Below are 52,681 nucleotides of genomic sequence, written 5' to 3'. Positions count from 1 at the left end.
AGAAACGCATGAATGAAAAGGCAACGAAATTTTATTTCCCTAAACTCCTTCAAATTTGCCTACAAATATGATTGAGTAAGAACACATCCGCCAAACTAAAAAAAAGTGCTGTCAATCACAATAAAAAGCATATAATATCAAGATTGGGCATTATTTGGACACAAGAGATTTTTAATGTCGAAGTGTTCTAGGGAGGATACCTGGTGTGTTGTATTTTAAAAATCAATCATCGGCTATCTTTCCTAGAATAATATGACATAGACACACGTAATAATAAAGTATTACATTTTAGTCCACACAATATATAAACAAGTAATTTTTTAGGAACGAAATAAACCAATATATCAAGTTAAAAAATATAAAAGCAGTCCAGATCATGGAAAAATATCAAATAGATTGTTTTATTTCAGTCCAAACAATACATAATCACGCGAGTCATAGTATCGAAATTTAGCAATTTATGAAGTTAAAAAAATATAAAGCCATGCTAGTGCAACAAAAAGAGTTTATGAATATCAAAATGACCTAGTGTATTGATTTTAAATAAATCAATCATTTTCTTGAACAAAATAATATTAGTGCCTGCACGTAATAATAAAATATGATATTTTAGTCCACACAATATATAGACAAGTAATTTTGTAGGAACGAAATAAAACGATCGAACGAAATAAAAATATCAAGTTAAAAATATATAAAATCATTCTAAATCATGGAAAAATATCAATTAAATTGTTTTATTCATCAATTCATTGCTATTTTTCGTGAATGAAATGGTTTTAGTGCTGCAACAGTGTGTTAAAATAAATGAAAACTTTTTTGTTTGATTTTCATAACACAGTATGGTTAGTGATTTTCCAACTTCAAAAGACAAAGATAGGCATATTTCATTTAAAGATTTATTTCCAATAACCACCAAAACACCCAGTAACTTCTTAGTTGTTAAATCTTTTGTTTTTACAATCTTTGACGCAACCCAAAAAATTTCATATTGAGTTTTATTTAATGTCCATTAACTAGTATGCTTTAGGTTCTCTGCTTGTTCAGTAAAATTAACAAACACACTCGGACTAGAATCATAGCAATAGAGAATCCGTTTCTGTCTCTGTATATATTGGATTGGATATATGATGCATAGTGTGTGAGGCTGTTCTAACATTTAGGTTCATTTGGTTTCTTGCGAAAGTTCGCAATATCTTAAAACTTGGTAGGATCCTAAGTTAAACTATTTTTTACATGGGCCGAATTGTCGGGTTCAAACATATAGCACATCTCTCAGGAACGCGGTGATATCAGGCTAAAACTAAAATATAAAGGAAGCTTAATGCTGGCCACAAATAATGGCTTACTTTTAAAATAATAGTTATTGTTTTGGAAATCAAACTTAAGAGAAAATCGATGGAAAATCTCTAGAATCGCTTTGGAATAGAATTTATTGCAATTAAAGTTATTCGATATCGGAGCAATCGTAATAATAATCATAATAAAGATAATAATGGTAATCATAATAGTTTAATATATAGTTCATAGTATATAATCATAAGTTCATACGCAGCATTTTTAATATAAGTTAATTTCATCGACCTTTTTGTCTCGCGACCTCTTTTAAACTATTCATATAACATTTTATTTTCGTAATCATACTTATACAGAAGTCGCATTTGTTCTGTTTGTTCGCAAAATCAATAAATACGTAGATAGTAGATACATTCGCGGGTTATGTTTCTCGCTCGCTATCGCTATTCATAATCATATTCGGGGGTTTTGCTCTCACAGACGTACAAACTACAACAATGTGGCCCAAAGTACACGGGTTACACCACCGTGCATATCCTGTAACATTTTTGCTCTATCGCTTCATTAAAGACTACAACTTATTAAGATTACAAAAAAAAAAATTAAATAATAAAAAAAAAACTTACAAAATTGACACATTTTACTTAGTGTAGAGAATCCATGCAATTGGCGGGGTAAAGTTTTCTAAATTGACCTTCAATGATCCAGTTTGGTTTTATATGGCAAAAATGTTTGTTTTCGTTATACGCTTTCTTTGGTTTTGGGGAAAATAGTGCTTTTGAGAAGCCAATGTATGAATAATGGTATTAAAATTGGTAACTTCAAACATCGTTGAGCAACGTCATCAAAACAATTTCGAAAAAAAAGGAGCAAGTCCTTGAAGGAATTACCGCGAAAGTTTTTACCCGCGCCACTATATTTTCAGAACTTTGATGTAATATTTTGTTTTTGCATTGTGGGTTACAGGTGTGCCAAATTGAGGGCTTTTCGACTAAGAGGCTAGGCCTCTATCTAATGTATACATTATACGAGCGAATAAATAAATTAGTTGCGATCTCAGATAGACAATGTTCATTTCACTTTCTCGTTTTTGGTTAACATTGGGATTGGCACATTATATTACATATCATACAAAGCTTTGCATTCGTTTTCCTCCATCCAACCTTCAACTCGTGCCCTTGGGGAAAAATGATAATAAGACAGTGTTGGCAAAGGCGAAAGTATTGGAGATAAAAGTAGTTGGGATTCGCTTTTTTTCGCGTTCGTGTAATAAAATGTAACCGCTTATCACATTCATAAAACTTGATCAATTCTCTAAATACATAGTCATAGGCGTAGGTTAAATATTGTACATTATTTAGTAGTTACCTTGTATGAGTTAACTAAATGTTTTCGATTCGTTAATAGCACAGTGTAAACGCTTCTCCGTCTTCGATCTTTAGGGCACATATTCATGTTTAAAATCAATTCAAAATTTATGGGAAATTACATTTTTTCTTTGCATCCTTGCCTTAGTTTCATTCATTTAATTTTCTACATTTTCGGTTTCTCATTTTGTTAATTTTTTCGTTTGGTTTTGCAACAACTACAATACATGCAAACAGCAAATTTTGAGCGCAACGTAAACGCTTTTGACAATTCAAACAGAATCTATCTTAAGTGTTATTTTTGTCTCTTACTTTGGTATAATATTCACTAGATCTACATATGTATGCTTTCGTGTTTTTGTTCTGTGTGTATATAATGTATATATTTTTGGCTACTTTTTTTGGTAGTACAAATCGCAATATCTTCATCTCGTTCTGGTTTCAAATTGGAAATAAGATCGGAACTAATACAGAGCGGATAAAAATGTACATTTTATGTAAACCATTTCGTTTTTGGTATGTTCAGCTCAGAAATTATTATATTTTTTTTGTGTTGGGTGTGTGAGCGTGTTGGATATTTAACTGCCGGTAGGGGTGTTTCTTTGTTTGAATTACACATTTAATACTTTGGTTTTATAACATATACTATATAAACAAGTTGCGTCGATTTTCGTTTATGACTTATGAAAGGGCTTTTCGCGTTTTCCTTCGAAGGTTCTGCAAAATAAATGCTCTTCGAAAAAAAACCTCCAGCTCTTACTATAGTTTTCCCGAATTACACATACATTTCTGTCTGGTTGTTTGGGTGTCCGGTTATTTGTGGGCGTCTTGGATTGCTTAACTGGTTAATTGATGGATTCGGCTTACTGGTTAGTTAATTGGCTAAGCTATTAGGTGGAGAATCGGAAACTCATGTAAGTTCTTCACTTGAAACGTACGATTATATGGGGCAGGGTGTTAGGTTGGTGTTATGTATACATATATGATTGTGTACAGTGCGTTCACTGCTCAAAGAACGAAAAGATAGTTATTTTAGTAGCGAAACGCACTGTGTGTGGTCTAATTTTATCGGTGTACCGTTTTTATTGTGTTGTTAGCACAAATACCTTACAAGATTTTTGGTATTCTTTAGTTTTCATGTTGTTTTTTTTCTTCTTGTTTTTCAAAATAAATTACAATAGATTCGAGAGGATTAAGTCCCCATAAATTGCACACATTACTGTGTGGCCTTCTCATCGACTCTTTTTTCCTTATCCTCTTATCTTCATCAGAATCTTAAATAAATATAAAGCACAAAGTGTTGACTTTCCAGTTTTTGAATTCTAGGTATTAAGAATATAAGCTTATGCTTCCGGCATAAAACATACATAAATAGTTTTAAGTAAAGTTAATTCTTTAAAATGTGGGCGAGTGTGTGTTTTCGAGTGATGAGTGTGTAAATCTAGTATATAAAGAAAAGTTTATATGTTAGCATCTTCAGCTAAATCAGTATCCTTTTTTTGTTTTTTTTTTTTTCTAATTTCTTAGTGTTGTTTCATTCTTTTTGGTATCGCGGTGCTCTTTCCCCATTTGACCATTGACGACCTGGGAATCTTAGGCATAAAATTCCGTTTTTCCTTGCGTCTTATAGGCCTCCTCCTCGATTTTGTACATGTCCATAAGCTTGTTTTTGAAGCGGCAGTTGGATTTTGGTTGACAGACGGCAGCGTGTGAGACAGCAAATACAAAATATATCGCAAAAGTAAACAAATTGTGTGATTTTTGGTGGTTTAAATCGAAAGAGATACAATGGGCATGTGTACGTGTGTTGGAAAGAGACAGATAGAGAGAGAGAGAGAGAGAGAGAGAGATAGGGAGAAAGATAGAGCAAGAGAACATATAAACATCCTTTTAGTTTTTCTCAATTACTTGGGCATTTGCGATTTGGGTGACATAGCAAACGATAAATGACTAGGCGTTAAAGGGGCGTGACAAGTTGGGCTTTCAGACAGAGACAGATTAAGAGAGTGAAAGTGACAGAGAGAGAGAGAGAGAGAGAGAGGGACAGAGAGAGATCCATAAGGTAGTTCGATGGTGGAGCCGAAGGCTTGGTATACGGATTAATAGGATTCAAGCCAAGAATAATATAACACTTACAATTATTGGTGGGAAAAAGGACAGTCTGAAGACAGAAGATTTAGGGATACAGTGAATACAAGCACACAAAAATGATGAAAAAGCACAGAAAAGCAAAAATAAATAAAGTGTTAAGCCAACTCAGTATTAAAATGGAAATCTTTTTAGGTCAAAAATATTTGGACGTCAAATAAATAAAAATATAAAAATAAATTTTCAAAGCATGAAAAAGTTAGGAACCACATCAAATAAAAATGCTCTCCTCTATAGGATCGCGAAATCATTGGGACAAGTCGAAAACAAGGGAAAAGTAGAACATACGATGAATCAACAAAATTAACATGTACCAATAAATATATAATACATATATAGGAAACAGTAGATAATTACATCTTAGTATTTAGTGTGAAAGATTAGCAGCTACTGACTGATCGATTACTTTTCAGGTTAGTACGGATGGGTTCGGTTAGATTGGGTTTTCGTTCGTGATCGGTTATTGTTTATCGCTTATCGGAAGATGCATCCCCAGTCGATAATCTCTCTCTCACACTCTCTCGATCGAAAATTAAGGGGCTACAGCAACTACAATCGTGTCTGGGATGCATATCTTCATTTTGGTTTCAGTTTCGAGTTTTCTGTATCGTTTTTGATTCATATTTTGTTGTTAGGTTATAGATTATATCGTTTATCGTTTACGGTTTATCGCTTTCTAGCTGTACAGGTGTGGTTGTCTAAAGTACAGTCTCAATACTGGTTATAGTGTCGGTCTGCGGCCGAGTTTCGTTCAGTACCTTTTGCACGTCGGTACTGAATTCCTCGACCTGCTTCGAATGCGCCAACTTTAGTTTCTCCATCGCACGGCCCTGCTTAACGCCGATTTGCTGCAAGCGAAGGAATATATGAGTTAAAATCAGTTAAGGTATTATGGAGCGAACATAACTCACCTTCTTCTCCTCCATGAAGCGCTTCACATTGTTCTGACGCTTCTCGCGCAGCCGACGATCCTTCTCGTTCTTGGTCTTCAAGGTCTTGTCGTTCTGGACCTCCTTGGCGGTATCCGCCGACATTTTCGCTTGTTTGGCATTCAGATCCTTGATGTCCCTGCAAACAAAGTGAAATGGGTTGTTGTTTAGAATGTGTAGTAGTAATGTGGTAGTAATCTCACCTGGCATGACGATCCTCTAGCTGTTTGATCTGCGCTGCCTGAACGGTGAGCATCAGCGCCTTCATGGCATCCTGCGAATCCTGGACATGCTGGCGCAGCATGTCCCATTCCTCCTTGCGGTGCCTGGCGATCATATCGGTCCATTGTTTCGTCTGGTCATTGATAGAGTTCTTGATGTTGGCATCGTTGCGTATGTCGTCTTTGCTCTTGCCCTTGATCAACTTGTCGATGGCCGCATTCTGGGTCTTTTGCACCGAGGTGCGCTCTTTGGCGTGCTTTTTGCGCAGGGTATCGAGCTCCTTGATCTGCTTTTTGCCCACCTTTTGGAAGCCCTTCTCCTGGCGCAGAGATTCCAACGTGACGGGCTCAAAGACTAATGGTGGCTCCTTCTTCTCTTCTTCTTTGGCCTTGCCAGCATCTCGGGCGGCACCGCCGCTCTGCTCTTCGATACCGAGGGCCTTCATCTGTTCATTTTGCTGCTTAGCGGCACCGGCGAATCCTCGCGGATCCGACAACATGGCCATGAAGTCCTCAAAGCCGTCAGGTACGTAGATCTTTAGCTCGATATTCACGAACAACATGGGCAACGACATGGGGAAATTAGCCTCCGTGCGCAGAGAAACATGACGATAGCCAGCCTGTAGACCGTCCAGCGGCAGGATACGTTGACCCAGGATCTTTCCGCTTTCTTCATAAACGCCAAACCTTAGCACAGCCAAGTCCGGAAGTACCACTTTGCGGAACACAAACGGATCCTCATTGTAAACTGGATTCAGGCCATTATTGGCCACCAAACGCGTACGAAACTCCTTCTTCACCGTGTCCGAGGGCAATCCAAACATGTCCACCTCCACATAGGTGCCCACTTTCTTGTCGGACAAGAACTGGCCGGCTATCACCTTCACAGAGCACTGGGCTGCAATCACGCCGTCCACAGGCGCATCGGCAAATGGATCGAAATCCTTGTCGGCTCGACGCATGAAATCCGGTTTCAGTAGATAGCCACAGCCGCCGTTATACTCGAACTTGCCCTGGTTAAGTTGCATGGGTAGATCGGAGCTCTGAAAGTTGAGTGAGACCATCTGGCAGCCGGCGTTCCAAAACACCTGCGGCATATAGTTTGAGGAGTCCGCTCGTGTGCCCTTCGGATAAATTCGCGACATCTGACGCTTGTTGTAATTGACAAAGTCGATGGAGCTCTGCTTCAAGTAGTTCATGCCCGCCGATTCCGCAAACGAGGACATGTTGTGGGCAATGTTCTTTTCTGTGGGTATGACAAAATTATTATGCATTAATAATGGAATGTATGAAAAACACATATATACATTGACACAATGGTCCCTCCCTTACCGATTGCCTTGTCGAAGCCCTGGAACTTGATGGGCTGCGCGTAATTGACCATGGAGGAGAGCCACGGATGCACATTGGTGGTGGAGCCACTGTAGTTGGCAGCGGCGGCTTCGGCCTCCGCACCACCGCCACCCTCGGCGGCTCCTTCAGCGGCGGCGGCTGCTTCTGGGGCCGGAGCGGGAGCGGCGGCTGCCTCCGGCGGCTTGCCCGCACTGGCGTCCTCCTCCGGATCGTCATCCGTCTTGAGTTCGCCCTTCAGCCAGAGCTCCAGCTCGACCTTTTCCACTTCCGGCTTCATTCGCTTGTTCTTGATGAGGATCTTTTTCTTCAGTTTGCAGGGCGGCGGTAGCGGAAGACCCGGTTCCAGCTAAATGGATATGCGAATGGATTAGCAATGTGATACCAATCGGTTGGGACTATCCCCACTTACCGGGTGATCTGGTAGCGGCTCCTTCAGCAGCAGATCGCCAAAGAAGTCATCACAGTATTTGGCCAACTTGTATTGCTGGGCGCGGTTGCAGTGGTTTTCGAAGGACAGGATTACCGGATACTCGGAAGACACGAAAGCGCAATCCGCAATCGCCTGGATGCAGTCCTGCAAGGGATATTGAAAGACCATATTTAATATTTTTTAATCCGTTTAGTGCCCCTTTACCCAACGATTGTGTGGAGTAACAAAAATAGGACAAGCCAAACTTTTTACAAATGCAAATATACAAGTTTAATACAATTTACAACCTATGTATATTAGAGTTGTCGAAAGCTTTTCCTTCCTGTACTCAACGTTCAATCCCTAAAATGGTTTTCAAACTATTCAGTCAACTGAAACAAAATTATTCTCGCAGCTATAATTAGTACAAATTTGTGTGTAATTTGTTTACCACTGCAAAGTTTCTAAACAATGCAGTCATATTCCCAAACGGACTGTGCACATAAGATGCACGAAGCCGATTTACTTGGACCATTGAGAATACTGACATTACATGTGAAATGTTTAATGTTTCAATTAAAAACAAATTTTACCAAGTGAAAACAGGCTCATGTAAAATGTGCTGGCAATTTGCAGCTATTGAAGAACTGTAGGGCTTACATCCTGCCGTTAAGGTCTTACCTTAAAGAGGATTTCGGTGCAGTAGGCGTGACCGTGAGTGACGATTGGCTCCTCGTCTTCACCCTTTCCATTCCAGCAGTCCAACTCCACACACCGACAGCCTGCCAGAAGTGTCTGGCGGTACATTTCCACGGAACTTTTGCCGCCGATCTGGCGACCGGATAGATAGGTATTATGCGAGCTGTTGATGTAGTAATGGGCCAGTGGCTGATCCATTTCCATGTAGAAGTCCAGGCGGTCCAGGAATACGGGTGCGTTTTCGTCGGACATTAAATAGCGCTTAAATCCGTCCAGCGACATTTGAACTAAATTTGTGTTGAAATTTAATTGAATTTTAATTCACACAAGTATTGAACTGTGAACTGTGAACTGTTACCGTTCTTCTTTTTCTCCTCATCTAGCTCGTAATCGTTGATAATCTCCGTGCAGCGTTTCTCCTCGTAGAGAGGGAACAGGATCTCGTTCATTCGCGGATCCCGCTGTTTGTCGTTCATGAACTGGATAAATTGCTCCAAGCTGATAAAGTCCTGCTTGCCCTTGGTGCTGAGAAGTAAATAAGGCCAAGTGATTACGATTATTCTTCAGGTCGGGGGTTTCTACTTACATGGAGGTGAAGAGCTCCTCAATGTCGTTTCGGGGACACACCTTGTGGTACAATGCGTAGAACTTGTCGAAGGTGAACTGCTCCTTGGTCATCGTTGCGTTTTTGTCATCGGGCAGACCGGCATCCTTTATGCACGTGTACACCAATTTCTCCGTTTTGCCGGATGCGAAGGTTTTGGCCAGCGTTTTAACCGGAATTTTGCCGCTCTTCTCTACACAGTAGCTCAATCGCATCCAACTATAGTTTGGTTTAGGAATTAAAAAAGGTCAGTTTTAATTGCACTTTTTACTCGGAAAGAAACTGAAATTTTGGGGTGTTTGGATGATGCAATTAAAACGACAACAGCGATAACAACATTCAAAATATATACATACCTTGGCTAACATAGCTGGAGAAATTTAAACTTAATTAAACTACACTTTTTGTTAGTTACTTTATGTTAGTCAGGCTAATATAACGAATGATTGTTTAAATAGTATACAAGGTATTGCAAAAAGAGAAGTGGTAAAAGTGGCAAAGGTGTTACAAAACAGGAAAGTAAAATATCAATATCTGTATATGCAAACATATTTTATGAGATTGTAATGCATTTATTATCGCATTAAAAGTCCCCTTAAAACCGTAAGCAAATAATAATTAAGAGTTTTCCATAGGCAAAAGGAAATTGCCATCAAATTGGCTTGAAAATACGCCAAAAGTCCTTGCCATTCCGAGTCCTATTTCACTTTCATTTAACGACTGTTTAGTGAACTAAGCTGACCGGTAATCGAATCAAATATTGATTAGCAATCAATTCCAGGCGATCCATTACGCAGATGATTAACGACCGTTCCGAAAACAGAACTCATAACTAATTGAATCGAGGGCCGCTCGCACTTGTGTCCAATTTGCATGGATCCAACCGTGGAGTGTGGCCCATCCTTCGGTTTTGGGTCAAGTAATTGCAAAACCGTATGCGCCGAATGACGCATAAATAATGCAATCAGAAACAAATTGCAAACTAGGACAACTAATTTACAATACAAACGTGCAACTGCTACCGTGCCACGCCCACTCACGTCACTGCCACCTCTGCCGCCTCCCATTTGGCCAAGGTGTTGGCTACGTCGGTGGTTAACACGATTGTTCGTTGAGTGCACTTTGCAACTTTTTACCATTCCGCCCGAAAGACCACAGAAACATTTGCACACTGCGGGAAAGTATTGGTAAGTTAAAAAAGTAAAATAAATACTGTGGTCTGTAGGTATTACTTCGACTCTATATCAACTTTTGAATTTACTTGAATTTATTATTATATATATTTAGATATTTTTTATAAACCCCTAATCTGAATCTATATTTCTCACTGCTCGCTGGCAGGTGTGTGATCCCGGATGCAGCACAACACACCCACTGCCCGTAAACACACCCCTTTGACACCCCAAAAACACAGTCGACTGGGCAGAGAGTTCACCGCAAGGCAACGCATATCCAATGAACCGCATTTTAGCTGCCACCTTTCATCCTTGTACCCCTTGGACCCCTTGAACCCCTTGGACCGACCACCATCCATCGACCAGCGAACATTGGCCATTGAGTGCATTCGCTGCACTTGTCTTTCGGCAGAGAGTCGAGCAAACTTTGGGCAGTTTAACCCAATTTCGGTTGACGAGGTTGCAGTTTTCACTGCAGCGCCCATTTGATTAAAACTCACTTTAGAAACGCTCACTTTAGTAGCTGCAACTAAAACCATTTCTGCTTGCTAAAAGCACACAGAGCAAAAAGTCTCTGGGCCTTCAATTACAAAAGTCTTTTATTTATATGAAGATGTAAAAAAAAGTTTAGCTAATGACACATTTTCCTTTATTTTTGTTAAAAAAAGGAAAACCGTTTTAAACTGTACTATCAGCAACGCAAATGCGCTGCTGCGTTTGCTTGACATCGCATCCTGAATTTCTTTATTTTCGCTGTTTATGCTGACACCCATAATACCCTTTATTTTCAAAATGTGCTACGCATAAGGTATGAAGCCTTTTGACCAAACAAGCAGTACACACACACTGCACCGCAGCTCCAACCCACACCACCTGGAATTATTCATGATGGCTTCGGTGGAAAAAAGACCAACTTCATCTCCCCCGACCTTCTTCACTTTGCCCGCTTTGTGTGGCACAGGAAATGCAAATAAAATGAATTTATTTTGTGCTAGACGTGAAACGCACCCGTGGAATAGGATAATCAACTAGGATATTGGGAGTAATAGAAAGTCGAGTTCCTGGGCCGTGGATTGAATTGGAACACTCGGCATTACGAAATCAGCAATTGGGAAATTAATAACGACAGAAAAGTCACACACTCGCTAAAATCAAAATGAAGCGCATGAAATGCCAGGTTTAGGGTAAAGCAAAGGTACTTATCGCATATTCAGCAGTTAAAACTATCCGTTTTACAACACTAGATCATTAGCTACTTACCGAATGTGAGTATTTTTCCCTCTGTACTGCCCTTACTCAAGCCCTTCTACTTATGACTATATGACACCAGACGGCCAAGCGATCGAAAATACGGTCTCATTTCAATTTTCTCAGGGCAGTTTAATAGAAAACAAATGCATAGTGCCATAGAGTCATATTCACTTAAACTTGTGTTTCTATTTTAGTGCGACCATACTTACTGCTTCATCAAATTGACGCGCGGGCACACATTCGTGGCGCGATTATTATGCGTTATGAGACGCAAGTTCTTTTGCCAGCTCTGCTCGAGACAGTTGTATATAGATATATATGTGATTATATGTGTGTGGAGAGAGAGAGAGTAGACAATCGTAAAGGAGAACGACATAAGCAGCAACAACAATAACGAGATAAAGAAGAAGAAACAGAACAGCATGCAGAACAGAGAGAACGGAACAATCGATGCAATTATGTACACAGTGTAATCGAGTGAGGTGCAGCAAGTGGAAGTAATGTGGCAAGGCGAAAGGACATGGGCCATAGGATGCAGGATGCAGGACGAAGGGAAGAACCGAGGCCGTTGCAATAATGTGAACAATGACAGACAGCAAGTGCTAAGGGAAGGGATAAAGGTGGTGGTGGTGGTGGTGGTGGTAAGGGAAGGTTAGGGGTAGTGATGGGGTAAGTGGTTAGGTAAGTAGTGAACACGCCCACTTACTGTTTCCGCAGACACATCATGGGGCAGATATTGTTCGCTTTGACATTATGGGTTATTTTTCGTATGCCATCTAGCCAGATCTAAAAGAAGAGTCGATAGAAGGGTTGTGTGGTTTCAATGAGGGATATCAGTTTCTTTGCATATCTGCATTCGCGTTGCTTTCTACGAGCATTCAATGTTTGTTTTATGTTGCATCGCTCTTTGGAGCATTGTAAACGTTCCGCAGAAGATTTGCAGCACCCAGATTTGAAGCAGCAAACACTGCGTACGGCTAATTAATTGTATTTTTGTGTTTTCTATATTATTGTATACTTTCAAACGCACTTCAAACACATGGAAGGCAGGACTGAGTCGCGATAGGGAAATGTAAATGACGGATATGGGTAGAAGATCCTGACCCTGATTACCCCTGTCATTTCCGCTTCCGGCCTATTAGGATGTGACTTACCTTGGCTGTTGCCGCATCTGGACAAATAACATGGTGATATGTTATATTGATATAGTCCGTGTTCGAACATATCGTCAGGGATCGCTTATCCAGTTCCGGTATATTGGTGCCGTTCTTCTTCGTCACCTTATCAAGTATCTTCGGATCCTGTCGGAGTAGAATAAATACAAATAGTAATTATCAGCTCAGCTATTTCTTCTGCACATTGCGCATACGCCCCGTGGCCGCCCATTTGACTGCAATTTGGCGCATCTCGACTGAATGCTGTGTATCGGAATCGCCATCGCAGAACATTAATCTCCAGTCGCATCATTAATCAAGGCTTGCACAGAACATTTATCAACATTTGTGCAGCATTCGCGGAGCCAAACAAATACATTTTCATTCTATTTTCCCTTCGGCCGTCAGCAACAATTAAATGCTTTGTACTTTCTCTCTCTCTCGACATTCCCCTCCTGCCAGCTTCAATTGGCTTCAATTTTGGCCAGCATTTCAATTTAATGGTTGCGCAGTCCAATAAAGTGCAGGTACGTACATTTCAGAGCCCGAAAAAGTATGCTACATTTGTTATCTTGCTCCAAATTGTATACCAATTGTGGACATATTAAATCGTAAGGCAAAATATCCTTAATGGCGACCTCAAACAGTTGATTTTCCTAACCCATAGTCATTAAATAAGTGCAATTGTATGAGAGAAACCTGTTGTTTACCACCTTAAATGCTGTTTCAAAGTCCTCCACTTAAATGGTGAATTTCTTAAAGGAAGTTGAATTATGCAAAGACCCCATTGAGAAATTTTCCCCACCCCTAAGGCGCGCACATACACACACACCCACACACCCACACACACACAGGCACAATAGCTCAATCAGTTCAAGTGCAATTTGTGAGGAAAGTCTGGGCAAGAAAGCAGCAGACTTTCGAGTGCTAAATAAGTCAGACTTCCACGATTTTATCCCCTGTCGCTCCTTTGAACCAAATAAAGTGAAAGCAAATGTTATAAAAGTTTTGTTCCCTTATTCCTTCCTTCACCTTATATATATACATATATATATATTTTCTTCGTTATTTTATTTATTTTTTTGTGCCACTCGCTTTGTTACGTTTGCAGAGCATCGTGCATTATTGAAAAGCGCCAGCAAACTAAAAGCCAGGAAAAGTCGGGGGCAATAACGAAAAACTGCAACCACGCTCAAATTTTTCGTTTTCAATATTTTTTTTCGGTTCTGTTACCCTCCTTTTCCCACTCTTTTCCAGACTTTTTTATGCGGTTTTCCTCTGCCAAACGAAGCAAGTTTTAATGGTTCATTGTGCAAGGCTTTTCAGGAAGCACTCTGTCTCTCTTTGACTGAATGACGCCGTCTCTTTCTCGCCCTAAAGTCGCACACTTTGCGCTCTTTCTCTTTCTGTCCCTAATGCCCCCTCTCTTTCATTTATTTGCCTGTGTGTGTCGCTCACTGATTTAATATTGATGACCAAACATTTCAAGTGATGGCAGAGCACTAAACGCACACTTACACACTCACACACAGACACGGAGAAAAAAAAGGTGTCAGAAGGGAACCACTTGACACAGCAACCAGAAATGCCCGCAAGGCGTTTTTGTCAGTGTATGATATACTAAAACCCCATCCATGTTTTCTTTGGGCTGAAAACTTTTTGCATTTTGTGTCTGTTGCTTTCACTCAGTTGGCATTTTCTTTTTGGGCATCTTATTTGTGGTCAACAGTTTTGGCACAAACACGCACTCAGCTGTGATCATCATACGAGTTTCTTGAAACTTCTGCTCCTTGGTGTTTATTTTGTATTTTAATTGAATTTTTCCGAGGACTGTTGCAGAGCAAAATCAATGGAACACAAAGAGGTTGGCGGTTTGAAGTAGAAGAAGGGTTAAAATGCTGTCCAGAAAATGAATACAAATAATTTGAAGTTTTGTAATAAAATCAAGATACTTTTTTCGTTTTACGCCTGCAATTAAAATCTCTACTAACGATATTTCTATACTTTCCATAAAATACATAGTTTTTATACTGTCTATTTCCACTTTGGGTACATTGAAGCTTCAACTTGTTTAGATATTTTTCAACTGCATTCCTTTTGCATTCCAACCTGTTCACGATTGAACTACCGCACTACAGGCGACCGCAGCTGGAAGCCACTTAGTAGTCCCTTTCGCCGTGCCCATTCTCCATTTCCCACAATTCAGTTTGATTTTCCCCAGATGCACCTGTAACCCACATGCAGCATAGTCAAAGGGTTTGCCCCAGGCTTAAAGGCAAATTGAAGAGAACGTACTTAGAGGATGGGGGCGGAAAATTTGCAAAGGGGCTTTAAGACGAGCTCAGAAAGTAGCTAGAGCTTATTGAATGCAAGCTATAATATCATTTCCAATAGTAAAAGTCGGTAAAAATAAGTCCCGAAATTCAATACACTTCCAAGTTTAGAAATTTCGATTTAATCGAAAAGAGGAATTCATAAAGGAGGATCCTACTGCGCCAAAACCCAAATGTGCAGCACTGGGTGTGTCCTCTGGCTGTGCTGAATGTGATGGCATGGGAGTGAATATGGGCGTACCTATTGGTTGCCAGTTGGATGCACTCAACCGAGCCATCGTTTCAGTTTCACTTTCAGTCTCTCCCTTCGGAAAAGTGTGTCAAAAAAGGACAGGGGCACCAGAGGGGTAAACTGGACAGCAAGTCTTCATTAGTTTGAGTCTCGGGGCAGCACCTGCATCGGCCATAAATATATATGGAAGACTCTTTCTCTCTCTCCCTCTATATACATATGTATGTGTGGGGTACTCCGACGACGTATAGATGGTTTGGCCCAAATGGAGGTTCATTTCGGGCTGTTGCTGTTCGGTCATAAATTTCATTTAGGAGACGGCGACAGACAAACAAACAAATACGTCACTCTATCAGTCCGCCTCCCACCTTATATACTCCCTGGTAAATGGCATATATACGTGCCATATGTCGGGTTAAAGGGAATATATAGAAGGGGGCGTGGCCGGTCGGTGACAATAAATCTAGCGCATGGAACAAATGCGTTTCGAGTCGAAGACGGCGACTTTGATCCACAAATGGCGCTGGCTGAAAACAATTGAGAGCAAAAGTGACATATTGACACATTAACCGACGCATACACACACACACTCAGGCGACAGTTTTATGGCTTTGTGATAGTTCATCCTGCCAGCAAAATAGGAAAAAATAAAGGAAACACCAACTGCACTTAGTCAAAACTTGGCGGAGAAAATACGCGCAAAAGGCGAAATTGGGAAAAGTAGTCAGTGAAAAGAAGAAAGCACAAAAAATTAAACAGAAGCCAATTGCTCAACAATAAACACTGATTGAGTAAAATGTAAAATTTAATAAATAAATGTATTTTTAACTAATCGGATATGGGATCAAATTCGCTACTGCAACAAAATTCTGAAAAAATACATATTTAATTGTTACAAAAAGTTTACAATTTCCTCCGCCGTTAATTGTGTTTCATTATTGACAGTAAATCGACTAATTAAACAGCGGCAAAAAATGATTTAAATTTTCATTCTAAGCCCACTAATTCAGCGAAACATGCCGCAATATAAATCAGTGAAAAACATAATTTATTTCCAGGAAATTATTTTTTTTGTGAGGCGTCTCTTTTTTAATCCCTCATAGCCTTTAAATATATTTTATTGTTTTATTGTAAAGAATAAATTGACCATTTTATGGTTGTAAAACCACAAATTCGCGGAAAACTTGATTTATTGGAATTGCGATTTGAAATACTGTTGCCAATTGGATTTGGATTAATTGGTAATCAAATATAACCGCACGGAATAAATATGATTTATCCACTCACCTTTGGTGTTCCACCCGCACGAATGTCGCTCACTTGGCAGAGCTCTATGACATCGCCATCCTGCAAAGAAAATATATTCTTAGCCACCGCATTCTGTAATACTTTAAATAAGTGTTGTAGCTTACACGGCCCTCGCTTTTCCAGTACAGGAAAAATCCATATTCGTCGACCTTGAAGAGGGCATCGCGCTCAAAGTCATTCTCCTTCGTCTCCTTCTCGTTTTCGAACCAGCGATCGAAAACACAGCCCGTGGTCAATTCCGGCGGAACCGGAATGATCCAATCGAACTCGTACTTCTTGGTCATTATTGCAGACTGTGTGACGTTAGCTTAGCCACTTCCGTTTCCGTTTCCACTTCCGTTGCTGTTTCCGTTGCCGTTGCCGCTGACGCTTCCGTTGCCGTGCACATGCGATATTTATCTAAGCCAGATCAAGATCTGTCCCCCTGACTGGCTCACTCTCTCTCACTCTCTCACTCTCTCTCTCTATCTCTCCTTGCTGTCGGCTTAGTTTCCGGACATAGTATATACTGGCTCTATCTATCGATGCTTCCAACGGATGTGTGCACTTATAGAAGATCACATGGTCCGCTTCCGGATAATCGAACTTGGTCCGACAGCACTTGCTGCACTTCTGCCTCGACTTAAGAGCGGCAGGTTCCCTTTTATTCAAAATCCTCGACGCAGCTGCAAATGTAAAACGAGTTTCGACCATTAGACATGACAGGCACAACGGGTTTTGGGGTTGTGCGTTTGGGCACTCCTGCAATAATAATTGTGCGGCTGGCCACAAACCAAATGAAGACATGGGCATCCTGCGGTTGCGGAAAAAAACCCAATTTAAATCAGGGTTAAAACATTTAAAAAAATGCATATTCGATATAATTCAGATAGAGCCTTTTAAAATCGACGAGACTTCTTAATCAAACTGTTACTTTTTCATAGTTTCCAAACTAAGTACTTCTATTATCGCAGTGTATGAAACGAAAATCAGGAGTGCGCCTTGACTGCTCATGTTACAATAGGTAATTCAATAAAATGCTTTTAAGTTGTCTCCGATGACCATCAGTAGTCAGCTTGTAGTGTCCAAGTGCATTATATAATTCTCAATTTCGATTTGTGGTAAAATATCTACAAGAGGGAGTATCGTCTTCCATTAATTATGCAAGGTATGCCACTTTTAGCATCAGAAACTTGGGGCGATAACAAGACTGCCCTTGGATATTAAATGACTACAACGTTTAGTAAATTGAATTTCGATCTGCCTTTAAATAGAAAATGAGGTGAGTCAATTTAAAATTGCCTAACTGATTAAATAAAGAAAGGTTGAAAGGTCTGTTTCAAGACAGTGAATAATTTAATTAAATCGTGGAATATTTTGAAATTGCATTCTGAATGAGCATAAGCTACAGGAATGCGAATCGCCTGCCAATTTGCGAATAATTTTGGCATAAAGTTTAATGAGTTTTGTTGTTGGGAGAGGGGAAAAACTTTCAAATTAAATTAGCATTCGAATTGAACTTATTTCGCACGCACAAATCCGCCTGCCAATTTGCAATCTACACACACTTGTTCGACACATTAAAAAAAATAAATACAAAAAAGATGAAAACAAAAATTCACTTTAAAGTTGTCTCATTGACATGGCACAACTTTACCCCAAACGGAGGTGCAGGCAAATTATTAAACAAGGACTCGCAGGAGCAGTTTTTTAAGCACACTGGATTTTACGCAAAAGTAGACGTTACGGATCCGGTTGTTAGCTGATAGACAACTGAACTAACATCGAATCGGTGCAGCCGGAAGCCAAGAAACATCTAAAACTAAGACTAATGGAATTAGCGAGTGACGACATTGCCAGGGCCATGGCCGCAGGTTCTTTTTCGCTACGATTCGATTTTGACGCACTTTGGGGACTTCCCGCCACCCGCCAACGGCCACCCACTACTGGCGCCCACTGAAAACCGCTCCACCACCCAGTGAAAACCATGGCCATGGCCTCGTGCACCTGACTTTGATTCCAATTCGGGGACAAAACTCAAGTGGCTGCCGTTTTTGCAGCTTGTTGCTGTACTTTACATTGTTGGCTTTTCAATTTAGCTACACGGAAACATCACGTTCCACTTTCGATGGCCTAAAATAACTACAAACAGCCATTAAGTAGGTTTTTACATTTTTTCGAGATCACGTTCTAGTGCTTATCCCACAATGTCACTGTGTAGCTACATTGAGAATTAAAGCCCATTTACTGATAGACAGAGTAAAGCAATATTTCATATTTTCATAGCTAAACATTTTTCTGTGTGTACATATTAGATCGCCGCCTTGGCGGCGTTGTATTTACTTTACTTTTTATTTATGCGGAGTCTGGGACAGACGCTCTTCACGGGTGTCGGAGTCCTTTGTGTGACATTTATGTGACCGCCCGCCCCTCCCTCCAGCTTTATCATATATACGAAATGCACATGTATATCCAGTATAAATTTATATATATATATATATATATATATATATATGTATAGCTGACTGATTACTGGCAGCCCCGTGATTTCTTCCGCTTTCTTTTCGACGCCGCTGTCGTGTTACACATGACTTCAAATTCAATGAGCTGCGAAATTTCGCTCATTGTTAAACTTGGAGAGCTTGTTAGCCAGACACACAAACACAAACAAGCGCACAGCCAGGAGTCTAAAACGACGAAAAAAAAACGCACAAAAAATACTTTCACGCCCGCTCCACGAATGTTTAATGAATTTACGCTCTTTGCGCTTTTGAACTTTCAACTGGCGAATTGGGAGAAGGGAAGCTCCAAGGACGACGGATCAAATGGAGGAAGGTGCTCGAGGTGAAAGGATACGGCCATCAATGGACTCTAGTTAAAATGCAGGCAGGAAACGTACTACAACTGCATAAATACTCAAAAATATATATATAAATATATTATTGGGAAATGACTAGTTTTAAGCTTTGATGCCTTTATTCCATTTTCAATGGAGTGGCTGCCATAAAATGCGAATTTATGGCACGACCCATTAAAGTGCCGAGTACCAGGTTATAAGACCGCCCTGAAAAGCGACCTCTTCACTGGCTCAAAGCCCTCGAACACAACACTTTTCGCGAAATCGAAGCACTTGAATTCATCTTTTACCGGCGACCATTAAATGCAGATACCAAAGAAAAAAAAAAAAGGAACTTGAGCACGAAAAGGAGCAGAAGGGCGGGAAACGCTGGCGGTAAGGAACAACACGAAACGAAATCAAATCGTCCTTCTATATTGGTGCAGAGCACCCTCTCCTCCACTTGTGCCTCCCAGGAGTTTTTGTGCCAAGAAGTGTATGACAACAGTCCTTTTGCTGGGGGTTTTCCTTTCTTATTTTTTGTTCGCTTATATTTTTTGCTTTCCGTTCGGCGAGTGCCACGCCTCAGCACCTGCACCTGCGTCCTCCGGAATCGAGCGGAAATTCGGCTAGCAGCTCGAAGGTTCCTGGGCGTAGGGTGAAGTGAGGCTGCCGACTTTCCGGGTTACAGAGTAAAAATAACTTGCATAAACTTTCCCTCAAAGGACGCACACACACGCACACGCACACGTATGCCGAGAAGTGTGCTACAAATATGCTCATTACGTGCGCGCCAAGTGGCAGCCTCAGCCCCAGAGGACACGCCACCCCGCCCACCTGCCGACCACCCAGCACCGACCCCGCCACCCCCCCTTCCTTTTCCAGCGACAATTGCTCAATTTATTATTGCATACTTTGCGGCCATAAAACTTGGCAGGCATCCTTTCGCGGCTTCTGTTGCATGTACTTACTATTATCTATGGGGAATACACGCACACACACAGAAACACATAGATATAGCATTTATATAGCTTAAGCCCACACATACGTGCAGTGCACGGTTACAGGTGTACGGATGTGGGTGCCACAACTATCTTCAGTTTGGGGGCATTTCGGCTTTTGATGGCTGTTGGACAAAGGAGAAATTTAGGAACCGCGTTCAAGAAGTTACGAAATGCATGTCGCAGAAGTATTTTAAAGTCTCAGTGGCCTGGTGAACATGAACCTTAGATGTTTTTTCTGGTGAGGGTATGCAGTTGCACTACGCATGATAAAATAAAAGATAATTTATTGCGTTGTAAATAATATCACGCATTTATACAGATTAACCTGTTAAGCAACATGAGTAATATGGTAGTCATAGCTATGCGATTTTATACGCTTTTTGTTGATGCTAGAAATGAAAACAATACAATAGTATGTTATTTTCATTGTTTACAAAGTTGTTTTTTTTTATCTGAATGTCATATCTGGCAATACTTTAAATAGTTCAACTGCTAAGAGTTTTTGTTCGCACAAGCTTTTGTTTTTATGATTATGATGCGCTTCTTAATGCCCTATAAAGTTTTAGACATTTTCAAATGTTTGTTTTTATACCTGTTACTCGAAGAGTAAAAGTGTTTACTAGACTCGTTGAAAAGTATGAAACAGGCAGAAGGAAGCGTTTACGACCATATAAAAATATATATATTCTTGATCAGGATCAATAGCCGAGTCGATCTGGCCATGTCCGTCTGTCCGTTTGAACGCCTCGATCTTAGGAACTACTAAATCTAGAATTTTGAGATTAAGCCAGCATTTCTGGCGCAATTCTCTAAAAATCTGCATTCAAATTTAGAATTTTAATTTTTTTAATATTTTTGTAATTTTTTCTGATGTTATGATTTGCAAGAATTCGAAAAAATGAAAATATGGCCCAGGGCTGAAGCTTTAAAGTCCATAACTCAATTTATCGTAATCGGATTTTGAAGTGGCATACCTCTAAATGTTTCTGGAGCAATTCTCTAAAAATCAGCATTCAAATTTAGAACATTTTATTAATTTAATTATTTTGCAAATATACCCGTCCAAAACTGTCACGCCCACACTTTGGAAAAATGTGGTATTTTTTCACTTTTGTATATATCTTGTAAATTTCTATAGATTTACAAAAATCTTTTCGCCACGCCCACATTCCAGAAAATGTTGAAATTTCTCGTTTGCACTTCCACTAGCTGAGTGACGGGTATCTGATGGGGAACTGGACTATAGCATTCTATTTTGTTTTTCTTCTTGAATTGAAGTTTACTAGCCATTGTCATTGCTTTTTGTTGCTCTCATGGTTATGGTTGTAACAATTGTTGATACAGCTTTTATAGCCGAGTGGCATCTACATTTATTTTTGCATTTTCATTGCAATATCTGGGTATCTGTAAACATTGTTGAAATTGCAGTTAATAAAATTGCTTTGGTAACGGCAAGGTTGCTGCAATATTCACTCAGCTTTTTATTCTATCGAAAATCTTTTGATGTTGCTGTTGCAGTTTTGATTTCACTAGTAAATAGTTTACATACTTTTGTTTGGTCGTAAGTATCTCGGTACATTTACATTGTATTTTCAATTTACTTTTGTGTTATTTAAATCCAGCTTTTTTCCACTGAGTCAATAAGTTACCGCTACAGTTTTTTTTTTTGTTTTTTTTTTTTTTTTTTGCCATTGTTGCTGCCATTACACTTAGGAAATTGAATTTGCCGGCCATAGAATATTTGTGAAATTGGCATTTAAATATTTGATGAGACAAGCAAAGGGAATCGCAGGTAGTAAAATATTTGAGTGCCCGCTTTTTTGGTGCTAGCCAAAAGGGAGAAACAAGGCAACCGATTCGAACAGTGAACTGTGGACACTGATTGAACGAATGAAATGGGTTGAGTGGAGTGGAGCGGGGTGGGGTGGCGTATGGGGTCAGGGGTCACACAGCTTGACCTTGCCGATGGCTCCGGGCATCCATCAAAATTGATGGCACTGCACACTCGCCTCATGCAGTCAGTTCGTCAATCAATCAGGCGCCCCGCTCAATTACATCAATCAAGCGGCAAAGGTAATCCAAAACCGAAAACCAAATGGGTTTTTCTCTCTTGACTTTGGAGGACCAAAAGTAATTACGTCTGATAAACAAGTCCTCTATTATTCTGTGCACAAATTGAAATGGAGAAAGAGATGGCCGGACTGCTGGAGACAGAGATGGCTAGTGTGTCTGAAAGTTGAGAGGAAAGGATTTGACTGAAAATGCATTTCGCATTTGAAAACGACAGGAAATATGGCAAATAACTTAACAAATTGCCAGATGCTAGCTTCGTGTGTTTGCAAACATGAGTTATTTCCATCGCCATTCCGCTTTGTGGAAATTGCAAACTTTTGCATGTTTCCATGGTGCCAAATGAGCTTTTTTTTCCATTTAATTGAAGCAAGAAAAACCATCACGTTTCTATTTATTTGAGTTGTACTTCACATATTCTGCGTCATTGCATCTGGACTCAGTTGGCTTTCCGACTAATTTCCCATTGATATGCTTGCTTTTCAGGACAGTATCTTAGATTAAGTTGCACTAAGAGAATTAAGCAGCCCTATTAATTCAGCAAGGAAATGCTTTTTTTTTTTTTTTTTTTGAAATAGTTAATAATTTAATTGGTTGTAAGCAAATAAAAGTCACCATTGACACTAAGCCACTTGTCTGCCTGGCATATCATTAACCACCAACGCCCTACGCACACACACACACACGCACACAGTGCCGAATACATACACATGCGTACACACCCAGGTGACCCTGGCGTATACGTGATGTGTGGGAATATGCAAAGTCCTGGGACAAGAAACTCGCTTAGGCACGCACCATCCGTCAAGAAAAGAAGACGACCCGAGAAATCCAAAGGCTGCAGGCGTTGAGGAAGGCGTGGCAGGGGCGAGTGGGGCATCAAAGGGCAAGGGGCGTGGCAGAGGCAAATCAAAACCGAATGATGGGCGGAGCAGCAGCACGGGCATCCTTCAAACAAACTGTCAGCAACTGTCAGAAGAAGTTAAACGAAACCGAAATAAAACAAAGGAAAGTGGATGGTGTGGAGTGGCTCGCCAGGAAAAAAAAAAAAAAAAACAAAAAAAGCGTAGCAAAACAACATTGACAGCAGATCGGCCCGAAAACCTTATCAAATTCAACAACAAAAAACGAAGAAAAAAAAACGAAAAAAAAGTGTACGGGAAAAGCAGGCTTTGTCATATGGCTTACAGCTGTTGGCGGACTTTTGGGGCACGTAGCTTCTCTCTTTTCTGGCGGTGGTTTTATTTTTAGCCCCACAGGCCGTGAAACACTTCGAATTCCCCGAATCAAAACAATACATTATCATGGGGCGTACGCAACTCGAGATACCGAATGCCCTTTCCTTTTGGTCCTTTGGTGAAATTGTGCATATAAAATCTGTGACAGAGCGGGAACAAAAACAGTAGCGGGGGGGAAAAAAAAATGAAAAAGAAAAATGGAAATTCAATGTTCTCCCTTGCGCCCAAATTAAGGACACCAGAAATGCTCTGTAAAATTAATTTAGCTTTAATACAATCTTTTATCGGTCTGCTTATTAAAGATCCTCTAAGTTTGCAGTTAATAACTGTGCTGAAAAAAGTCGCCCACATGTAATGGCAAAAAGAAATAGCCTTAAGTCGCCCATGATGATACTGATAATTGAATTAGTACATCCACTTTTCAGTGGTTTTCACGCTCCGTGAGGGTATGAAAATATGCAAAGGGGAAAACACAATTTGCGTGTTGTGATTCGACAAAGGTTTGCGAGAACCTTTGGCCTCGTGGTGGTTTCTCGGCATGGAAAAGCGGCCCAAAAATGCAAAACTGGCGGCCCAAAGACCCAAAACCCAAAAACCCAGGCCGAGATTCTCGCGGGCATGTGCAGGATTCTTCCCTGACTGCGATGGACGTATAGGTTCATGGGGCGGCAATGGAACATGGGGCATTTATACTAATTTGTCGATAATTTCGCTGAGCTCGTAAAATGGCCGCTTATGTTTACGGGACACAAAGTGGTCAGAAGGAACGGCAATGCCAATTGGACGTGGGAATTGAGCTGCCTGCGACTAAGTGAGCAGGTCTAATAGACATTTTATCGATTGCCGTGCACAATTATATTTGATGAGCTTTTAATTGAATTGATTTACTTTCACTTTGCCGTATAAATAGCAGGCGGCAAGGTCGACGGAACCGCAGGACATGCGATGTGCCCTAGATAACCGGATAGATAAGCCCCCCGACAACGGGAGTCGGTTAATTCGTGGGACAGGAATAATGGAGCCAAGTCAGCAAAATGATTCGTAGCACAAAAAAAAAAAAATAAATAAATAAAGAAGGTCATTACTTTCCCAGTTAATCATGAACAAAATGATTGCAGTGAAGGGGCAAAGATCTACATTTTCTAATTCGAGTTAAATAAAAGGATGTACGTCTTGTCGGTAAAACAAAAGAAGTAAATACAGTTGAAATACTAGTACCAGGATGGAACAAAAGTGCGATCAAGTTACAAATTGGAGCGCCAAAATGGCAGGGCAATTGTCAGCGACAGAGTCCAAAAGTTTGGCGCTGGTTTATTATTTAGTCGCACTGTCTCGTGTATCTCTGTTTTGAGCAGGACGAGTTCATCTGATTTCGGGCTCCTGGATGAATTTTCCTGACTGAATATCCTGACTTCCATCCACCGAAAAAACTCACGGCTGATGGAAATGCCAACAGCAGTCGAGAAGTTTTCCATCATAAAAGTTTCCATCCCATCGCAAAGTTGTAATTCTGTGCACGCCGCCTTTGGTTTTTCCAAAAACTTTTCTCTAGCTGCCTGTGATGACTGCATTGGAAAAACAAGTTTGTTTTCATTTTCCCGTTTCGCATTTTTCCACTTTGTTTTCGTTACAGTTTGTTCTTTATGTTTGCTGGCCTTTGTGCTTTGCTGTCTCATTTCGCTGCCATCTATCTGTCCCTTTTGCCAGCGCCCTTTTGTCCCTTTCCTGCCGTACATATATAAATATTGTTTTCGTATTTTTTCTCCACGTTTTTCACCCTTTTCTCCTGACTGCAAGCTTTAGTTGTAAGCTGCGAGCATAATGTCATTTTAATACTTTTTAAGCGCATTAATTACACATACACATAAAAAAATAAAGGGCGAAAGAGAAGGGAAGAGGCAATTGCATTGACATTGCCCAGCCCTCTTAACCCTTGCCATCCCTGTCTCTCACTTTAAGTGGATAATATGCGAGGTACTATCGTCAAATGAATTGTGAGAACGCTCTCGGGAATTTCCCCATTTTCAACCATTTTTTCATCTTTTTTTTTTCCATTTGCCAGAATGCATATATATTTTTCTGTTTATTCAATTTGTAAGTTTTATTGTCAACGTCGTTAGTTCTCGTTGCTTATTCATTTTCCGATCCCCATTCAAAAGGGACTTTATTTAATACCTTTGCAGTACATTACGTATACGAACGTCGCATATAAACTGCCCATTGAGGTAGTGAGAGGGTTACCAATTAGCTTTTAAAACAAATTTCTTTGTGCTGTGTGCAAAATATGTAATTAACTGCTACACGAGTCGGTTTCTATTAGGGTCACAGTCATAGGTGCACTGCTAAGTAACTTCTTTTGCAAGCGAGAGTGGGGAAAAGAAAAACTATTGCCCTTAATCCAAGTAACTAATTCGCTGTTAGCTCTACCCTTATCTAAATGCTTTCAAAAGCCATGGAAAAAACGCAGCTGCTGTGGGCGAAATTGAAACGTGTCAATGCCATAAATTTGGGCCAATCCATGAAGTGCAGCGTATTTACGACCAGCTACTCCAATTGCACTAATTAACTGAGTGGAAATGGTGGAAGGGATGGGTGATGGTGATGGTGATGGGTGCTGGCAGGTGGCAGGTGGCGGGTGGCGGGTGCAGGGACTAGTGTACAGCCCTTGCAATCGGCAGACAGGCAACCTTCACCTGAATGGACAACAGTGACGCCATTGCGACATCCGACACCAGAACCACTTTGCAATCGAGAGTCTGTCCGCAGAGCTACACTGAGAACTTGCACGCTATCTTACAGTATTCAATCCTAAAGGACAATCATACATGTGCATGTATGGCCACTTTATGACCCTTTTATTGCTATTTTTCTCACAGTGCATCGGCCATGCCGCCCCCATCGTGCACACCCACTTTGATTAGCCGTATGTTGTTGAGTGCATCCCAGTTGCGTTCAGGTGTTCGCGGTGCATTACGTATACGTAATCAGCTTAGCCGCTGTCGCCTAATCAAATAATCATTGCCTGCTCCTGGCTCGCCAGCTCGAGCATCGACCAGGGAAAACCAAATCGAAGCGATGCGGCATGCAACTCCTAGTCCTGCTAATTACAAATAGTCCAGGCATCGGTCAGTCTGTGACAATTGAGCGATTTGTGGCACAATGTGCTTGTAAAACTGCGAAATGAGAGCTCATTATACAGGTGCTAATCGGATACATAGGGTTATCTTATGTATATGGTTACGTTTCGCTATTTCGTGATGATGATATCATCAAGGCTCTAAGGTAACTTGATTGTTTCCACCCAACTGGCACTGATATTTCGAAACTTGAAAGAAAGCATGCGGCGCCATTTTAGAGCATTATCAACATACGACTTCCAGTCAGTACTCGACCAGGCTTCAGACAATTTTGATCAAAATTCCAAATTTTGTTTTCGAGAATATATATATAAATTTTTTTTTTTTAAGAAAATGGAAGCTGTTGACCGTACCGCGAGCGAAGAGCATTTCGACCTCGTGCTTTCAACTCGACAGTTGCTATTGATGTGGAATGCAGAACTAAAAGCACGGGGAATGGCACCCAAAGAGGGCAAACAGGAGCAGGAAGTTGGCCAGGTGGGCTCGAGAGTCCTTAAATGCGTGCTCAAAATGGTTCAAAATCGACTGCTGGAGGATACACATAAATATGTCGAATTGCAAGAACAGGCCCTAGACACCAGTACTCGGATTCGAGAGCACGAAAAATGCATCGCGAGGATTAAGGAGAAGTTGAGGCTTATTTGCTCCATGTCCGAGGAGGCCAACGGCTGGATGGACGAAGTGGAGAGCGAAGAAAGCAGTCCTTCCCCATCCAATCACGATGTGCTTTGATTGACATAATATAGCGAGTTAGTCCAGGCTGTCAGGGAATTGGCATAAAAAAATTGGAATTATTTCATTAGCAATTTGTATGTATTCAGCTGGCAGTTTTCTAGGCAGTTTTCAAGGAATAACACACGCCTTAAATTATGCATCTCTGACATTTTGCTGGCCATTTCGCCATATGACCGTGGGGTCCTTCCGCCCAGCTATTCCGCAGAGCTTTTGTTGGTTTATTTTCCCAGAAATTCGTTCCCGTTTGTCGGTCGCATTGTTCTGGGAATTCGATTGCAGTCACTTTGGCCAACTTGTTTGTTTGAATGCCTATTTATAGTCTGTCATTTGAATGGCATTCCTGGCGGGCGGTTGCCTACGCATCATTTAAACGATATGGGGGTCTATTGGGGATGGGGTACCATATATATGTATATATGGTATATATAGTAGTATGTATCGTAAACACATTTCCCGTTACACGTGCGGACATTTTGTTTAGTTAGTGGATATCTAGCTGCGTGTACATATGTGCGCATCGTAATTACATAATAATTTATTTTCGCATACAATTCGCTTGATTTTGTTTTTTCCTGAATGCTCGACTATAAACGCACATGTGGCTGTGTATTTTGATTTATTTACATTGATTGCGAGGCCATCATCCAGCATTATCCATTGCACAAGTGAAAAACAAGAGCATCTCCAAAACGATCTCTGATTAAACGAACAGAAAAAAAAGAGGAAAAAAATGCTAAGGCATCCGCATTGTGCGAATCGCATCTGGAAATTGGCTTTCTCTTTAATTTGGAGAGGCAGTTGAGTAATTTTACACTTTAGTGGAATCGGCATTAATTTGATTTATTTATTAGCTGTCTGTTATTTGTTTATAAACAATAAAAGCCGAAAGAATGCGCATTTGAGGTTCATGAACATTTTCGCAGAACCCAAAGCGAAGCGAAAGCCTACACCGCCAACAATTATTTTTATGGCAAATATTTATCTAACAGCATTTTGGTGCGATGGGTGGTTTTTGGTTTTTGGTTCTTGTTTTTTCGGTGTTGTGTTGTGTTGGGTTGGGGCTGTCAAAGGCAAACAAAGGCATCGAAGGTTGTTAATGCTGAAATATTAATGTGCGTTAATTACCCGCAGACGGCAAAAAAGTGGGTGGCAATGGGTGCAAAAGTTCTTTTCGGGGGGTCAGGGGCTGAGAGGTCAGAGGGCATCTGCATTTGCTCTTCAGATTTCAGCCACTCCCTAATCGTTGATTTTGTGTGCTTTTCATATTAGCACTATTATCTAAGGCGGCACTAATCTCTTTAACATATATTTATCGAATTGGTATTGAAATTTCAATTATTCAAGGATAAGGTATTGTTCATTATCCAATTACTGGAACTGCAAACCATGCGTAGGAAGTTCAAGGTTGCAGACTCAATTATTATTGTGCCACTGAAATGTACTATTTGCAGCCCGTTTATTCAAGGATTTAGTTCCTCGTATTTCATGTTAACGCTCATTGTTCCTTTGCTTATCAAATCTGTGGCTCTAATACGGCTTTCAGGGAAAAACATAATTGGCATGCGAACTTTATTATTCCTAGAATCCAATTATCTCTGATTCCACAAGTTCAAGGCTATCATATTCAAATCACACCTGCGTACAGCACTCTAAGATTCCCAAAACACATTTTACAGATTGAGATTTTTGAATTTCTTTAAACTGAAGTAAGTTGCCTGATATGAAAAATATAATTGATTTGCAGTGCAAACCCATTTTAGTATAATATTGAATTTAAAAGTTTTGGAAATAGAAGGAGCTTAGGTTTGACAATAAATCGCAACCGGAAAAATCCCATAATGTAATCAAAATTCCAAAGTCAAATGCTGAAACCGACAGCTACTGAGCTAATAGAAATTGAAATGTAATTTTTCAGTTTATATACAATGTAGTGTATAGAAAACGAGAGAGATATAGATGTTTTTGGTGCCATAGCACACACAAATCTCGCTTCAGTTCATTTGCAACGCATTTTGTTTATTATTTTGATAAAGTGATGTTCGTGCTAATGCTTCTTAGCTTGCCATTGTTATGGTTAATTTATTTTTACCTTTTCGCAGGCTTTTACGATTTCCAAGGCGACCATCAAAAGGTTAAGCTCATCGAATTACACGCGCAGCGTTGAAGTTATAAAGGATTACATTCAGTGAACTTAATTGCGAATCACGAAGCATGCTAAGAACTAAAGCAAAATTTAATATTTATATATACATCAAGTCGAGTCAAAAGATTAAAGACCCATAATTTGTATACATTCGTAAACTATGCAGCGATTTCTGTTAACCGTGTCTGTAGGTTGGATAGCAAACCCCAGTTGGAGTGGACACATTCGTTTATTTATTTTCTTTTTCACAAGTTTTTCCTGCTGGCAAAAGCGGGCGAAGGAAAGACCAAAGAGAGAGACGTGAAGTAAATATAATCAAATTTGGAGTTAATGAGCGACCCGGAAATCATTTTCAGCACCATCAACAGGGAAAAACCAAAACAGAACCATAACTGTAGCATAAATTCAGGGCAGAGCTCGAGAGGAATTCCAGGCGATTTTTTCCGTCATCTGTTTTTTCGCTTCCAGCAGGACAACGAACTTTCCGTGGAACAAGTCGGGAAACCCGGGGAAATTGGTGAACATGAAGCGGAGCGAGTGGAAAGAGGGGCCAATGGCAAACAAAAAAAAAAAAATAACAGAAAAAAACATCCAAATATTTTGTCTCGGTCAATATTGAGTTGAAAATGAATACCAAGCCTCTCAGCCTCCCCGTAATAGCCAGCACAATGGTGTTAGCTTCGTTGATTGCCAAAAAAAAGTGTGTATATACATGTATAAAGAAAAAACGCAGAAACTGAGAGGAGCGAAAAAGTTCCCACAAAACAATCATCAATTTGAAATGCTCAAAGGACGTAGAACTTACTGCAGACTTCAAAAATACATGCGAATAAACAATATCGGTTCAACGAACCTTTTCTCGATTCTTTGCAGGAAATAATTGAGCTGCAACTCACTAGAACTAAAGTATGCCGTCTTTTAAAATACACCCATTGGACTTTAATAATCAAATAAACGAAATATACAACTTCGATTGCAATCCCACTCTACAGCGCAGGCCGTTACCATAATTTGCCTTTCAAAACGCCATTCAATGGTAACATGTAAAGGGAAAACGGAAGAGGGAAAGGGAACATGAAAAGAACTGTGGGGAAACCGATGACAAATAATTAATTGCGCACACTTTGACGGGGCGGGAGGTCCTCTAAAAGGCCCACTGTCTATCGTTTCACTCGTCTGCCTGTCAGTCACTTCCCGTCCTGCGTGGAATCCTGTATCCATTTATAAACAGCAGACAAATATGTCTGATGTGCGAGAGGCTTAGTGGAGAGGAAGATGGGCATGGAGCCCCACTTCGGCATCGCCACCAATTAACTTGGGCGAATTGTGTAAATAATGCGTTAGACATGGTTACACATTCATGTGCCGGCCATGGACACGTCGTTGGCGTTGGCATCGTCATCGCCATCGTCATCTCCGGATCCCGATGACCCTCGATCCCCAGTACGCCCCAGGACCTTCCAGAAACAACTGGAGCCAACAGAAGCCCCCAAAAAGCCCTGGCTGCCATACGATTCTGATTGCACTTGGCGCTCTAATTGAATGCCGAGACAGAAGTGAATATGTCCCACCTCCAAAATGGGGCTGTTGACATTGATCCATTCCGATTAGAAGTTGAATTCGGATGCCGTCGATGCTTGTTGGTAATTGCCATCAAATCGAGGGATAAAAAGCCGAACAAAAAAGAAAGAAACGAAAAAGGCTACAATGTGTCACACACTGCGACGAACAGTATATAACATATTGCAAGAAAATATAGGAATGAATGAATACAATATAATAAATCATTTGGCAATTTAATCATGTTTGTCCATGGCAACACGTTTGAATCAGTCGGGAATCCCCGCAAAAACAAAACAGATGAAAAAACGTCGAATAATTCGATTACCGAGAAGCAGACGGTATTTCTTCCTTGCTTTTTCTCGAGTGTAAGGAGAAGCCAAGTGGTGTCCTGGTGTCCTTCTCCTCGCGACCTGACTTGTGTGCCATGCATGTGACGGTAGCTCAGCAGGATATTTTGTAAATCATTAGTCAACAAAATGGTGGTAACGTGGTGTGTGTTTATTTCTGCTTGTGTGTGGCTTGCCACCTAAGTAAGTGTGTGTGTGTGTCAGTGACGCCATTATTCTCCTCTTGTCCTCTTTAGACCCCGCCAGCCCTGGAATCACGCTTTTATTTTCCACATTCCTGGGCCTGATGAGATGCGCCGCCTGCGCAAGATTGCCCCGAGTTTCGCTGTTTTGAGTGCAGTCTGTGCCACCGATGTCATCAGCATTACGAGGGCACGGTTTTGGGCGGCTTTAGGCAGCGATGGAGGTGCCTAATACCACACAAGTCCAGCCAAGTAACACGTTAACTTCGACAGAAGAAATCCAAGATTTACAGAATGTAAATTCCCTCATTGGATCAACAACTTGTTAGCATAGGTATTTCTTCTCTTTCATATATAAAATATTTGAAAACATACTAAACTTGCAAAGATGTAACATAAGTAGTAGTAATTTGCAATGCAACTTTAGTAAACGGCATGTGAACTGGAAACGTAGCTTGTTCTTGTGTAGAAGAAAGGCATTATATTGTGCACAAATTGCCTGGCGAGAGTTCACTCAGTGGGCAAGTCTTGCCAAAGGCATGAAAATGGTAAGAAGTTTGGGGAGAAGCTAAAAGTGGCAAAGGGGCGTAGGTCAAGGAAAAGGGTTTTTTTCTTTTTGGATGGGTGGCGCGGCTAATGACGCCAACATTAGGCGAGTGTCTAATGTATGTGCGCGTAGCCAGGTCCATTTCACACACTGTCTCACTTTCTCTCCGCCCTGCTACCACTTTCTCCTGCTCTCTCTCCGTCTCCGTCTTCGTCGCTATCTCTGCCCTCTTCTCGCACACTTGTGCGTACGGATGAAAGTCAAGGCAGACAACGTCAGATGCTAGAGCATTGCATTACATAAGCGACGCAAAACTGTATGCTACACTTTTTGATGGCCACCCATCCATCTGTCTGCGTGTGCGTGTGTGTGTGTGTGCGGATGTCTGTGTGTTATTTCTGGCCATGGAAAGCACTGAGGAAAATTGGGTGCGTGAAGGGGAGGGGAAAAGGACAGCGATTGAGGGTCGACAACGATACGCACGGCACGCCACTCAAAAGCCATAAGCCCAGCAAATTAACATGCCCAAATTATGACAAAAGGAAAACGAGGCTAAAACAAAGGCCCCAAAAACTAAGGTTCCATAATGGGGGAGCGGGTATTTTCCAGGGCGGGGCACTTCTGCTGTAGACCGGAGAAGCCAAAAGTGAGATTAGAAAACTTTTCTGCTAATAACATTCTCCGAATACGCTGCAAAAGTTATTTCATCTTAATAGAGATGGCCAACTATCGTTAGTAAATAATACTTTCTATAAATCATTGTCTTGAGTATTATTACTGCAGGAACGTGCAGTGCCTCAATCAGAGGCATGAACGTTTAGCCAATATAAACATCTGAAAGAATGTTTGCCCCAAACTAAATGTCGCATTTCGCTACTTAGCTTAATTTTGTGAAATTTGTTGAATAGAAAACTATAGATATCTTCTAGAGGAGCATTAAAATCTGTTTAAACCCTTTTCCTTTCCTTGAAACTCTCCTTGTCCACAATTTCGAGGTTAAGGGAGCTTCAAGTGCAGATTACTCATACGCCCCGTTAACCGAAGCTGAAAATGAAACTGAAACAGACTCGCCAAACAAGCCGCACGACATTTAACTGTCATAATCAGAGATGCGGACACGGTAGCCAACAAAACATCAACTGGAACATAATGGGCAAGTTTTGGCCAAACTGGGGGATAAAGTAAAGGACCAGAAACACCCTTAAAACAAAACAAAAAAAAACAAAACAAAAAAAAAAAAACAAAAAGTACAGGAAACCGCAGTAGTCATAGTTTAATATCCATTTAACATGCTCGTGTTGTTGCTTCTGCTTTTCACTGAGAAAAATACTTTCAGCACAAAATAAATGTACATCAAGGGTGTAGCATCTGCTTTCGGAAAAGGTAAACATCACCCCAACTGTTTGCTTATGTTTATTTCAAAAGGCAGTGGGAAAAGTTTATTTACCACATTCGCCGCAATTGATCACGAATTTTTCAGTTTATGCTACATTGCCTGCCATGTTATAAAATGAATCTTGCCTAACCGATCTATAGCAAAATAGGGCAGGTCCAAATGAACCGTCGCATTTTCAACACAGATTTTTCCTCAGTGCTCCCTTGGTAGGTTGGGGAAAATTCCCAAAGTGATTATATTAATACAACATGAGCCACAAGTGTGTTGCATACATTGAGGCGTGCCGACTCGAATCCATGACAAAACTTTTGTATGCGTGAGTATCTCCATCTGTATCTGTGTGCGTGTGGGTGTCTGGGATTGTGTGTAGCAATGCGTGTGCGGCATACATGGCGTATGAAATATACATACATAAACCAACGGAGCCAACGAACCAACTCCAATAATAATAAAATAATAAAAACCAAAACAAACTTTTCACCATGCTCAAAAGTTCTCGGGGTTTTTCGGCGAAGGAAAACCGGGCAAAAGACCAAGAAACTAAAAGAGTAGTAGGCTGTCGGTTAAACTTTACAACCGCGTTTGCGATTGCCTGTTTACAGTTTTTTGTTTTTTAGTTTTGTGGGTAAAGTTCAGTAAATAGTAATCATGGTGATATAAATTGGGTAATATCATAGTTTCACATTTTCCAGCAAAACGGGGTAAATAAATAGAGGTAATAAACTTACCGCAACATTTAGTTGAGTTCGATCGGAGCAGGGCAATGCAATGAACTGCAATACAAAATAAATAATATGTATTAAAATCGAAATGGTTTGCAGGAAGCGCACATATATGTATATACACTCCCACGTATTTCAAATCCCTCAGCTGCTGCAGTTTTGGCCTTAATTTTCCAAATCAAACAAAATAAAGAAATAGAAGAGAGAATAAAAGAAAAGAAGAGCCAAGCATCCACACGAGCACAAGTGTAATGGTTTTGCCCGTGTATGTATGTGCTACTGAAGGTCATCCATGCTGCATCCCCAATGATGCCACCCAGCGCCACTCACACACTAAGATACCAGCGGAAAGAGCACACACATTCGCACATGCGGAGCGGTGTCTAATTAACTAAATTTCCATTTCTCCACACAAGTTTTGTGCACTGTGCACTGTAAAACAAACTAAATAGTAGAGTAGTAAAATGAAGCCCTACAAACTGAGTTTAAAGCAAGATTCTGAAATATTGTTCCATTTTAGACAGTTGCCATTGGCAGTGTATTAATCCAAGTGCCGCGTATTGGCCTTTGCTGTATGCTGTAATGCTGTATGTCTTCTGCCCCTCCCCCCTTTGCCAGCAACCAAATCCAGCCAGTGCCTTGCCCTTGCCTTGCAACATTCAAAATGAGCAGAAAAACAAAAAAAAAAAAAAGGAAAGGGAAAGGGAAAGAAAAAGCGGCTGAAACTCAGCTGGCGTTCCCTGCTCGCTGTTTATCTCGCTCGCTGTGCACATTAACCTCTTTGTTAATCATTTACAAACAAATGCAAATAAAATAAAATACAGCAGCCCAGGTGAGGCGAAGCGAAGGTAAAGCTAACGAAGGCAGCAGCAAACTCTGCGATGACGACGACGGCTATGCAAATAAAAAAGCTGGCAAATGAGCAGCGAAATTGCAAAAAAGGCAGGCCGTAATACAGGGGGGATTGTGGAAATTCCGGGGTGCGGGGGGGTTACGGCCTGGGATAAGCTCTCGAGCTTTACGGCATACACAAAAATACGGGGCGGCAGACAGAGAGTGCCACGCCCACGCACGATTTCGCTTAAATACACAACAAGAAAATGCAAAACAAACATTTACCACAGTCAATTCCGTTGGCAAACAAAATTTCAAAAATAAAAAAAAGAGTGAAATATGTATAACGCATATTTTTCGCTTTGAATTTTATTTCTGTGTGCCTTCCGCATGTGATAACCATGCGCTCGTTTCTTGCGGTGTAGATTTCCGCCGTTTTCCTGGACATTCAAAACATGATTCCGCAGCTGAAAAATTCATCTTGATGCGCTGAATAATTCAACAAAACTTTTGTGACTCTTTTCACTGCAAATTGCATTTTGGTCTGGTCAAAAACCAGAGCTCCTGTGTTGACTTTTCTGAAAACTTTTAATCAATGGTGGCCTGGGCAGCGGGAGGACTTGAATCGGGTTGAGCTGGTGGAAAGGGGTTTTTCACAGCGTTCCAATTTCCCAGCTGCTTTCATATGCAAAAGATACTCGACTTTATGCTGCTGCTGCTGCTGCTGCTGCTGCTCAGCTTGTTCATAATTAGTTTGATGATGTTTGCAGTGAACCTACTTCTTCTTTCACTCCCACTTCCTTTGCTCCATTCTTTGCTCCCTTGGTTTCTGGCTTAGTGCGTTGCCAAGGCTCAGAAAACAGTCATTCTGCTGGCCTAATGATATTTTAATTAAAACTAAGCCAAATTTTTGGGGATGGAGCTAAGCTAATCTTACTGAAATATCCCGTATTTTATATTTACTCAAGTATCTAACATGTTTAGATATCACAGGCTTTGTTCTTAAACATTCAAAAACATGGCCCAAATTTCGCAACTGGGCGTTATTCAAAGTATAGGTACTCAAGTTAATAATCACTGAGGTAGATTCCCGTCCATTTGTCAATCGGCCTTTCAGTCATTTTGCCATGCCGTCAGTTGGTCAATCAAGCGGAAGCAGCGGTTCGGGGAAAACCTTTTGACTTTTCACGCAACACGCTGCTTTAATAAAATTGTTCACTTTTCGCCCGCCCGTGTGCTTGTGTGCTTGTGTGTTGTGTGTGTCGGTGTGTTTCTGGTCCTGATTCGATTTTCGTGGATTTCCCAGAAACTTCCACATTCCCCACAACCCATGCTTTTCTGAGCCGGTGCCTAGGGGCCTGGGTTTGTTAAATTTATTCGTGTTGCGGTAGCAATCTTTGATTAAATCGAAAGCGAAAGCCATGAGATACTTCTGGCTGCCAGAATACCTTCAGATACTTTCGCTTCAAGCAGTACTTGTGCCTATCGAGTAAATACGGTGAGAAGTAGTAATTACGATATGCACTTGGGCATTTATCGATGCCTAGTTATAGATACGAGCTTAACACAATTTGAACCTCCTTGGCAGGGCAAGATAAACAGATTAATGGGCTGTCGGCCTGCTTGTGTGGATATCTAACCTACTTACACGAAAGTTCAATAAATAGTATCGAGACGAAATTGGCTACATTTTAATCAAGCGCAAGTGCTTTGTCATGCAATTTTATTCTTGAAAATGACAACAGTTGCAGACTGCACACTGCACACTGCAGAGAACTCAGTTCGTCAAATGTATCTGTATCTGAGAGTCCCCGGGTCGTATCTAATCTTCTCTGTCATGTATCCGTCGCCGTTTGTGTGCCAGGTAATTGCCCAGTCAGAAAAAAACATGTTACCCACTACAGGCAACTCCAATGCCGAAGCATGGTCGCCTTCCTGGCTTCCCCTCTTCATCGCTGATATTACAAAGTCCCGGCCAGCAAACATTTATCAGCACACGGGGAAAAACTGGCAGGGGTTCGAAAAAGTAAAACTCCATTAAATGGACATGGAATGAGTAGGTATCCGTATTCAATCAATTCTCTTTGTATCCAGTTAAGTGCTATAATATAGGTCTCTGAGTTCCATGAAAACATAACCCACTGTTTGCTTCCATTCTTTTTTGCAGTGGAGCGTCAGGCGTCGCGATGCCATGCTGTCAACGCCATGCCTCCTAACGGTTTATTTGCGAAGCGTTCAAACTGTCAAAATGGCGTGCGGTGCGCGCTGGCCATAAAAAAGGAAAACCTAAACCAAAACACCCAAACAGCGAAACAGCGAAACATCAAAACACCAAAACCCCAAAACAGAAAGAGAAACTGAACGAGCGGAGAAAAACGAGAACGGCAACGACGTCAGTGAGTCAATAATGTAATTTTCTCGTTTGATATTTCGACTACATGTACGCGTAGTGGTGGCCAATGGATGCGGAAATGAGTTGAAGGCAAGCCATTAAATGAACTCAGCAGCATTCCTCGAAAGCAAGCTAAGCGTGGTTAAATTCACATGCGGAGCCCCCAAGCAGCTGCATCCACACAAGGAATTCGGTCCACTTCTGAAGAAGACTAGGACTCCAAAAATCACATTCAACAGTCACTTTCCGAAAATGATTTGAAAAAAATGGTTTGAATGGTAGACTGCTGTGAATGGACTGTCAATCAGTGACAATAACATGCACACTTCCACATTGGAACATTGAAACAGGTTCAGAAACAAATTTTCATTACCACGTAACTTTTTCGGCACATTTTGACCATAACAATTAAAATACATTGAACACAGCATTAGCATAGGCCAGGTCAGCATGTCGTTACCGAAGCGGTCGAAGAACCAACAACCGCTCGACTATCAAGAGCTGCAGAAGCTGGAGGAATTGCATCCCGTCGATATGGGTGCACCCAATGAGCGAGCGACTCCTTGGAACGACATAGATCGCCAGTTGCAGGACGGGATGGGTGAGCTTGGCAGTCAATGTGAATTTCACTCACAACACTGTTAAGAGTGGCAAATCATATTTGGAACATTATTTTCAATTTTCTGCTCAAAACCCGGTTTCTTTTTTGACGGAAAATCAGTAAAACTAACAGTTTTTTCATCACAACTTGGCTGAAAATGGTCATAAAGCTGAACAACAAACTGTTTTGTGAAGCTAATTACCTATGCTAACGGCCCTTATCACTTTTTAACGGACTTGCAAAAATTAATTTTTCGGTCAATTCTCACATTTTTGAAAGGGGTAACATCATTAAAATTTGCAAAAATTGGCATAAAATTAAAGATACCAAATTTGAACGCCAATCGGTTGGGAATTTAATTACGAGCTCAACAAGGTATGACAATCCACACTTCAACCAATTTGGCCAACTGTTTGGTGAATACGTGATTACTTTCAGTCGGAAACACAGGAAAACGACTTCTGGCCATAATTTGACATGACTCTAATAATCATTTGTGGTATTTTCCTTGCACATGCACCACAGGCGAGTTGCAGCTGATGTTTAATCGACTGGCACCACCGCCTTCGTCGGGAAAAGAGCCCGACAATAGATCCAATCCGATAATCCACAACTTGGATGATAAACCACTGCCAGTTGTCACAGGATCGTGGGGCCAGGTGAAGGGAACCCACACGCGTAATTCGATCCTGAATCCAGAAGATATTGAACCAGAAATCGAAGAAAAATCAGTGCAGCCTATGCAGCTAACCGAAGAGGACCCTCCGCCGCAGGAATTGGACGCGGAAACCCGCTTCCTGGCCATCAGGTTCTTCAATCTAGTGCTGGCCAAACTTTGGCGTCGGCGAAGGGCCGAAGTCTGCGATCTGCATACGCTAGTTCGCAAGTACCAAGCCCATGTAAGTTGCAGCCAACAGACATAGATAGATCGACATGTATAACGCACCTAAGTTGGCCTTCGTTCGCAGGCCGCTCGCACCCAAACCGAGCTGTTTACGCGCAACCAAATGATCTGTTCGGAGCAGCGACGAGGGGAGCAGCTGAACAATCAGCTAATGCAGGCCGTCAGTCGCGTCCGCGTCACCATGGAAAGCTGCGCCGAACTGGACAACGAGCTGCAGCAGCTGAGGATCCGTGAAGTAACGCTGAGCAACGAGCTAGCCTCCAAGTCGCTGGAGTGCGAATATTTCGCCGAGATGCTCGACAGCTTCCGCTCCGATATGTTTCGCGAGCTGGCCAATTATCGCAAGGGCGCCGCCGAATTGGCCAACCAACAGCGGCGGGCCCTCCAGTTTGAGTTTGAAAACGCCGAGCTGGAGGATCAATTGCTCACGATTAAGGATCAATTTCTGCAGCAGAACGACCAAATGTCGGTGGCGCTTGGCGAGAAAAAGCAAGAGTTGGACGCCGCCTATGAGACCCTAAAACACTACGAGCAGGAGCTGCTTCAATTGGAGATGTAAGTTGTCAGGGAGACCGATGCACCCTATAACCATATAAAAAAAAAGGAGACACTATTTGGGATGAAATCGTTTGTTAAAACACGTTTTCCAACAGGAAGTACCAGGAGATGTTGCGCCAAACCGGGTTGGAAGTCGAACTACAGAAGGAGATCTCGCTTTTGAAGAAGAACATGAGCATGCCTCGATTTTTTATCTTATACCTGAGTGCCTGCAAATGGGGGACTTTTCATGGTTGCGTATACCACGTGGTGGCCGGAACTCTGGACTGTCTGGCGCCCTCGTTTTCCGCACCCCCCATGACTAACAATTTACTCAGAATGGGCATGGCCGCCATTTTCCTGCTTTATGCCATGTATTGATTTATCTGAAGGATGCAAAAAGGACTGACTGGCGGCGCATCCAGGTCTGGCACGGATGACGGAGGAGTTTATTAGCCATCCAGTAGTGAATATTTTACGACACTACCACAAATTTGTTGCGAATATTAGATAACTTTTATGTTTCATTTTGCCAAGGTACATATTTCCGAAACGAAAAAAAAATTTAGAATAAAATTTTTTACTAGTCTTAGACTCCAACTGCTTTCTTTTTATTTCAAGAAATGCGAATAAAACTTAAGCGAAACAAACTTAAATAAACATATGCGAATATAACTGACAACGTGCATGTCGAAATCCCATTTTTTCCAACTCACTTGATTGCAACATCCGAATGGGACTGTCCAAATTCATTATAGTTTCGTTGCGGTGGACCGCAAAATACACAATTCATTCTAATTTCGAAATGGTGTTCAAACACGATTGACAGTTTGGTAGTGAATAGCCTGACAGAATGTTATGACTATTTGTATTTGGCCAATAAAATACCCAGTATTTTTGCCCACAATAATGTATTCCTCACTTTGAACTGTCGACTGTAACTCCATATTACGTACTTGGAGATTAATTTTTCAGATAATTAGTAGCTCAACACTGAAATAGTACTATAGCATTATATAGTTAGTCATAATGGGATATAGGATAAAAAATGTCAAATACATAGGTACATGTAACTGAATAGTAACACAAAGTGCCGAAGAGCTTTACAGAAATTACGCATACGCCGTGTGCTCACTTTGAATATTGGCATTCATTGGAGGGCTCAATGTCATCCGAATTACTGAATCGCTGGCTCAACTCAAGCGAGGTGAACTGAGTCGACGGAGGCACAAAGGCCTTAACTCGATAAATGCATAATGCGAACTATAATTGCGGCAATGGGTATAAAAGTGCGAATGGGAATGGTGTTCATTGTATGCTCGTATGGTATGGTATCATCCAAATGGATATGCCAAATGGAGCGCGGAGACACGACGTCGGACAAGCAGTTTTATTAACAAACTAATCTGTAGTTAGGAATGTAATTCAACCCACTTATATTTCGCCTGCTCATCGACGAATATAAAACTACGAATACGAAACAAACAAACACCTGCACTCTGGACCCGGTGTTCTATATATAGGCACAAAAGAAAGCGATTTTTTTAACCCACAAAATGGACGGACGGCGAAAACTCCAACATTTTATCTTCGCATTGGTAATCCTCGACGATTTTTGATAATTTATGATAATTCAAGATTGTTTACTGCATACAAGACCATAAATTGTTACCAAGCAATTTCCATATGAGAGATAACAATATTTCCGGAACTGGAAATATATTCGTTATCAATTACAAAATGAGGCATGTGTTTGATCTCCCGTTTAAATACCCTATAATGCCTATGATTTATAATGGGCTCTCTGTTGAATAATAATAATAATAAACACTTTAAAAGCAAACGATGACTCAGTAAACTTGCACATGAATTTAAGATACTCCAAAACATGAATGTCACGACTAAGGAGAATTTTAGCTTCAATTCACCATATAATTTAAAATCAAACGGAGGGCATTTCATAATGTTACCCATGGTATTAATTATGGACTAGTTATAGTGCTTACACTTGCAGCACTTTTTCTCTCAGTGTCCTGATCATAGTTCGTGTCGGCTAGTGTTTAACTTACGTATGTATTTAATTAATTGGCTTCGGCTTTCGTTGTTTTTGCTTTTGCTACCTATTATTTGTTATTCTTGTTTATTTATATTTGTTTGTTTTTTCCCGCCTTGCGAATTTCAGTTTGAAGAGCATTGCAAGATATACAGTTCGATCAGTCGGCTCGCTCTCTCACTCCCCCGCTCTCTCGGTGTTTCCTTAATTATACTCACAACAGGTGACACCCGACAGTATTTGGTTGCACTTTTTTGTATTTATCACTGAACAGATGCTCAAAGCCACTGCAAACAAATTTGCTATTGCAGTGAAAATGTACACATAAACAAAAATGAAAGGGGTAGTAATACAATGGGTAAACATGCGGCAAACAAAACCGAAATTAAAACCAAAACGAAACACGTTGCTGTTTCGCTCTCTACCCGTGTTCCCTTGTTTATCGCGGATTATATTATGCGAGCGGACTAACGGGAAAAGCTCCGGCGGACGACCACTGACCAACTGAGAACGGAGAGCCAGCAACGGAGAACTTTTATCTCAAGTACGGTGGTGCCTTTCGATGGAAACAGACAAATGCTTATAAAAAAAAAATAATAATAATCCGCATAAGTATTTTGAAGAAACTAAACAACATTCTATGAAACTGAACAGTGTACTTCGAATTCTGAGGGTCCTCTTTTCTGGCCATCTACGCCCGACCAGTGACCACTGTACTGGCACTCTCTGCTGCTCTCTCCTCTCTTTCCGCGTGGGTGATGATCGTGCGAGAGAGCAATTGCAAATATGATTATTGTTCCTTTGCCTGTTCTCCCCGCTCTTCCGCTTCCCCCGCATCGTGCACCCACACACCTATGGTGAGCTTGTGTTGGTGCGATGAGTGTGCGACGGCGTTCGCCTTAACGGTTTGTTTGTTATTTTATTATTATAGCTTTATTGCACAATCCCATGCCACCCACTGCCCACCGCCCACTGGCACGCCCCTTTCGCTCGGCTGCAGTTTAAACAAACAAAAGGAAATGAGGGAGAAGCAGAGTAAAGCTTCTGATCGCCACACTTGCCACAAAAAGTACGCTACAGAGCACTACAGTAGAGCATGCATAATGCACATTTGCAACTGTAACAGCATGAAAATGAGTATTTGCTTTTTAACAGCTTATCAGTAAAATAATGATATACCTAAATGGGAATTGGGCGTATTAAAATATATTGGGGCTCGTTTCTTAAATGGTTTTTTTTTATCGGACGTGAATCAATTACTCAGTGGTAATAATACATGTGTATATATAACAAATGTCATTCCTAAAAGCGGGTCAAAAATTCGTTGTGCAAAGTCTTGAGTTTTTTTCAGTGCACAGTGGCTGCGTCGACGTCGACAGAGGGCAAAACAAGTGGCCGTCGTAAGTGCGAGCGAGATGCGACGACCAGGTGCCGGTGGGTGCGAGCGAGAGTTTGGGCAAAATTTTGTTTGCTCTGCCGACGTCGTTTTTTGCGTGTGTAAATTTGAATGCTTCAATTTTATGTGTGCTCCTCCCACACCCCCCAATCCCCCCTCCATCCATCCCCTTGCAATCCTGCTTGCGTCGGCGTGCGCGCAAGTGAATTTCTTCTAATTTAATATTTTGTTTATATTATTTATTCATTTACTTATGTATTTGCGTAGCCCCTCGCGCACTTGTTTGTTTATGTATTTCACCTGCTCCTCCTCCGTTCATTCGCCTCCCGCACCCTCCGCTGTTTCAGCAATTTCTGGCCCATCTTCACGGCCAAGTTTACATTTTGATAAATCATTTACATTTCGAATTCCGATCGCTTTTCAAAAAACCCCCCTCTCGAAGTATCAACAATTGAGCACTTCACCAGGTGCACAGAAAGAAACTGATATGTACTTGCAGGCACCCAATTGATTACTTGCCGTTTGATGTATGATTATGTCTCTGGGCTTAAACAAGATAAACAATGAAAACGTTTCGCTTAACTTTTCTGCTTAAAATTGTAAGCAATCGAAAGCTTGTACCGCACAAAACAACTTACACATGGATCACATTACCATTTTTATCAAAGAGTAGATTTTTCTTAAAATTATTGGAAATCTTGCCGTTTATTTCTACTGATTTACTGAAGAGCCAATTTATACTGAAGAATAACAATGTGCTGTGCTGCATTCGCAATTCTGGTAAATTGGCTGTAAAGCTGGCTTTAAAAACTAATTTCGCTTTTGCAACCCTCGAAACGGAAAACTTTTGAATATGCAAATCAACACAAAAAAAAAAAGAAACACGCATTTTTCGCAATTTGCCTCCTACCTTAGATTCTCCACCTCTCCGCTCCACGCCACCTCCTTTTTCGCTCTTGTCTCTCTTTTGAAGCTTCCTTCGCGTCTGACGGTGCGTTCGTTTGTTTGACTTTGATTCCGTTTTGTTGGTTTGTTGTTGCCACTCTTTGGTTTTTAGTTTCTGTTTTTATGTTATCTTTGTCTTCTTAGGTTCTTTGCACTTTCAAAAAACTAACACCGTAAAAAAATTAGTGTTGTTTACCACGCGCTAGTGCGAGAAATTCTCGGCAGGCCAACTCAAAAAAAAAAACAAAAAAAAGGAAAACAAGAGCGCAAGGCGAAAAGGAGTGACAAAAAGCGCGTGGGGCTCTGATTTATTTTATTTGACGGTTTTGCCCACGAAGGACTTCACTTTGCGCTGTTGGCCTGTGCTTTTAGTGTGCATATATTTTTTGTTTTAATTTTCAACGCTTAAGTTTTTACCCGGAATTTTGACCGTTTTTTTTTTCGTTTGTTTTTATTTTGTCTGTTGTTGTTGGTTTCCGCAGCACAAATGAAAATTCGCGTCCGTTTCGCACGAGTGTTAGTGATGTAAAAAAAAGCATCGAATGCATCGCGCATCGATGTTTCTCGCCGATATATTTCAATGCTTTCGTTTGGGTATCGATAAAAATCAGTAGCACGGACGCAATCCTTAGCAAAGACTTGAACCAAATTCGCCGCTAACAGAAAGCTTTGCTCTATGTTAACTTTTAAGCATTCAAAGAGCACGGACTCAACCCAAAAAAGCTGCCTGCTTCGCTACTTCAAAAATTCAGCAGCGGAGAGCTTTTTTGATATAAAAGCCTTGCAACACCTGTCGCGCTCTGAGTTCTTTTTAAAACACGCGGCGCAAAACCTCGAGTTCAGCCAGCCGGGGCTCCGCTCTGGTTATCGGGTAATCGATAGGCGGAGTCAGCTGTTTTCCGTTTTTATCGTCTCGCTTGCACAACAATTTCAGCGGCATATTTCCACAATCTTGCAGCATTTTCCCAATTTACTAAATCAAGATGCGCCTGACGAACGTTTTATTCAAGAAGGTTAAGAGCAAGTGAGTGACCCATCTCTTCAAAGTGTTTCGTTCCTGTTAGCACCACCCGTTTTTACAGGCGAATCATGGTCGTACTGGAAAGTGTGGTCAGTGGCCATCAGTATAATGCCTTTCGCGATCGCTTGGCCGACAAATTGGAGATAATACGCTTCGATCCGTACAGTGAGTGCTGCCTTTTTACAGATGCGTCGCCGGCTTTATGCACTTCACTGACTCCTGTTTTTGTTTTATTTTTCAGTTCAACAGGAAAGCCTTTACCGCGAACGCAAGAAAATCCGCAGCGCCTAAGAAAACCCATTCTTTGTTAGTAAGCCAAATAAAAGTTAAAACCATAAGAAAATGCCAAGATAGATGTGGTCATCGAATGTGGTTTACAAATCTGATTATAAATTTATACAAAAAAAAGGTTTTATGGTTTTTCTAGAGAACATTCGCATGTATATTAATTCTAATGATCTTGTTGGCTTTAATTCTCTCCTATTTAAATGGCTTCTCGGTCATAAGAAGACCGTGTTCCCACAGGGCGGTGGCGACCTCCACCTTACGAGCAACAGTCTTCAATGGCAGCTGGTCGACGGTGATGTAATAAGGATATGCCGATATCAGAACTTCAACGGCAATAGCTTCCTCCTGCAGAATCTCCAAGAAATTGGGCTCGTACTTGCAATACTCTAGGGCATTATTCACATGGTGATAGATCTTCACGCTTCCATCGTCCTCGTTCACCAGGCGGAGGATATTGGCGCGCAGCAGGCGCACGGATGTGTCTGTGTCGAATTCGTAATCGCAGACGGAGTTGCCCTCCTGGTCGGAGATGCTGCGCGACCCAAATACAGTGCGCACCTTCTCCTCGGGCAAAATGATCGGTGGCAATGCCTCGTGCTGGAACTTCTTGGCCAGCTGATCGACGGCCTCATCAATATCCTGTGTGGAGGGCATCAAGTATTTGGACACCAACTTCTGCACATTCTCCACCAGCTGATCGCGTGACTCGCAGCGATTGGTCCTTTGGACCTCACCCAACACGTGAAAGGTGTGCAGCGGCAAGCCGCGACGCAAGGCCACGCTCTTTTTGACGGCCTTTTTGAGAACAATGGGCATTAGGGTCTCTAGGAGATTGGCGTATGCCTGCTGTTGGTACACACTCAAGGTAATGTGCAGCGAGAAGTGTCCCTTCTCGGTGATGGCCTGGTGAACGGTGCCTCTGGGGAAATATAGCAAGTCGCCAGCTTCCAAGACCTCATCAATTATGGGCTCACCGAGCTGCTTTTGGTCGTAGTTGCCCGACGAGGTCCTGCTCAGCTGATCGGCCTTCTCGGGTGGCTCGTACAAGCGCCAGCGCTTGCGTCCCTCCACTTGGATCACGAAGGCCTCGATGTCATCATAATGGGGCGCAAAGCCCTGGCTATTTGGCGGAGTTAGGTAGACATTTGCCCCCACCAAGCAGTGGAAGAACTCCTGCATAATGCTGCACACCTGACGCAATCCCAACAGATAGGTAGAAGGATTCAGTATGCGAATGCTGCAGCCTTCCGCATAAAAGTCCCATACAACTGACGGGAAGGCACGGCCCTCGGGATTCAGAGTCTCGCGCTTGCCGTTCCTGTAAATGGTCACATCCAAGTTGGTGCCGAACTCCACACGATTGCGCATCAGTATATCGTCAATCATCTTAAATGACATTAGCTTGCTATAGTAGTTGGGATTCTTCCGCTGCACCACGCAGGCGTTGTTCTCCCAAAAGTCGGCAAAGAACTGATTGACTGCGACGGGATTGATTAACCACTCCAGGACGCGACGACCCTCTTCGATGCTGTCGGTTTTGTGGATGTCTACTGGCATGGTTGCGAGCTGCTTCTCATTGCTGTTGCTAGTGGCACTGTCCACTTTGGGGGCTTCATGGACAGTCATTGGGCTTTTGGTCACACTGTCCTTTTTCGACGGCAGAGGACACGACTTGGCCGCCTCTGGGGGCAATGACTTGCGCTTCACGGGCAATGGACAGGATTTGGCAGGACCAGAGGCACCGGCTGCCGGCAGGGACTTCCGCACCAAAGGGCAGGCCAAAGCCTCGCCATTAACCATGATCGGCGAGGTTTGCTCTAGTCCCTGACTGCGCGGTTGCTTGCGCTTGGTGGTGCCGGCTGCTTGGGTAGATGCAGATTCCTGGGCCACCTTACCCCCCTTATTGGTATCATTGTTGTTGGCATCCGCCGGCAGTGGGTCTTCCGCCTGAAGATGACGCTTGCGATCTGTGGGCCTGGTTGCATTCGACTTACTCGATGTTGATGCAGACTCGCCTTCAGCTCTCACACGGGCCTGCAGGTATTTGCGCCTTTCCTTCTCCGCCGCGGTCAAAAAGGCAGGCGGATTATATAGCAACTCAGAATCAGTTACAGTATCAACTGTCTTCGCCGATTTCTGGGCCTTAGCTGCACCGTTATTTGGGCTTTTCTGCATTTTGCGATTGCCCGCGGTTTTGGCGCCAGCAGAAGTGCTTGCCTTTTGCATTTCGCAGTTCTTTCTTAAGGATATTCGGTATTTTCCACAGCGCTCTTAAATAGCTTAACCCACTTACTTAGGAGCAGCTTATTTTTGAGACATAATGACAATATTTAAAACTATCCTGCACGTGCACACTTTACGGCTGTTATCGAAGGCGGCTTATCGAAGGCGGCTGGTCGATGACTTGTCGATGACTTGCCGATGACATTTGAGAGCAGGTGCCAGATGTTCAGATAGCCACTCTTTGGAGGAATGGCTTTTACAATGTCGCGCACTGTAGCTGAAACTAATAATAGTAATAATTCAGGACTTTAAGTAGTGTTCTTACATATCAACCGCCGTGCACTGTGTTTGCTAACCATTTCCCGGCAGTCTGGCAGCCCTGCCGCAACCAACTATCGATAGCCACAAACAGCTGATTGAAGCGGCAGATTTGCGAAATCAAGGAATTGGCCAATTGGTTTCATTATGTCCGATTCGGGTGCGGAAAATGCCGATAAAGGGACGGACAATGAGCTGCCGGAGAAAGTGGAGCCCGCCAAGCAGCTGGAAACCAGCGCCGACGTCGCCGCCCAGGAAGCAGAGGACGTGGAGGAGTACTTGAAGCGCAATAACATGGTCCTTCTGGACTACGAAAAGCAAATGTTTCTCGATCTGGTCGAGGCCGATGGTCTTTTGGTCTGCGCCAAGTAAGTCGTCTATGCAGTAACTGTGGTCCAGACTAACACAGCCTTGTAACTCCCATAGGGGCCTGTGCTACGACCGCGTTGTAATCAGTATCCTTAAGGCGTACAGCGATTCCGGTAATCTGGTGCTTGTGATCAACAGTTCCGACTGGGAGGAGCAGTATTACAAGTCCAAAATGGAACCCAAATACGTCCACGAAGTGGCAAACACGGCCACCGAAAGGTAAGTGCTTGCAATGCTTACAAAGTATAGGAAATTAGCCTTTTTGATTATTATTGTGCTGCTGATAGGGAGCGCGTTTATCTGGAAGGCGGGCTGCAGTTCATCAGCACGCGCATCCTGGTGGTGGATCTGCTGAAGCAGCGCATTCCCATCGAGCTGATAAGCGGAATCATTGTCCTGCGGGCGCACACCATTATCGAGAGTTGCCAGGAGGCGTTCGCCTTGCGACTGTTCCGTCAGAAGAATAAAACCGGATTCGTGAAGGCTTTCTCCAGCAGCCCGGAGGCCTTCACCATTGGGTACTCGCATGTGGAGCGGACCATGCGCAATCTGTTCGTGAAGCATTTGTATATCTGGCCCCGTTTCCATGAGAGCGTGCGTGCCGTCTTGCAGCCATGGAAGATACAATCAATCGAGATGCATGTCCCAATCAGCCAGAGCATGACATCCATTCAGTCACACATTCTGGAGATAATGAACTTTCTGGTGCAGGAGATCAAGCGGATCAATCGCACCGTGGATATGGAGGCCGTTACCGTGGAGAACTGTGTGACCAAAACGTTCCACAAGATCCTGCAGGCGCAGCTCGATTGCATCTGGCATCAGCTAAATTCTCAGACAAAGCTGATCGTAGCGGATCTTAAGATTTTGCGCAGTTTGATGATGTGAGTATAAAAGTTACACTTCATTTTGGTTTCCATTACCTCATTTTGATAGCTCCACCATGTACCACGATGCTGTGAGCGCGTATGCCTTTATGAAACGCTATCGGAGCACGGAGTATGCCCTGAGCAACTCGGGATGGACTTTACTAGATGCCGCCGAACAGATCTTTAAGCGATCCCGGCAGCGTGTCTTCAATGACCAGCAGGGTAGGCAAATCACCAAGAGCATAAAGCTTTAGCCATCTAAATAATTTCATTAATTGCATAGAGTTTGAACCGGAAGCCTGTCCCAAATGGCAAACTCTTACGGATCTGCTCACCAAGGAAATACCCGGTGACATGCGGCGGAGTAGGCGATCGGAACAGCCGAAAGTTCTGATCCTCTGCCAGGATGCACGCACATGTCATCAGTTGAAACAGTATCTCACGCAAGGCGGCCCACGTTTTCTGCTCCAGCAGGCGTTGCATCATGAAGTGCCGGTGGGCAAACTCAGCGACAATTTCGCCAAAGAGAGCCAAACCAGGGAAGCTCCCCCAAGCAATGCTTCCTCCAAAAAGGAGCCTCGCAAGGAAGAGGTTTCCAGTTCGCAGCCACCTCCAGCTGCTATGGATGAGCTGGCCCAACTTTTAAGCGAATCGGAAACGGAGGGCCAGCACTTCGAAGAGAGCTACATGCTCACCATGACGCAGCCTGTGGAAAACGAGCCTGAAATAGACATTAAACCCGATCCCGATGTGTCCATATTCGAGACCATACCGGAACTGGAACAATTTGATGTCACAGCGGCCCTGGCCACTGTGCCTCATCAGCCCTACATTTGCTTGCAGACCTTCAAAACGGAGAGGGAGGGTTCCATGGCACTGGAACACATGCTGGAGCAACTGCAGCCGCACTATGTGGTCATGTACAACATGAATGTGACAGCCATTCGGCAATTGGAGGTTTTCGAGGCCAGGCGTCGCCTGCCGCCTGCTGATCGCATGAAGGTCTATTTTCTGATCCATGCGCGCACAGTGGAGGAGCAAGCTTATCTGACCAGTTTGCGTCGGGAAAAGGCAGCCTTCGAGTTCATTATCGAGACCAAGAGTGTGAGTTTCGCAAACTATATTGTGCCTTACATTGTAACACAACTTGTTCGCTACTTCCTTACAGAGAATGGTGATTCCAAAGTACCAGGATGGAAAGACTGATGAAGCGTTCTTGTTATTAAAGAATTACGACGACGACTTGACGGATGAGAATGCGAAGAGTCGTCAAGCAGGTGGGCAAGCTCCTAAAGCCCCCAAAGAGACGCCTAAAGTGATAGTGGACATGCGTGAGTTCCGCTCAGATCTGCCCTGTTTGATTCACAAGCGTGGTCTTGAAGTGCTGCCCTTGACCATTACGATTGGCGATTATATACTCACACCAGATATTTGTGTGGAGCGAAAGTCCATTTCGGATTTGATTGGGTCGCTGAATTCGGGACGATTGTACAACCAATGCGTGCAGATGCAGCGACATTATGCCAAGCCCATTCTTCTGATCGAGTTCGATCAGAATAAACCCTTTCATCTGCAGGGCAAATTTATGTTATCCCAGCAGACCAGCATGGCCAACGCCGATATTGTCCAGAAGCTGCAACTGCTCACGTTGCATTTTCCCAAACTGCGACTCATTTGGTCACCCAGTCCGTATGCCACTGCCCAGCTTTTTGAGGAGCTGAAGCTGGGTAAACCGGAACCGGATCCCCAAACGGCGGCGGCCTTGGGCAGCGACGAGCCAACGGCGGGCGAGCAGCTGCATTTCAACAGCGGCATCTACGATTTCCTGCTACGGCTGCCCGGCGTTCACACGCGGAATATACACGGCCTACTCCGGAAGGGCGGCAGCCTGCGGCAATTGTTGTTGCGCAGCCAGAAGGAGCTGGAGGAGCTGCTGCAGTCGCAGGAGAGCGCCAAGCTGCTGTACGATATCCTGCATGTGGCCCATTTGCCGGAGAAGGACGAGGTGGTCGGCTCGTCGGCGCTGCTGGCAGCTAGCAAGCAATTTGGCGCCGGATCGCATAATCGCTTCAGGATGGCGGCCGCCGCAGCGAAAAGGGGTCGTCGATAAAGTATGCTCCTCGCCAACCCCTTCGATTATGATTGCATTAATTACAAATTGATGTATTTATAGTTTCCAGAAACGGGCGGCGGAACACAACCGGCGGCAGGGCAACCAGAACTGCCGGCTCTGAAGAGCCAAGCACACAGACAGCGTAAAATTATGGAAATTTTTAAGCGTTGCAATTAAGTCGGCTTGGGAATGGGCTGCGGATGAGGGTGAGCGACTGTCTGGTCGTCAGACAACGTTGACAATTGGGAGCTGCGCTGACCGCCGGGGATGCACCAGTGCATCTGCATCTGCAGCCAGTCCTGTGCCTGCGCCATCGGGGATGAGCGCTTAAAAATCAATTTTCAATAAATTTTTAATTGCCCCCGCACCGGCCGTCTGTTTGCACACCTCCCCTCCCCTCCCGCAGGACTTGCCCCGACAGAACGCCTGCAGCATTAACACACACGGAGCAGCAGCTATAAACAGAATTTCGTATCCACCTGCAGAAGCGCCCAGTGAAATCCCTTAATGTCCATAAGTAAATATTAAGAAAAATGTATTTTCATGATGGCTTCAAACGTCTGGTTATTGATGAGCAGTGCACAAATCCTCTTCACACACAGGGTTTTGACAGTCCAAATCAAAAACCGAATTCGGTTGCCCACTGAAATACCGCGAAATAGGCGAGTTAATTGGCCATTCAGAAATGAGGGCGAACGAGTTCCAAGTGTGCAAATAGCGTTTCCAACTCACTGACTGCTGCTTCTGTTGCTGGCATCTACTCGACCTTATAACTAGATTGTAGGGCATGCGAAATTCGGTGGAACCGCATCCGTCTAGTTCGCCAGCTTCATGTTTGCGTTCGCTTTTTGCTGCGCCTCATTGGGCAAAGCGCGCTTAGAGCGTGTTTCTGATTGTTGGCATTATCTCCGGGACGGTTGCCACGTCCTGCGGAATGAGGCGGGAATTTCTGCACACCCACACCACACACACACACACACCCAATGCTTGTGAGCGAGTCCTGCGTACACAGAGAGAAAGGGTGCGAGAATTCACCAGCATATAGATGTGGAATCGTTTGATCCTGAAGTTAAACGAACGTAGAGTTACCCGTTTTATATGCCACATAAGGCACAGTGTAAAATTGCAACTTACTATGGGAGTTTGGGTTTTATTAGGAGTATTTTCAGCCAGAACTTGTCCGCCGCTGCCATTCGGAGTGCCGCTCTTGGACTTTTGGGCTGGCTTTGTGGCCTTTCGATCCGATGCGATCCGCTCCGGTGTGTGTCAAAGCATATTTGCCAATTGGCAGCGCTTTGTGCCTGGAAAAGTCGGAAAATGCCGGGGGCGGCCGTCGACCGGATGGGGCACAATTAAAACTCCATTACAGCACTCGTGTCCTGCTTCTGATTTTGTGTTTGCCCCGGGCTGTCGGTTTCGCCCCGCTCCATCGGTTTATTT

General features: G+C 42.4%; 5 protein-coding genes across 8 annotated transcripts; 3 read left to right on the top strand and 2 right to left on the bottom strand.

Moving 5' to 3' along the window:
- Window positions 1-2,783: 2,783 nt before the first annotated feature.
- On the bottom strand, window positions 2,784-44,580 carry LOC6551005 (1-phosphatidylinositol 4,5-bisphosphate phosphodiesterase). 4 transcript variants are annotated; one of them, XM_026981586.1, is made up of 15 exons: window positions 44,006-44,580; window positions 34,385-34,429; window positions 16,584-17,144; window positions 16,459-16,518; window positions 12,607-12,753; window positions 12,159-12,238; window positions 9,009-9,245; window positions 8,781-8,947; window positions 8,405-8,709; window positions 7,724-7,888; window positions 7,294-7,660; window positions 5,944-7,207; window positions 5,723-5,879; window positions 5,570-5,659; window positions 2,784-4,325 (listed from the first exon to the last, which is right to left on the bottom strand). In XM_026981586.1, exons 3-15 carry the CDS (start codon window positions 16,761-16,763, stop codon window positions 4,257-4,259), a joined length of 3,288 nt encoding a protein of 1,095 aa, XP_026837387.1. In that variant the 5' UTR covers window positions 16,764-17,144; window positions 34,385-34,429; window positions 44,006-44,580; the 3' UTR covers window positions 2,784-4,256. The 4 variants fall into 4 exon arrangements, 3 of the variants coding, with proteins under 3 accessions (XP_026837387.1, XP_026837388.1, XP_026837389.1); XM_026981587.1 differs by lacking the exon at window positions 44,006-44,580 and adding an exon at window positions 41,716-41,734; XR_003408008.1 differs by having other exon boundaries at window positions 4,290-4,325; window positions 5,169-5,659.
- On the top strand, window positions 37,905-40,246 carry LOC6550995. The gene is made up of 4 exons (XM_001976835.3): window positions 37,905-38,205; window positions 38,731-39,104; window positions 39,174-39,664; window positions 39,763-40,246. The coding sequence occupies exons 1-4, from the start codon at window positions 38,055-38,057 to the stop codon at window positions 40,025-40,027; spliced, it is 1,281 nt and encodes a 426-aa protein (XP_001976871.1). The 5' UTR covers window positions 37,905-38,054; the 3' UTR covers window positions 40,028-40,246.
- A 253-nt stretch (window positions 44,581-44,833) lies between the features above and the next one.
- Window positions 44,834-45,447, top strand: LOC6550994 (39S ribosomal protein L33, mitochondrial). The gene is made up of 3 exons (XM_001976834.3): window positions 44,834-45,064; window positions 45,123-45,226; window positions 45,303-45,447. The coding sequence occupies exons 1-3, from the start codon at window positions 45,024-45,026 to the stop codon at window positions 45,350-45,352; spliced, it is 195 nt and encodes a 64-aa protein (XP_001976870.1). The 5' UTR covers window positions 44,834-45,023; the 3' UTR covers window positions 45,353-45,447.
- A 42-nt stretch (window positions 45,448-45,489) lies between these two features.
- On the bottom strand, window positions 45,490-47,789 carry LOC6550993 (bifunctional lysine-specific demethylase and histidyl-hydroxylase NO66). The gene has a single exon (XM_026981961.1). It carries the CDS (start codon window positions 47,573-47,575, stop codon window positions 45,542-45,544), a length of 2,034 nt encoding a protein of 677 aa, XP_026837762.1. The 5' UTR covers window positions 47,576-47,789; the 3' UTR covers window positions 45,490-45,541.
- Window positions 47,790-47,939: 150 nt separating this feature from the next.
- LOC6550992 (DNA repair endonuclease XPF) lies at window positions 47,940-51,788 on the top strand. Its single transcript, XM_026981960.1, has 7 exons — window positions 47,940-48,258; window positions 48,317-48,478; window positions 48,547-49,143; window positions 49,196-49,350; window positions 49,412-50,232; window positions 50,297-51,239; window positions 51,302-51,788. Exons 1-6 carry the CDS (start codon window positions 48,038-48,040, stop codon window positions 51,236-51,238), a joined length of 2,898 nt encoding a protein of 965 aa, XP_026837761.1. The 5' UTR covers window positions 47,940-48,037; the 3' UTR covers window position 51,239; window positions 51,302-51,788.
- Window positions 51,789-52,681: the final 893 nt, after the last annotated feature.

This window comes from Drosophila erecta, unplaced genomic scaffold (genome assembly GCF_003286155.1).
Source record: "Drosophila erecta strain 14021-0224.00,06,07 unplaced genomic scaffold, DereRS2 tig00000126-arrow-pilon, whole genome shotgun sequence".
NCBI lineage: Eukaryota > Metazoa > Arthropoda > Insecta > Diptera > Drosophilidae > Drosophila > Drosophila erecta.
This window is presented reverse-complemented; position numbering and strand designations above follow the sequence as displayed.

Coding starts and splice junctions, on each gene's coding strand:
- LOC6550994 (XM_001976834.3), top strand. CDS start 45,024: ATGCGCCTGACGAACGTTTTATTCAAGAAGGTTAAGAGCAA. Junction 45,065..45,122: donor TTCAAGAAGGTTAAGAGCAA/GTGAGTGACCCA, acceptor CCGTTTTTACAG/GCGAATCATGGTCGTACTGG. Junction 45,227..45,302: donor AATACGCTTCGATCCGTACA/GTGAGTGCTGCC, acceptor TTTATTTTTCAG/TTCAACAGGAAAGCCTTTAC.
- LOC6550995 (XM_001976835.3), top strand. CDS start 38,055: ATGTCGTTACCGAAGCGGTCGAAGAACCAACAACCGCTCGACTATCAA. Junction 39,105..39,173: donor TTCGCAAGTACCAAGCCCAT/GTAAGTTGCAGC, acceptor CTTCGTTCGCAG/GCCGCTCGCACCCAAACCGA. Junction 39,665..39,762: donor GAGCTGCTTCAATTGGAGAT/GTAAGTTGTCAG, acceptor GTTTTCCAACAG/GAAGTACCAGGAGATGTTGC.
- LOC6550993 (XM_026981961.1), bottom strand. CDS start 47,575: ATGCAAAAGGCAAGCACTTCTGCTGGCGCCAAAACCGCGGGCAATCGC.
- LOC6550992 (XM_026981960.1), top strand. CDS start 48,038: ATGTCCGATTCGGGTGCGGAAAATGCCGATAAAGGGACGGACAATGAG. Junction 48,259..48,316: donor GGTCTTTTGGTCTGCGCCAA/GTAAGTCGTCTA, acceptor TAACTCCCATAG/GGGCCTGTGCTACGACCGCG. Junction 49,351..49,411: donor TGTCTTCAATGACCAGCAGG/GTAGGCAAATCA, acceptor TTAATTGCATAG/AGTTTGAACCGGAAGCCTGT.
- LOC6551005 (XM_026981586.1), bottom strand. CDS start 16,763: ATGACCAAGAAGTACGAGTTCGATTGGATCATTCCGGTTCCGCCGGAA. Junction 16,519..16,583: donor ACTGGAAAAGCGAGGGCCGT/GTAAGCTACAAC, acceptor TTTTCTTTGCAG/GATGGCGATGTCATAGAGCT. Junction 7,889..8,404: donor GCACCGAAATCCTCTTTAAG/GTAAGACCTTAA, acceptor TATCCCTTGCAG/GACTGCATCCAGGCGATTGC.